Genomic DNA, 60,948 nt, shown 5'->3' on the forward strand with positions numbered 1-60,948 from the left:
GTTTCTGTTAACAGTGCTTCATTTCTTTCAGAAGTATTATACAGTATCTGTTGTAGTAGTCCATGGAGTATAATGAGCTTGCTTTGGTATCGTACAGAAGTCCATGCAAGACCCGTTTCACCAACATTGATTTCAGTGAGATCAGTGCCACTTAGTGTTTTCAGTTTCACTTAGCAAGTCCTCGTGACTGAAACATACCAATCAGAAAAGTGAGATAGCGAGACTGAAACCAGTGAAGTGAAACTGAAACCAATGAAAAGTTTGGTGAAGCACCCTACAGGACTGCAAGAAAGGAAAAGCCATGAACTAACCATTTTCATTGGGAGTGGGGGCGGAGGTGGAGGAGGGCCTCATTTTATGAGAAATTGACTTAATCAAAGTTCTATGCCTAATTGACTTGAACGAAAAGTCAGCTTGTCTTATGATTGTGCCAAATGCAAAACAAAAACAAACAAAAAATCCAGCTACTGAGATGGAATATACATAAAACACCACTAATAATGAAAATTGTGATTTCTGGACAGCTGTGTTATAATGGCTACAGGCAAGTTTGAGGGTAACCATGGTAGCTATGGTCTCTAACAGGTTAGGTCTCATCTCCAGTCAATTGAATTTACATTCTTATATAAATTTAAAATGGTGTTTATCGTTGAGAAGGTGTTGCATTTTTTTTTTTGGAGAAAAACATTGTTTTTAGCATAAAGTTGCCATAGAAATGACCTAATTTGGGCTCAGATTCTTTGAAAAAGAGGTCACAAATGGGCCCAATTTTGCTTGAAGAAGGGCAGGAAATAAGAAATACATACACTAGCAACTTATCTTATGATTAATATCAGTTGTATGATGAACACTTGAGATATCCTAAAATTCCCTTTCATTTTTCTGGTTTGGGGGTGGCTATGTTGATGACGTCATTTGGGCATGTTCTGAAGCAGAACTTCTGGGTAAATTTTACTGGTAAGTTTGTTAAGATATATACTTTCAAAAAATTACAAAATTTGTTTGTTATACGATAGTTGCCAGCTGACCCCCAAATTCAGCCTCAATCCGCTGGCCTATTAATGCATTCTTATGGCGAGGATGTCATGTCATCATCCTTGTTCATTGCAATTTGCATAAATTTTGAAAACATTCTCATTCCTCATCCCAATCACTATAAATTATATTAAATTCTGAAACTCCGTACTCAGTTTAACTAATAGTTGTTCAAATGTAAAAGTCTAAAGATAATCCGGAGGTTCCCTTTAAGTTTGTGTTCCGTTAATCTTCTATTCCTTGTAATATGTTCACAGTTCTCAACAAGGGTTAGAAGTATAATGACGTACTTGCTCTTAAGGCCAGTCAATATTGCAACCAAACAAAGAGTTTGAAATTGCTGATGGGGAATTGTCATCTAGGCCTACCTAATACCGTCAATATCTGAGTGGGGGCGGCGGTGGGGGGGGGGGGGGAGGGCTGTGATATTCTCACAACAAATAAGTACATAACACTGTAAGGTACACTTGTTAGTACAAATTACGCACATCACAAGATTTGTATTGCTTGATGGTTTGCATGGTGAAGTAAATCATAACATTTTCTTTTTCCAGTCGATATCAAGTACACTTTATCACTAGTGCGTAATGCAATTACACAAGTTTTTGGGGGGGTTTTCCGCCAAAACACGGAGGTCATTTACTTAAGTTTACGTTTAAGACAATCTTGACTGTGAGTGAAACAGGAAAACGAATGTATTTCCTGAAAATGTCGAGTTTGTCTGATACAGCATTCCACGATAGTTTATTATTTCTCTGTCTAGTATTTTGCTATCATATTCATTTATTATTTAACATACGATTTATCCTGGAGTTGTGTATATAAAATGGTTATACTAAGAGCAGCTGCTGCATGCCACACATAACTTATGCGGCTATAATTAACAGTGTCAATTCGCTGAACCGTTTGAGAGACCAAACAGCAACGCCACCAACACTGACAAACCAGTTAGCAGTGTTCAACTGCTTTTAGCCTTTAGGCGTAGTATAAGCGGTCGTCTCACTGATAGAAGACCCCTAGAGGACTGTCCACTGATTATTGACTTCTTTAGAATGATTTTCAAACTTCACCATAACGCTGGAATATCAGGATCAATAAACGATTGCCATGCACGTTGCCTTTAATATAACTACTCATTGGTCGGTGCCTAATTGTTGCTGTATTATGACTGATTAGAAACAATTAAGTGGAAAGAATTCTTCGAAAATTTGGAAATTATCCCTTGGTGATACCATTGGCCAGTATCGTCTATGTTGACGTTAAAACTAAAAAAGTCAATGACTTCATTTTGTTCTCTCCCATTGGAAAGAAAATTGCGGATCTGCATAAGTGATTTATGAAAGCATCGCAGCGACGAGGACGATGAGAGACCAGAAGAGCAGCGAGGAGGACCGGACGAGAGGCGTGGCGTGGGCAGTAGTGGGATCCACTGGTGGAAGATTAGTAGGGGGCACGTAGTTTGGTAGCAAGGGGGCAACGTTGAGCCAGGTCGAGCGTCCGTCGAGCTCATCCAGTAGCTGTGTGATAGGATGATGATGATAATTATTCCTTAAAGTTGAAGCCCTCATCCATGATCTATGATCTCTTGAATATATATCAATGTATTATGGTTGACGCAATTTGACGCATTGAGATATAAATCACTCAAACTATATTACACTGTGGCACTAGTGTTTGGGGATACAATCATGTACCACTACTTGGTATGTTATGATTATATCCCAATCACGTGCCAATATATTCCCATGAATACGAAGTAATAAAATGCAAACTGGTTATTAATGCAGCTTAACTTGCTGCGCAGGTAAACTGCACCCAGTATTATGTGTTGCATATGGTATATATCAGTTCTCATATCTGGCCAATAATCATCTGTATACCTACGAATGATGTGTGTCTGTCTCTCTATAATTTTTGTTTAAAATATCGACGTATGTATGTATCTTATTATTTATTCATTCATTTATCTATTTATCTGTCTGTCTATCTATCTATCTATCTATCTATCTCTATTTATCTATATATACCATTTTCTTTTAGCATGGTAGCCCTTTCAGCTCACTCGGAACTTTTCTGCTAAGGGGTCCTGCATCATAGCTTTAGCTACTACTTAAAGTTGATTGTCCTTATTGTAGTCATCAGCTGGTCATATGATTATGCATGGCTGGGTATAAACATTCACATAATTATCACAGTATCTCTGGCACTGCCCTATTTTACCTTCTGATTCTCGTAGCCATTTTGCGGCAGCGCGAATCTATATCCAGCGGGACATGCATCGGTGTTCGTGTCGTAGTTCCCGGCCGTGTCGCTCACCACCCAGTCATCAACATCGACCTCATGGCGGCAAGCAAAGTTGACTTCCTTGTTGCAGTCATTCGGTCTGTACCATCGACCATCAGTGCCGCTGTAAGACATTATGCAATTCAGACAATATTTGTAATGACGTCTGTAATCTTAATTGAGTCCATGGATTTTGTTAAAACCAATTCTCTGTAATAAGGTCATTTCTCTTCGTCTTCCTGGGAAGGTATAGGCAAAGACGTTTATGATGTATCTTTGAAGGATATTTGATTCTTTTACACAAGTCATCTAAATCATTCGGAGAATAGCGGGAGCAGGTTTTGATCAACGGAACATAACTGTTGGACCATAATTATAAAATCCAAGTGTATTTTGTACATCCAAATCTAACTCGAACAGGACAAGCACCTCGAATTGGCCTATATAGAATCGAGAGCCCCGACGTACTGGCTCATCCATGCTTCTAATAATGTGTTCACCATTAAAATGTAAAAGAGAGAATCGTCAATAAAGACATACATTGTATCGAATGTCACTTGACCAATGTTTGCTTGAAGAAGTTCTTTCTTATACCTGAGAAGGATACAGGAGGTTGCGTCAGTTACTGGGTTCGCCGGTTCTCCCCGGGCCCAGGTGTAGACTGCCGTCTCGAGGAACTGCGGCGTGATCATGTCCGCGCCAGGGTACTGTATACGGCACTTGACAAACTCGGTGAGGTCTTCCACGTACCCAGTTCTAGACGGGCCGTCCAGTAATTCGTTTTCGAATCTGTAGAAAATTAAAGACACCGAAGTCACAGGCAGAGTTAATCTTGTGGAAAATATCAAACCGTTCGGACACTGGTGTAGCAGCTGCCATATATTGATATTATTGCAAATAACGGGCGTCATACCACAAGAATATGATGTCTGTAGGTTACAGCTAGTGCGTTTTTTTCAAAGAACAATTGCACATATCCTACAGGAATGTGTGAGGTTACATAGTAATAATTTGTAATTTACGATGTGTAATTTACGATGTATCTTCCACAAATCTGCTCCCATTCATAATTATTTTACTAGAAGAGTTGATTGCTTTTTATAATCGAGAATTAAGTTGGTAGAGCGGAGAAAAATAAATAAGCATTAATAGTTATGCAGGGGCGGATTCAGGAATTCTGTAAGGGGGGGGGGGAGCGCAACTAATATTTCTGGTGCCACTTCCGGATTTCATTTCATTTTTGTTCTTTTCATTTATTTTGTTTTTAACGAAAAATAAAGGGTGAGCCGTGCGCCGGGTGCGCCCCCTGTGGATCCGCCACTGTTATGGCACATAGCCACTTTTGATGGTTTATTAACGTACTGAAAATGAAAAGGGGTCTAAATGTGCAACATACATAAAACCCTCCCCTGTTCCTTCTTCAGCTCAGCATTTATTATATCCTATTTATACACTAACGTCTTTATGTTCAAATGTACAGCGAATGTCTTACTCGACACGTGATCTGTCATTATTTCTATGCAGATATAATTGAGGCGAATTACCGCCGTTTTGTGACGAGAATCACAGTGATCAGGGTAACATGCTATATCTTAGGTAGATGATAAAATGTTATACTGTTGAATCTGCATATATACTTACATGTAGTGCGTGCTGTCACTGTAGAAGCGAAGGGCGTTTGTGTCATTTTTTCCACCACACGATGGATAGTTTGTAAACTGATGTAACCATACCAAGATAGAATGAAAGATAAGTTAAATAGATCTGATGAGTCATCACTGTAGACGTATACTATAGTGCCATCACTCGACAGAGTCAGGGGTATAGTTTACATATCTGGAGCAGAAAGATATTTTTTCTCGGCGTAAACAAAGATTATAAGTCGACATTTCAACTGAATGCCGGGGGAATCATGTCAACATGACTAATCGATTTGTTGTCTTATTTACAAAAATAAACCCTCTCACTGCAAAAAGTCCGGTGTTAAATAGTGAACACCGAGCTGGTGTTAAATTTTCGGTGCTCATTTATGGTGTTAAATTAACACCTACGGGTGTCATTTCCAAATTTTAAACTGTTTTTTGAAGAGTTTCTTAGTAACTGCATTTCTTGTTGATTTTTAATTTAAACAAGACGATCAAGAATTTTACATTAAAAAAATAGATTTTTGAAAAAATGTGAAAATAAATTTACACCAAAGTAACACCAGCTGGTGTGGTCCCTTATTGAAGCTGGACGGGTGTTAAACCATTGATATTAACACCAGCAAATATCAAATCAACACCATGTGGTGTCATTTTTTAATTAACACCAGTACAGTGTCAAAATAACACCAGGTACAGTGTCAAATTAACACCACGAAGTGTCAGGTGAACACTTTTCAACACCATCACAGTGCATTTTTAACACCTGTGGGTGTGGTCCTTTATTGAAGTTTGATCGGTGTTAGATTTAACACCCGTGGTGTTAAATCTAACACCGATGTTTTTACAGGGGATCGCCGACTTAAAACGCCATTGACATGAAATAGTCATCAGGTTGTACACGAAGAGAGTTGGTGGGAAAGCTGTTAAAATCGTTAGTCCGGATAACCTGAACCCGGGAACCTGTACTTAAGTATTATATTGAATACAGGGAGGAGCATAATAGGGCCTACTTACGAATCTGCGTTGTTTGTCCAACCAGAATCCCGGATGGATGAATATGCCTTGGTGGAGGTAAAATTCATCAGACCCAGCAGTGGCTATCTGTGCTATGACCACGGTTTTGCCATCCTATGATGTGAAGAAAAAAGATACATACATGCAACGTATAACAAAATTGATAGTTATACATAATGTGTTCACAAGGCACTATTGTTGTCAATAATTGCCCGAGACTTTTCTTTCTTTCTTTCTCTTAGTACTTAATATATTCATAGATTCTAGACTCATGTGGAGAAAGGTTAATAGTAAATACATTTGTATATAACCCTACACGCGAGAAGAGTTTGCTGGCTTTCCGTTTAAAAAAAAAAAAGCTAAATCTTTATAGTTTCGCTTGCGTGAAATAAATCAAGAAAGACTGGAATATGCCGAATAATTTCGGTTAGTAACATCATCGAGAGCCTATGACCTTCAAGATGGTTACAAGACGGCAAATACTGACGGACGACAACAGAGAATTGCCTCCCCCGTGTCGCGAATGTTTAGTATAATACTCATGGAGTTGCAAGTAGATTTAGTTACTGCAGTATTTGAATATCGATAAACGAATTTGCTACAATCGATTGGAGGAACATACAGTATTTTTACATCAGACAAGACTTTAGATTTTTTTTTTCAAATCACAGAATTTCCTACCACCACTTCAAAAAGAAAAAGTTGAAAACTCGTGGAGGAGTTTGCATGACAAAATAATATTGACTATTAAAGCGGTAAATTTTGATGTATTCTTTCTGCTCGTTTTCTTCTGACAGACAAAAAGTATCCATCTCAGTAGCCTGGAAATTATGTCTAAGTATGTGTGGTCTGTTTTAAACATCAATCTTTTTTTCCAATGCATTGCGGTGTATAGGAATGATAAATGTTTAAGTACAGAAACAGACAAACATTCAGACAAAACACACAATCAAACAGAGGTTAACTGCCACACCCTTTTCATCGTCCTCAATGTAGGCCACTCCCCTCCGTAGCTATCTTGCAGGTCAGCAGGTGTCAAAACACGGTCGCCAAGATGACGCTCGAAAGGTCCGTTTACTGCGTTATCGTTGCCCTGGTCAAACTTCTCCTGCGTAAATCAGAGAACGTCGTTAGCGAACATTGGACACGGTTGGATCTACGACGCAAACGTTAAGACGATGCTGCATCCCTGGCTGTACTATGGAAACAGCTGAATTTTTTCTCCCCCCCCCCCCCCCCCCCCCCCCCGATCTTAGCGGTCGCGTCGCAGGTCCAGTCACAAAGCTCGCTAATATTACACGGAAGGCGACCTGCATGCTCTCGTCACTATAGGTCTAGATGAAATCAACGGTCCCACGATACGTTAACCTTAAACAAATTATGTCAATTGACCAGGATCGACATGAGTTTGATTTGTATAAATGTTCTCAACTTCAAATGTTGCATTGTTTTTGTAACAATCATCCTTACATTTTGCTGCGTGAAGAGGAGTTTGCCGAAAATAGCAATCCTTATTCAAATTCATGAAATTCTTCCGTCGAGATGTTTTCATTGCAACTGATTGACAATTTACCCTACATCGACGTACATAAGCACTGAATTGATCAGTGTTTTAGTAGCAGCCATGATAAAAAAAATAAAAAATCATGGGCGTACATACTCGAGCAGGATTCGAACCTACGACCTCCTGATCACCGGACAGGCGTCATCTCCACTAGACCACCGAGCTTTCGCCCGACAGCAAGTGTTGGTTCTAATCCTTATAGCATGCAGCGGGTACTGCTTTGTTATTCAAATTCATGAAATTCTTCCGTCGAGATGTTTTCATTGCAACTGATTGACAATTGCCCTACATCGACGTACATATATTTTTTGTCAATCAGTAGCAATCCTTATGTATACTCAGTGCTGAAGTAAACCACTTGAAAGTAATTTGTCTACTCACATCTTTACTGCTATAATTTGAAAATGTTTAACTAAACATTCTTTAATATCTATGCATTTATATCCTTACCTTCTTGTTTTCTTAGTTCCATGCGTGCATTTTCAATTCAATTCAATTCAATCATAGTTTCATTTTTTGACATCATTTTTTGACATCATGACATTAAAAACTGGATGAAGTACGAAAGGCAAAATGATTAAAGTGCGTAGGGCCTATAAAACTATACAGAACCCATCTTCAAGGCTTACACACGTTTCAGCGTTTTTCATGGAAATGACCTCCGCCACTTCATCGAATGACTTACATTCATATAGATGCGGATGATCTCGCCTTCGTTCTGGTCCAGCCACGCCCCTATTTCAGCCACAGGTTCCTCGAATCTCACGTGATTAGCATTGCACATCATTGCGATATTCGTCCCGAGGTGAGCAATACGCATCTTGGAATGGTAAGGAGGGGAAAATTAATAGACATAGCAGCGTAGGGTTATGTTACTAAATTAGCAATTTGCTAGCAATTTGCTATAAGAACCTATTATAATCTTTGGTCTGGTGCCTGATTTTTTTTTTAATATGGGAATATGTCGTCCTTTTTTCATCCTTATTAGCTATTTATGTGAGATAAAATAAAATAAAAGAGATTGTTATGCATTATTCGCGTCCAACAACTATTCTAATGGTTGTACCAAATTTACACAGCGTGTAACAATTAAAAGTTGTTGGATTCTATTGTGTATTTCAGTGTCTCTTTTGTCTTTCATCGTATATGTACAGGAACCAACACTTGGATTAAAATCATCCATGTGATAGAATCATATATTATATACATATATATATATATATATATATATATATATATATATATGTAATATATACATACATATTATATATATATATATAATATATATATATATTCATATATTCATATTGACGGAATGTTGATGTATTTTACAGTGTATTTTGTTTTGTTTCATGTCATGTCATTTTTCTATGTCCAAATGATACAAAATTATTGCAAAATAACAATGACTCACTGATTCAATAACAATGTGTCACTCTCATTGCAAGATAATCAAAGAAGTATCTATTTCATATTCAAGCTTCTTCACATAATAGATTGCGCATGTGCATTGCTTTTGAGGTATGTCCTTGTAGATTATGTTACACACGAACCAGGGTATAACAGCCAAGCGAAAAAAGTGGAATTTCCTCACTGCCCTGGTCTTAAGATATTTATTCCAACGCAAAAAGTTTATCAATGCAACGACTTGCCAATGTTATCTGTTCAAATTTGAAATATGGCTTTGAATTGTCATGATATGCATGCTGCTATATAAAATTTGTAGATGAGTTTTGAGAAAGAAAACACTTGTGACATGGAAAACTTTATTATCAATTAGTAGATGTAAAGGTTTTACTCGCCATACCTCGCCTTCACAAAACCAGTTGTCTAGTTCTATCCCTCTGATGCCCATATTCAGAAGATCAGTCAGGCTGAACTCCTGATTGGCTATCGTTACGCAGGGGGCGGTGCCGTATGGTGGAGGCCATTGACACGTGTCGTTTGCTAGAAATGGTTTTACGGTAATACATAGAAAGGCGTGAACTAGGAGAAGAGGATCTGTGGTATATTATTTGTAATGGAGCTTTTTTAACGTATTTAGTGACATTCACTGTTCCAACACAGAGACATTGTCTTTATCAAACACAATTTAACATGTTAATATGGCACATCAACAGGTCCGTAACTGTATGAGGGTTATGGGGGGGGGGGGTTAGAATGAGACAAAATGGACTACTTCCGGATTAAGTCAGCTGACAAGCTGATAAAAAAAAATCATGTTTTTGTTTGTTTTTGTTTGAAAAGATTTTATTTTCTGCATTTCATATTTTCTTTCAGAATACAAAAATAACAAAGGCAGGTTCAATTACACAAATACAATTCTGAAAATTATTGACATATTACATAGTAAGTCATATTTTGTATATAAAGACAAATGAAACGTTAAATAACATACAAAATGTTTATATGGCCAATAATGACTTGATTCACAGTACAATATATAATATATACATATAATGCAGAGGGCCGCCGTTATAAGCCGTGCTTGAACAGACGGACAGCCAGAGTTAAATTACCATTTTTTATTGTAGTACTTGAACACTAATACGGATGGGCCATGTTAAAATGCGTGTAAATCCAGTTTTATACAATTACTTGGTAAACAGGAGTGGTGCCTGTGAGTGCGTGTGCAGGTGATGAAGCGCGAAAGTGTTGATGGTCAGCACTTCTAAGAAAATGATTGAATATGTTATAATATGGGCGAAGGGTCAAGCAGCAAAGTAAAAGAAAGGGAAAAGGGGGTGGACCAAAATATTGCCTTGTTGTTGAGTATAAGAGGTACATGTTTAATGATTACTGTACCGTATGATATTGTGCCAAGAAATATTTCTTTGTATTTGCCTTAAAGGAATAGAGAGATGTGCACTGTTTTATGTGGAGAGGGAGTGAATTCCAAATATCAGGCCCGTTATGCCGAATTGATTTTTGAGCTAATAGGAGTTTAGGGTTATTCAAATGGAAATCATTACGATGGCGCGTGGGGTAAGCATGGACATCCCTGTTAAGGGAAAATGCGTTGTGGAAGAGTGGGAGTAGATTTTGCGTGTATTTGAACATAAATATTGCTGTTTGAAATTTGTGTATATCGTCAACTTTAAGAACTTTTAGTCTAAGGAATAATGGATCAGTATGTTCTAAATAATGTGAGTTAGTACATATTCTTATTGCCTTTTTCTGTAAAAGAAAAATAACATTTACTTTGGTTTTATTACAGTTTCCCCAGACAACATTACAATAATTAATATACGGTAAGATTAATGCATTGTATAACATAGTGAGTACTTTTTCCGTTACAAAATATTTTAATCTCCGAAGTATTCCAATGACTTTAGATATTAATGTGGTTATATTATCAATGTGGTTATTCCAATTTAAATTGGAGTCAAGGGTTACCCCTAAGAACTTGGTTGATTTTTTTCCAATAATGGGCATACCATCAATAATAATGTTATTAGGCATTATCGGTTGCAAATGTGAAGTATTGAAGTTTATGAAACACGTTTTATCTATATTTAGTGATAATTTATTGCATTTAAACCATGTAGAAATTTTTGCAAGCTCAGAATTAAGTATATCCACTAGTGTGTTTAAACAGTTGTGAGAGTAGAAGACACTGGTATCGTCCGCGAATAATACATAGGTGAGAAGGGTTGAGGAATTTATAATATCGTTAATATATATAAGAAAAAGTAGAGGTCCTAAAATGGATCCCTGTGGTACACCGCAAGTAATATATGACTTAAACGAGGTACTTGAATGAAATGCTACGTATTGCTGACGTTGGGATAAATAATCTCGGAACCAGGAAAGAACTATTCCTCTTATGCCATAATTATGTAGCTTTTTTAATAAAATTCCATGGTCTATTGTATCAAAGGCCTTGCTCAGGTCCATAAAAACTCCTATCACGTGCTGTTTGTTCGCAATAGAATCAATAATTTTGTCACAAGTTTGAATGATTGCAAAATCTGTAGAAAAACCTTTTCGAAAACCAAATTGGTTAGGATTTAAAATGTGGTTATCAACTAGAAACTTATACAAACGTTCATGTGCAATCTTTTCAAGGATTTTGGAAATGACGGGCAATAATGAAATTGGACGATAATTCTTTATTTGGGACGCATCATCTTTTTTGTGAATAGGGATTACTTTCGCAATCTTTAAAGAATTTGGGAAGATCCCAGTAGATAATGATAAGTTACAGATATGTACTATGGGGGTTACTAAAAAATATATTATTTGTTTTAGTAAGTGCATACTTAATCCATCGTGGCCACATGATCTACTCGACTTAAAAGATCGAACAATATTCAGTATTTCATTTTCATTCGTGGGAGTAAAAAATAAAGAATTATTATTACTTTCAGGAAGGTAATCTGTAAAATTTCCAGCGTTTGGAAGTATTGTTGAGGCGAGATTGGGGCCTATGTTGGTAAAGAACTTATTAAAACAATTTGCAATGATTTCAGGGTCGTTAACATCTTGGTCATTTTCGGAAATAACGGTCGGGAGTTCTTTCTTTTTATTCTTAATAAGGTCATTGATAGTTCGCCACAGTTTGGTTTTACTGTCCTTATTTGATTCTAATATGTCTGAATAATATCGCTTTCGAGATGCCCGGATTAATGTGGTTAATGTATTTCGATATGTTCTGTATTTTGCTTTGTTCTGTGGTGTTGGTTTACGTAAGGACATTTTATATAAGCGATTACGGGTGAGTATAGAACGCATTAGCCCTTTGGTAATCCATGGTTGTTTTATTTTTGCGCGATTGTTCTTATTAACTAAGGGAATACGATTATTATAATAATAAAGAAATTTATGCAAAAACATTTCGTAAGATAGATTCGCGTCATTGACCGAAGTCACATCTTGCCATTGTTCGCGTGATAAATCAGATATTAATGAATTAATATTTTCGTGAGATTCTTTTCTTCGCGTTCTATAGCATTTTTGTTTTGGTTGAACGTTTCCAATCTGCTCGTGAATGGTAAATATGGGAAGATGATCAGATATATCTGAATAAAGTATGCCATTAGTATAATTTTTATCAATAATATTAGAGAAAATGTTGTCGATTAAAGTCTCAGTTGACGTGGTGTTACAGATTCTCGTAGGCTTATTAATGTGAGGATAAAGACTACTTAATGATAATGTGTTATGAAATCTAGAAGAATTATGGTTTGTCGTACTTAGTAAATCAATATTGTAATCCCCCATTAAAAACAAACTTTTATTTTCATGAATAATTGTATTTGAAAAAATTTCAATGCTGTCTAGAAATAAATCTATTTCGTTATTTGGTGGTCTATAAATAGTACCTATAATAATATTTTTAGTTTTATCATTTATAATTTCATCATTTATAATGTTCCTCCCTGTTTGTTTCTTGTGCCACTTCCGGGTTTTTTCTGGTACCACTACAAGCCCCCTTTAATTTTTTTTTTTCAAACGGGGGGGGGGGGGGGGTCCGCAACTCATTTTTGTCTTTTTATTTCTCTTATTTTTTCAAACCCCTGAACCAACTCCAGCCCTCCGCCCCCCCCCCCCCCCCCTTCGTTACGGGCCTGCATCAATTTGAATAAGATGAATAAGGACTTGTAGAATGAGGGGAGGAAAATGAAGAGGGAAACAATATACTAAATGTGACGAGGTTGTAAATACAGACGAACAGACGAAATAAATTGGATGAATAAATAAATAAATTTCTAAATATATAGATAGATAAATCAATGAATAAATGAATAAGTAAATAAATAGATAAATAAATAAATGAATAAATAAATAAATTGATAAAAAATAAATGAATAAATAAATAAAAAAGTAATAAATAAGATGTTAGGACTGTTTCAAACTATCTCGCATTAACTGGAGATGTCTTTGTTTTCAGAACGGAACACAATGCCATAACCTTTTTCTTTCTTCTTTTCTTTCTTTTTTTTACCAGCGCAGGTGGAGCTGCCGGTTTCAAAATTCCTCCGCAAAATGGTTGTCAACGAGAAAAGTTGGTGCGTATACTCAATACATGTGATCATTTACATTAATTGAGAGAGATTATGTAGGGTTCGCTGCAGCAGTTTCACTATCAAACTAAGCCTGACAATTAAATTAGGCGTATACTCAATCTTCGTTTTCACAGAATGGTTGATTCTAAATTTTGCTTTGAGAGCTCAAATCTAATATCATAGCTAAACCCATGGGTCATTAGATATTCACTGTGAACTCGAGGGTTCAAGTTCAGGCAGCTTTATCTGTTAATCTAAAATACACTTATTGGGATTTAAAGTCCATGCAGGCCCACCCATAGTGTCATGCCGATGGTGTTGCCCTTATTTGATTTTGTTGGTGGTCAAGGCATTGTTAGGCTATAGCTCCAAATTTTAACTCTATGTATACAGACTTAAATAATATTAGTTTTTATGAACTCTCGTTTGAAATCATATCCTGCAATTTTTGTCATTGATAGTATAGTCACATATCGTGCTGATAGTGGCAAATGCATATCGTTATTCCCACTTATGTCATCACTATAGCAACCGACCCACTCGCAGGTCCTAAAGATACCCGTCAAGTTGCGCCTGAAGGTGCAGCATTTCCATACAAGATGACGGATAAGTTAATGTAAATTTTCAATCGTGAATGTATTGAGAGAGAGAACTAAAAGGTCCTATAGGATTTCTCTCTGTTTCCTTGCTTACTTAGGGCGTCTATCTACTCAAATCATCTAAGTGAATGAGAAAAGTGAGAGTATTTATACAAGATAATACAAACCAGCAGGGATTATTAAGCATTGAATGAGGAACCGACATCTTGCACGCAACCATCGCGTCGTTTTGTTGTTAACACCTAGTAACTACCCTAATATCTACAAAATTTCTTCTTGAGTATAAAATAAAGAATTTGGTCATTTTTTTTTGATAGAATTGTTCAGTTTTAATAGTAAAATAGTATATCACAACTTGCTCTTAATTTTTATTTCGGCATTTGAAGACTGACAATTGCCTTTATGTGAAAATTAAGCTACTATTTATACAGACACAGTACAGACTGAATCGTGATCTTCTTATATAAAAGGAGCAAGATAGGCCTTTTAGTTGAATCTCAGTTATATCATTTGATTGTCACAGCCTTCTGGAGCAATGAATAACCGCGATATTCAACGTTATGCACAATCTGAGAAAGTATTTTTTTTTTTGCAACTCTCAAGCTTGTTTAACGTTTTCCTCATACTATGAGCTATGCAGCAATAACATTGATACATATGGATCAGAATCGGGTTTTAACAGATCAAGTTTCTCCAAGCACCTAAACAAAATGAAGGAATTGCAGCTTTACTTTTCAAAAGGAATGTCATTCTCATTCAAGTGTGTGAATGAAATTGATTTGAAATTAAATCCCATTAAGCTCTTGACTTTCAGAAACATTCATTCCTCCCTTCTCGCATGGGTCATTATGACAATAATCAGCTGCGTTTATAGATCTTCCAGTAGAAAATCCGGAAACATAATATTTCGGTAAAATAAACGCCATTCATTACACAATTAAAACAGTATTGTTGATTTTTACCTCCGTACAGTACTCCGTACACTCTCGTGTTGTAAGCGTTGTGAGCCTGCAGCAAAAATTGAGAAGCATAATCGTGCTAAAACAAACAAACAAACAAACAAAATACAAAATATTCTCTTTTCTATGATTAAAAAAAAATGTAATGAAAAACAAATATTCGTACACTCTGCCTTTCCCCTTCAAGAAACTAATATAACTCTTATTTTCTTTAATTACACACTAAAGCCACTTTCATATAGTTGAGAAGACTTCATATTAGGATGAAGTTGAGCAGTTAAATTTCAAGATTTTCTCATTTATACGAGCAGGGAGGTGGTCCGTTTATCACGAGACATGCACTTCAGAAATATATACCTTTTTCCCAAATAATATGGAGAAATTGATACAATATTATCACATTATGGTAGCATACACAGTAAGTGAAAAAAAAAACCCCGCAATGATGAAACAATGGCGTTGTTCACATTGATATTTCTATGTACATTGTATATATATATATAATATATATATTATATATATATATATATATATATATATATATATATATAATATCCAAGTAATGCTTAACAGGATCATAATGATTGATTCATATTCATGTATGAATCTGATTCCTTCAACTATACGTCACTGCATAGCAGAATTTCATCCTCCGTCAAATTCGTCAATATATAAACGCTACCAAGTAAAATGAACACATCAAGTCTCATAAAAAAAGAATAAACAGAAACTTACATCAAGCAGTTGAACAAGATGGAACGGAGTGTCAAGCTGTAAACAGAAATGAGAGTAAAGCCTTCTCTGTCGTAATACAGTTTAATCATATCAGTTTTTTGTTCCAGAGAATAAGTGAAATGATAGACATTTAATCAAATTCCTAAACAACCAGATGAAATCTTCCAGAAAAACATTAAGGGATGGTGCAGTTTCGGTTGAGATGGGACTTCAGGTTTCCAATTTTTTTTTTTATTGTGATTTTTTCAGGTGTGAGAACATGTAAAAAATATAAAAGAACATATCATTCTAAAAAGAAATCAAAGTTTGTGTGGTGAAAATTAGTTTTGAAATGGCTCAGATATCCCAAACAAAGCGATTTTAACAAAAGGTGGGACTCACCTTTTATTGGGATCACTATGTTTTACCGTGTGTTGGGTTTCTCAGGGTTCAAAACTAATTTTTATCGAATAAAATTTGAATTCCTCTAAGAATAGTATATGCTCTTTATCACTCCGTAAAGTAGTCTCTAAGTACAGTATCTGGCAAAAAGTTATTCATTTCATTTATTTCCACTTTCATAATTGGTTTACAAACTTTGCATAAAAAAACAAACAGACAGACAAACAAACAAACAAAAATACATAGTGTCAAATATGATAGTGGCGGAATCATGAGAAGCACAAAGTAGGCTTATTGAAAATGATCCCTTAAGAAATATTGTGATGTAAATATATGTAATCATGTATAATCATTGGTTTGTAACTGAGTTGAAACAAACATCAATGCAAAATACGATAAGATTTACAACTTGAATCAATAAAAAAACGGATACGTGTAGATATGAAGGTAGAGAAGAAAAGAAGAAAACTCCATATTTAACTATTCCTGAACTTGTAACTTAATTGCATCAAAAAGATGTTGTTTATACAATCTTTTAAATTGTCTTACGGTCTTACTGATCCTGAAAACTATATTTAAATTATTCCATAAAATAGTACCTTTGTAAAATATTGATGACTGCGTACAAGATGTGCGATTTAATGGGGGATGAATACTTTGAGCGTTTCTGGTATTATAATCATGAATTGAACTATTGAGAGTAAAATAATCAGAGAATACATCAGGGAGAAAACTATTATTAAGTTTAAACATGAATATTGCAGACTCTAATGAAATTAAATCTTGAATGGGTAATATTTGAGTTTCTAAAAACAGAGGTAAACTGGGGGAAGCATATGTTGAATTGGTTATTAAACGCACTCCCCGTTTTTGTAATTTATGTATTCGATCAATATTCTTATTAAAAGTGAATCCCCACACAATATTGCAGTAATTAATATGTGGTGAAATCAAAGAATAATACAACATTTTAAGGACATTTCTAGGAAGATACTGTAATTTATACAAAACCCCTATGTTTCTTGATATAATACTGGCTATGTAATCAATATGATAATTCCAAGATAATCTTTCATCTATAATTACTCCTAAAAATTTTGTGCTTACAACTTTATCTATTTTCATATTCTTAAAATACAATTGCAAATTGTGGTCTGTTATAATTCGCATACCAAATAAAATATAATGAGTTTTATCTATATTCAAAATCAACTTATTGGCTTCCATCCAATCACTAATATTACACAATTGTCTATTAACAATATCAAACAGTTTACATGGATCTGAGCCTTTACAAAATACACTGGTATCATCAGCAAATAAAACATAACTTAAATGTTGAGTTGATAAAGGTAGATCATTTATATATATAAGAAAAAGAAGAGGACCTAAAATCGATCCTTGTGGAACACCACAATTAATTGTTCTGATATCAGATTCAATTTCATTAACTACAGTCAACTGTTGACGATCTTTAAGGTAACTACTTAAAAGTTTGAATGGGGGGCCACGTATACCATAATAATATAATTTTTGTAATAAAATGAAATGATCTATAACATCAAAAGCCTTAGTAAGGTCAAGAAATACTGTTACAGCATATTCTTTATTATCAATAGCATCATTTATTTTTTTCACAAGATCTAATATTGCTGTGGCTGTTGTATGACCCCTTCTAAATCCAAACTGACTTTTTATCAAAATACTTTGTTTATCTATAAACTCAATTAATCTATTAAATATACATTTCTCTAATATCTTTGAAAATATAGTTAACACCGATATTGGTCTGTAGTTATTAATATCATTACGGTTACCCTTTTTATGAATAGGTGTTACACGTGCAATTTTCATTTTTGATGGAAAAAAACCAACAGACATACAGTCATTGAAAAGAAAACTTAATGGTTCACATATAACAGAAATTACAAACTTTATAACTTTTATATCTATACCATCTACACCTGAACTTACATTACTTTTCATTTCCTCTGCAATCGTTATTATTTCTTTTTTTGATATTGGCTTACAAAATATACTATTTTTGTAAGGAGATTTCAAATATTTATCATATGAATTTTCATTTCTGTTATCATTACAGATCTGCAGTTTCTCCCCAATACTAACAAAAAAATCATTAAAACAATCAGCTATATTTTTATTATTAGTTATTTTTTCATTCCCAATCTCAAGACTTTCTATTAAACTACTTTTGGTATTTCTTGTACCTTTTAAAAGATTATTGATAACTTTCCATGTTGATTTAATATCATTTTTCACTTGATAAAATTTTTCATTGAAATATTTCTTTTTTGCTTGTCTTAATCGAAGTGTAACATAATTTCGAAATTTATTATACACCTCTTTTCTATAAAAGGTTGGTTTCTTAACATATTTTTTATACATACTTAATTTTTTACGACAAAGCTTAATCAAATCCTTAGTCAACCATGGATTCTTATTCTTCTTCTTAAAATCATATGATTTATAAGGAAAACATTCATCATAAATATGTTTGAATACTTGCAAAAAACTATTATACTTGAAATCAACACTTCCTACACCAATGTAATTTTCCCATTCAACATTTTTCAATGTGTTAAAAAAAGCAATCATATTTGACTGAGTAATATTACGTTTTACATAAATGGGAGGTGATTTGTTTGTACAATGGGCAATGGATGAAGACATACAAAAAATTGGCAGGTGATCACTTACATCACTAATCAAAATTCCTGAGTGAGTACAAATATTGACATTTGTAAATATATTGTCCAACAAAGTGGCAGAGGTTGCAGTTATCCGAGTGGGACTGCTAATCAAAGGTTCCAAATAAAATCCATACAAAATATCCATAAATAAATCAATTTTGGAATTTAAACCTATTTTCACTAAATCTAAATTCAAATCACCCATTATGAAACAATTATATACACGCGGATTTACCTTATGTAAAAATTTTGCAAATTCATTCAAAAAAGTATCAATATTACAATTTGGGGGACGATATACCACACCAACAATTGTTTTTTTACATTTAGTGTTGTTATTTACTAACTCAACAAAAATACTTTCAAATGACTCAGATATAACTGTCAACTCTTGTCTAATAAATACATGTAAGGAATTATGAACATATACACCTGTTCCACCACCTCGTTTGTTAATTCTATTATTACAAAGTAAATTATATTCATCTAAATTATAAGCTTCAACTGAAGAAGATTCATTTAACCAAGTTTCAGTAAGTCCTATTACCTTAAAATGATGATCAATAGTGCTTATATACATATTCAAATTATCGAAATTTTTCGACAAACTTCTACAATTAAAGTGAACTAACGAAAATAAATCAGACAACTTGGTATCTTTATATTTTGAGTTAAAGGCGGGCACATCAAAATAAGATTCAGGTAAGTTTTGTTCGTCATGGATCGTATCATACATATACATATTTTTCATATAAGAATATACAACAGAAAGACAAAATATTCACATTATTGAACACAAGCAATTTGACATAGCTGTTGGAGTTTCGAGAAGCAGGAATAGAACAGAAGATATTGGAGACAAGGTAATGAATAGTAAAATACTGGTACATCGTGAAGTACATGACATGTAATAATGAACACAATTTATGACATACAAATTCTATAATCTTGATTGCAGTGAAATGATAAGAAGAATAACATAAATCGGAGTAGAGGATTGTATTTGACATGCATACTTTATATAGACAGTAGTAAACAGGTAAGTATACATCGTATTTAAGTAATCAAAAGTATATCATTGTAAGAGTGATTAAGTGTTACTATGAAGCAGCTTCATTCAACTATTATTGTCAATGTAATTTCTTGATGTCTTCTTCGCAGGTGATCAGTTTTGTGGCTGTCTTGCCACCTGAGGCACTGATGAGGGCAATTATCCGTCCATCAGAGGACCAGGCAGCTGTGATGTTCTTTGAAGCACGAGCCAGTGACAGCAGTCTTTGATTTCTTTTTGTCAGGTCTTCTGCGATGACAATCCCTGATCCCTTGAGCTTTCTACGATTGGTGATGATTTCTTTTCTCTTTCTGTAGCTGTTTAACTTCACGATGATCGGTCGAGGACGGGCTTTCTGTGAGGATGAGCGACTAGACTGTGAGGCAGACTCGCGAGTGCCTCCAGTGCGATGGGATCGGTCGATGTCTTTCACTGGATCCAGGGACACGCCCAGCTTGGACTGGATGACCTCGGTGACCAGCGTGTCGGTATTCTCTCCTTTCTTTTCTTCCAGGCCAAAGATCCGGAGACATGATCGTCGTGAGTATTGTTCCAGGCTGTCTACTGTGTGCTCCAATCTGCTGATGTTTTGTTCCTGGTGAAGAACCTTTTCGCCAAGCCTTTTAACCTCTCTATCCTTCTCTTCCAGGTCTCTTTTCAGATCGAACACTTCCCCTTGCACTTGTTCGAGGAGCTCATTGAGTTTCTTCTCAATCGCATTGCCAACAATGCTCTCCAGCAAGTGAATGAACTCTTCATTCTTCACCAGATCAGCCATCACTTGAGTAGCGATAGCAGCTGATTGTCTTGTGGTGGTACTTGTTGAAGCTTCAGTAGGCATAGTGAATGAGAAGAGTAGCAACCAGGTACACAAAAATAGAAGGAAATGAGGGTGTGCCTCTAAGTCTAGTATTCACAGGTGATCAAGAGAAAAGGTCTGCTTCTAATGGTACAGTTTCAAAAGGTCAAATTCTGGCTGAGCCCCATAGACTAGAGTGTGCACAAGTTACATCTCAGAGTTGAACACGTGGGACTAACCGAGTAATGGTGTATCAAAACTTACTTGAGAGTCACATTTCCAATCCACTTTTACTCCACGTTCCAGAAATATCACATATTCATTTTTGTCCAAGTAGGCTGACAACTGTTCCAGAGAAGTTGCTGAATATGTGGAGTCAGTGATGTCGAGTGACCAAGGATATAATACGGAGTAATTTGACAGCAACTTTGAGGCCAACTTAGCAACTATGAATGACCAGTAGTGACCACAGTGCTCAGGAATCACACACAATCATAGTCCGATTTCAATATGCCAATAACTGGTACAGTGGTCTATCTGTCAAAGATAACTGCCAATTACAGTAGCTAAAATTCATGTTTGACAGAGGAAGACATTTACAAGATTTTTTTTTGTCGGCAGAAACAACAACAACAAAGTAAAAAAAACAAAACAAGTGTCACACGTTCCTTATTGGAACTTCTTCAACAGGGCATAAAGGGAATATATTGTTGTGCTTTGTTATGTTCCGTTATCTTTCTTTTGTTAGGGGCCATTAAGACTTTAGAATACAATTGTAAAGATAACAGAGAATGGTTACGCTATTTTGTAAACAAAGTCAGAATTGCATCTTTGCAACACGGTATACGTACATTACAATGCCTCTAATACAATCACCCCGTTAACGTTGTGGATTCTTAACCTTCATGACCTTTGGTCGAAGTTTGTCAATAAAGGTGTTTCTCTATCTTCAGCTTTGTCCAAGTTTTCTCCACCCCTATGTGCGATATAAGGAGTACAAAGTTGAGTTCAGTCAGTTGGTCGTTTGCATGACAATTAAAGTTAAATACAGTAACCCAATGTAGTTATGCTCGGGAGGAATTTTACAAACTGTTCGAACAAGCAGTGGACAAAGTCAAATAATTTTGTCCAGAAAGAGATTGATAGGTAGCGACAGAGAGAGAGAGAGAGAGGGGGGAGGAGGAGAGGGAAGAGGGAGCTAAACTAAAAAAGATTGAGTTGGAAGATTTCCACAGAGATTATTTCCAATACAGAGTTTGTTTCCATGGTTACCTGAACGTCCATCTGAGTCTTCAACGTTTCCTGCAGCCATGGGTCTACCTCCACTGTGCCTTGTAGGCAGTGCCCGAAGTCGTCACACTGCTCGTGTAGTAGTATATGTGTTTAAAATCATCATAAAAGTAGTGATAAGAATCAATGGTAGTTAGAGGGCCTATACACAGATGATGGTGAAAGCAACATGAATAATGGCAAAGACAGCAGCAACTCAGACAGTAATGGTAATTTTCTCTAATGTTATGCATATCAGAAATTGTATATTCATATCAAAGTTATATTCCTTAGTCATTCTGTCCCCTCAACTAGTGTACGACAAGTTTTTCTACACAAATCAAGTGTGATTGTTAGAACAAAAGTGTTGATTCTGTGTACAAGATTTTAAAACGACAGCAATCTTACATTTCATTGCAAACAAATTTGGCAACTGTTATTTTAATTTCTGTAAACATTAGCACTTCGACGCAACAGCAACAGGGATGTGTGTATAGTTATAATCACATACTGTAAAAGTGGATATTTTCGACTAATTTTTCGCGCTTGGCCTGGTCAGAAGAGTTTCGCGTGTTTTTAATTCCGCGGAATCAAGACGGCACGCACAGGAACATATGGCAAGCAAAAATATTCGCAGGCTTTTATTTTCGCGCTAGTTTCTGGTTGCGCGAAATGCGCGAAAATTTCAACACCGCGAAAATTTCCACTTTCACAGTACTCAGACACACAGTGTTGCACAACATCACATGTAAAAATCACTCGCAGGCAGGTGTTGTTAGCTTCACTCTTTTGTATTCCAATGTACAGAATGGTGAAGAATAATTTCCATTTTGTACACTATGTCGTTTGTATCATTCGATTTGTGAAATGAACAAGATCACTTAACGTTTTGGTTTACTGGTAATCTTTCATCCGTTAAGAAATGTTATTTTGCATTGTTCTTGCATTCATTGGAACTAAAAGGGGAAAACAAACAAACAAACTTTTTATGAGTGTGACTCACAGTACAGACAACTTCAGCACTGAGCCCTGTGCAAGTAGCGGCGGAAACAGAATGTAATCCGTGTAAAATCTAGACAGGGACAGACAAACAAACAAACAGAATACATATAGGAAACAAGGAAGCAGATTCAAAAAAATTCACTGGGTCTATAGAATTCGGAAAGGATTGAAGAATTCGTCATATTATGGAAGTTGTTCTGTTTTATACAGGGGCTGTAAACTTACAAAATCTTGTAAAACAGCAATGAATGCTTTATGAATAAAGTTTATACTCACATCAGTTTGGACTACACTGTATACAGGCCTACTGGTATTTCTTTGCTATATTTTGTGTTAATATTTTGAGAGAAAAGGACACATAGATAAAGCAAACAAGTAAGAAAGTAATCAAAGTTATTCTAACGTTACAAAAAAAAAAAGAAGCTCGCTAACTATTGGAACCATGACGGTTTTAACTATATACGAGGGTGTATTCGAGCCTCTTCTGAACATCTCCTTCTCAAACATTTCCGTTTTTCCTAAAAATAATGGGTAAGTCATGATTTTCATCATGTATCGAGGTTTTCCACAGACCTGTATGGTTTTGAATACCTAGTGATTAGTTTATAAACTAAAGAAAAATGCATGGTCAGTGGGTTTCACAAGGATGGACAAACAAGACGGTAATAAACTCTTTATCAAGACAAGACAGCGCTTCAAATCAAATATAGAGAAACGTGAATGATTAACAAAACTAACTGCCACATCTGTAATAAAGAGGCTATAGCGACTTTGTTTTCTGAGTTTCAAATAATAGGACATATTGAAGTTGCCCTTTTCTTTATTTGTATATATATTAAAGCAAGTGTACCATGCACTTGCATCCCTTCACGTCACACAATGTAAACTTCTTAATTAAACTTTCAACAGGGACAAAAGGTCATAGATTAGAACCCCATTAATATTGTGTAAGTATAGACAAGCAAAACGTTTCTCTTTAATGAGCTCACGAGTCCGCATCATTGTGGTCATGATTATGCTGCATTATTATTGAGTAAACGTATGCCTGTATAAGTCTCGTTTCCACTGAAAATGATTGTTTTTTGGGGGTGTGTTTTTGTTTTTCGCCCATAACAGCGGACGCGTCATTAACAGGGAAAGGATATTCATGGCAAATCCTTCGACGAAGAAACACAACGTACTTTCACGTACAGTAGGTCTATACTAGTAATCATTAAAACATATGTGACATTAAATGCTAGTATAATTTAGTATTACTTTTAACCCATTCCGTACGGGAGCCTGGTGGTCTGCAGTATTAAGTCTATAAATGGGCATTTCAGAATTCAGTGTGGAACGGGTTAATCAATAAAAATACATTTTGATATTATGAGGGGTAAACACTTTGTTTTCATTGCACTCTGCGTGGGATCATCTTTACAAAATAATAATGCTTCAAAGATGACGAAAGCTGAGAAGCTGCCTCCCTCCTCCGTTCTCCTTCTGCCAAATTAAGGCAGATAAACATGGCCTAATACTACATTGCATGTTTGGGGGCCTTTTATTGGTGAGGCAAAAGTGCAAAAGTTTACACCTCACTCCCTCTTTAATACCTGCAACCATTAGAGCGCCCCGGTGTTAGACTCTGATTGATAATCCAGCTTCCGCTATTCAATCATGAAATTTAGACAACTTTCACGTTCAAACAAAAGTATCCGCTTATCCATGTACTGTATACTTCTATCTTATACAACATTTATGGTGTCATGAATTTGTATTTTTACGTGTGGGTCGTTTATTTGTATCTCTGTTAATAATTTACATGTGTCTTTATTACATGTCATTATGTTCATCAAATTGTACCGATTTCGTGACATCGATCATTTTATGTAGGCCTATATGTAAAAATTTCATTTTATTCCTAATATTTGTAAATCATCTTGATTTACGAAATGAAATTCTAAAGCGCATCTTTTCATGAAAAGTCGCTGAATCAACGTAAATCAAGTACTTAATTGAGCAGGAATACTTTTGCTCTTTTTCTATCTAAATGAACTTGAATGTTTCCTCACTATGTGTGTATATGAGTGTGTGTGCGTGTGTGTATGTATGTTGTGTGTGATTGTCAGTCTGTAATGACAAAAGCGATTTCTATACACAACTCATGTAAAAGGATCAAGCGAATGCTTAAAATCACGCATGCTTCTGTATATATTCACGACCTCTTCTGTCCAAACTTCTTGTTCTGGGCGAGAGTTATTTTGAAGACGGCATAAATGTTATCAGCTGAGTTTTGCCATCCAAAACATTCGACCGAAGAATCGCCCCTGTGAAAAAAGGAATAAAGTGCTATATTGATATACGGTAGGCCTATTAATTTCAATGGTGTATAAACTGCACTTGCGGAGACTGAGCTCAATACTTTATTCACATTCTCATACTCTCCAAAATCAATACTCAGATCTTTTAAAGTAACGATAACATAGCATTTCTGGTGAATAGTGGAAGCCAAGAACTCAAACTCAGTAGAAATCTTAGCAAACACTCAGGAAATATTTAGAAAATAAATTTCGAGGAAGTTATAGATACTTTGATTAACCCGTAACGACGGGAAGAAAATCCCTTTAATGATAATATGTTTTATCAATATTAGAATCAAAGACTAAGTGACTTTATCAACAACAAACACGCCTTGGAACCAATGTTGGGACGTTGGCACATCATAGCAGGGAGATTTGACACTCACCTGAGCAACACCAAGGATGAAACCGAACAAATACTTCCTACGAATTGTAGCTTCCATGTTTGTGTTCAATCAGTTACCTCCTGCGAATTCTTGGGTTGTCTGCTCCTCACCGGAGTATACAAAATGATATTAGATCTATATGCGATGTATTCAGATGTCGGCTGCAACTGCATTCCCTGGCGATTTGAACATGCGCAGTGTGGACAGAGGCATCGATACTCGGTCCAATGTCAATTCAGATTCCTAACGACTCGCATTTCGCAGGAGATGAGCGTACAGATAAGTTTATACCAGTTAGGTGAGTCTCACCTCCCTGGTTATACAGTGTAAAGATCTTTGACAGTGTAAACAGACCCCCCCCCCCCCCCCCCATTGGTTGCCTGGATGGAAATGAAAGAATACACCTGACATTGGTTCCAAGACATTTGCTCCTGCGACAACATTGCTCCCATCCGCACCCTAAGCCAAACATAAATTCTACCTACAACATAACCCTAGTGACCATAAACCTAATTCTCACACCACACTAAGCCTAAAATCTTGCACTCTTAGTCCTAAAGAAAATAAGACCAGCGCAATAAATTGCCGCAGAAGCCACCTCTGGCATCAAGGTACATTGTAGGGTGTAGCGTGCGAATCATTACATCTCTGCAATAGCCCATTCTCACTTGAGGGGGAGGGTATACAGGGGACGGGAAAAGAGATGTACAGTATAATCAGCATGCGTTGTTTCGGACAATGCACTTTTCATTCAAACAATGGGGAAAGCTGATATAGTAATCGATAGGCCAAAGAAAAACAAACAAACAAACAAACAAACAAAAACACATCGAAACATATTGATAATTGCAATGTGATAATCATCAGAATCGAAATTGTAAAGGAGCTGAGAATGCAGTCCGGCAGTCCTCAGTCTTCTTAACATCTTTCTCTTTAAATATAATTATGAGAACGGTATTAAAGGACAAGTTCACCTTCATAAACATAAGGATTGAGAAAATGCAACAATGTTAGCAGAACACATCAGTGAAAGTTTGAGGAAAATTGGACAATCGATGCAAAAGTTATGAATTTTTTAAATTTTTGTCTTGGAACCGCTGGATGAGGAGACTACTACAGCTTGTGAGTCATATGCGTACAACAGTATAAAGAAAATGTAAAAGAAAATTCAACATATTTTCACTTTTTTCGCATAATAAAGGAGCACTTGACTTGCCTCTTTCTAAAGGCAGGGGGAATAATATTACCCATAACATTTGTCGGTAACGAGTCAGGGGAATGTATACTTTTTTCAACAGATGGAATTTTGTGAAATTCTCTTTATATTTTCCTTATATTGTTGTACGCATGTGACATCTAAGTTATTCATACACTGCAGTAGTCTTCTCATCCAGCGGGTACTGCACAAAAACTTCAAAAATTCATAACTTTTGAACGGATTGTCTGATTTTCCTCAAACTTTCAATGATGTGTTACTAATATTGCTACATTCTCTCAATCCTTATGTTTATGAAGGTGAACTTGTCCTTTAGATATATCAAGATGCAATCACATGTTTATGGAATGGGTGCATTCATGGACGCATTGTGACTTTATTTACCATCTCCAACTTTGAAGTATATAGATGGATTGCAAACTTGATAGGGTTAGTAACCGCACCCCTTGAATAGCAACCAAATCAAAGTTCAAATTCCGTCGCGAGAAGAGATAGAGACGAGACGTCTCCTTATATCAATCTCACACAACAGGAATTTATCATCCTGTGATCATAGCAAAGCCATACACAGATTTAACGGTCCTCTCATTCATCATTAATTACATCGAAATCTTGAATGTATTACAACCATCAATGTGATCACATTCAATAATAGTATAATTAAGTCATCACAATATCCCCGTCCCAATGTATTTGTTTTACAATACAATGATAGTTGACCATCTCTGCTCTGACTGGATCCCATTTGTGTGTAGATATTCAGACAAAAAAAAAATGTCTAATCTCATAACAAACAATCAGTTGTATGTGTTTCCTTTTTTTATCGTGGTTGTAAGTTTTAAGGTGAAAATCCACTCGACGTTAAAGGGACTATACACTATTGGTTGAGGTGAGGATTCAGGTTTATAACATGTTTTTGGTGAGATAATGAGCAAACTCCAATGAAATATGAAAGAACATGTAATTTCAAGAAGGATTCAATGTTTATTTGATGAAAATTGGCCTTGAAATGGCTGAGATATAAAAAAAAGTGATTCTAATATAATTGACAAGCCACGACTTTTATTAGGATTTCTTTGTTTCACATTGTTTTTAGATATCTCAGTCATTTCAAACCCGATTCTCATCAAATAAACTTTTGATTCCTCTAGAATTTCATAGAGTGGTTCCTAAGTATCTCGCAAAATGTTACAAGCTGAATCCTCACCTCAACCAGTACTGTACAGTCCCTTTAAAGTATAACTTTAACAGTAGAATTTAACAAACATAAAGAGAGAAAAATTCCGTCAAATTGGAATTATAATTATGCCTGCATGTATGTTTAATGTATATGCGATCTTTGCAAACTACGATGTGCAGATGTGATGATGCCAGCATATTGAAATAAAAGAAAATAAACGAAATTCTCCACATCTAATATCGCCTGTAATAAAGTTGAAACTGTTCATCCAGGCATTTCGTGCATTCAAACTATATGTATCTATATTATGATATTCATTGTGTATTTACGTACAAAACAAATAAATGAGTTGATAAACGTGGTGACAACCAATCAGTCATTTAAGAGTTGCGACAGATAATGTAATCAGGCATACCCTGTTTGTGAAAATTAATACCACAGTGTTAAGTTCACATAAATTTATTTTTCTATGTGTGATAGTAGTGATGATTTTCATTTCATTTTGAACTCCCCGTTTCTCATACGAGTCCATCTGGTAGCATGTGTAACGCTGTGACTGTATGGTGTACCAACACTGATGATATTTGATAATGATATAAAAACTGAACTGAACTGAACTGAATTGAACATCGTCATTGTTTCCGTTTTCTGATTGTATACTAGTAGTGTAGCACTGTGTCGTAGGTTGTTGGTGGTCACTCAAATAATGAGTAGTGGGCACACAGAAGTACGTTCCATGTCTTTTATTCAGTGTAAACGAGGAACAAAAAAAAAAACCTGCAAGATACAATAAGGACAATCAGGAATATACAATCAAATAATGACATTAATTCATCATATTTGACTCCTTTCTTATTACAATTACATCACAGTTACAGACAATGTCATCAAAATTCCTATATCCTTTAATAAGCATTACACTGTTCAGTCATATAGAGAATTCGTGTAAATAAATAAAACAAATTAAGTATACTTTTCCGGCAATATGTTACAAAATGGACATTACACGCTTGTACATATAATGTTAAAACAAATCTAATATCAGTTCATAAGTACATAATAAACAAATCAAATTGTTACAAATGAACATTATGTATCTCAAAATAAATCTATATTATATCAAGGATTCGAACCTCTGCGGGGAAACCCAATGGATTTCGAATCCAAAATTGGATTGAAATTCAAGTACTGATGCTATCCCTCGTAGTCAGCCTGTCTTACCACCCTTATCCCCTAATGTTTGCATCACAGTCAAACCTAAAGGATGGCAGACAATAGAGGTCATCGTCGTTATCCCCTAAAGAACGACATACAAAACCCCTAAAATTGTATAATCTCACTAACTACACTCCTCACTGTATTCTAAGGCACAGTGGACATCTTAAAATCTGAAGGGGGAAAAGGCCATTCTAGACAAAACTCAGCTTTCCACAACTGTAAACAAGGATAGAAATAAGATAACACTAGTCGGCTCTATGATGGAAATCATGCAACCATCCACTGCATTACGAAAGTTCATTCCATGAACTACTGATAATTCATATATTATTGTGATATGATTTATATCCTCGTTCTTTCTTTTGTCTCAAACGGTATACCTCTCTTTCTGGAATGCTTCATTTGGTTTTGAAGCGAGTCTTATTTTCAGATTTTCAGAACCTTGTTACATTTATAATGAGCATGTGGGCTTATTAAAGTGTCCCCCATTTTTTGTAATTGTAGGTTTTTAAGAAAGAAAGTTTCACTTGGAAAGTAGGCCTATATTGTTTTCTCTGTGCTCAAGCAAACTGACCCAGTGAGCATTTAAATGTCACATGATTGCATCACCTGACTCGATCATTATTGCGATCGATTGTGTCACTGCGCCAGCCTCTGCTGCGCTGTGGCTTGGATGCTCGTCATGCTACTTGCATGCAGCACGCAGGCAGTTAGCCTCCAGCTTCGCGTGAAAGAGTTGGCCGAAGTTGCAGTGGTACTACCATACGATGGCGTCAAATAAGGTGCTCAATTTCAACATTGGGGTGCTTGGCCACGTTGATAGTGGCAAGACATCTTTAGGTAATGCTACTTCTTGTCGGTGTGTATACAATTTCGTATTTTTACCGAAAAGGATCCCGAGAAACTCAAAACAAGTTCTCTTCTTATCCTGTTAGACAAATTGTCATTGTTACGTGTAAGTCCCACACTATTATTTCTATGTCAGTTGACGTGACTCGCTGCCGCTGCATAATAATTGATAGATCTAACGTTTAGGCCTAGATCTATTTTTATTTAATGAAATTACTACAGCAAATTGAATTAGTGTAGATGCGTCAGTGTGCATCACTCAGGTGACTAGACAATTAAATACTTTGAATATTGACCTTGAACCTTGATGAGATAATTCCTGAAGCAGCTCTTCCTAACGTTTCAATAGAATTCCGAACTAAATTTAACTGTTAAACTGGAAAGTGGAATTGGATGCGTTGTGACAGTCGACAGTAAATCTAAATAAATTGAACTTTACTGTCACAGTAGGTGATGGTGCAGTCGTAGCATATTTAAGAACACAATGAATATAGTGATGTGCACATTAAAAATTCTGCAAGATTTACAGTGACACGGAACCCACAGGAGGTTTGTTCATGTCGGGCACCCTTAATGTATCGCATGAACTGATTAAAGTTGAAGGATATGATGTATTTACAAATATAGACAAGGAAAATAAGCACCGAGGCCTAGCGATATACGTCAGTACAAATCTCAAAGCTCGAGAAATTTTGTTTGACTTGAACTACACAGAAAACATTTGCGTTTGGTGTACTATCCAACTCACAGGAAATGACAAGCTTCTGGTGGGATGCATCTCTACAGGAGCCCATCTAGCAAGATGGAAAACAACAAATTATTATGCGAACTCATGGAACTGGTTAGTGAGAGCGGAGAGAAGTACAAACTTATCATGGGGGATTTTAATTATCCTGATATTAATTGGAAGAGAGCACATGTGGACTCTACTCTCAATAACTCATCAAACATGTTCCTCACTGCTACACAGGAATCGTTTCTTCACCAGCATGTATACGAGGCTACACGTTTTAGAAATGGACAAAGTGCCAATGTGCTTGATCTAGCATTTACCAATACTGCTGATATGATTACTTCAATTGATCATCTGCCTCCACTAGGACTGAGCGATCATGTGTGTTTATTAGCAGTGTTAGACATTCTGCAGAAAACAGAGGAGATAACAAAGGGGAAAAAACGTGTAATCTATCAGAAAGGAGACTACATAACTATGAATGAAACACTGGAGACAATGGACTGGGAAAAAGATCTTACAACAGAAACGAGCTGTGAACAGGCATGGAATATATTTCTACAGAAAACAAAGGAGTGTGTTGATAATCATGTGCCTGTACGGAAGCACAGTAAAGACAAAAGACGAAATATCTACGTAACAAGACCCATCTTGAAATTATCTAAGAAAAAGACACGTTGCTGGAAACGCTAGAGATGATAATAGAACAAGAGAGGAAAGGGAACAAGACTTAAAGGATTATAAACAAGCAAGAAATCAACTGAGGAAAGCTACAAGAGCAGCTAGCAGAAACTTTGAAGCAGACCTCGTAGAGAACATTGACAAAAATCCCAAAGCCTTTTGGCGTTACGCCAACAGTAAGGTGAAGAGTAAGAGTCGTATTGTGAATCTCGTGAATGAGGATGGTCAACTTGCTCAAACCGACAGTGAAGTTGCAATTATTCTGAATGAATACTTCTCTAGCTTATTCACACAAGAAGACCTGCAAAGTATATCTGACATACAAATACCTGTACAAATGGACTCACCTATTCTCAGTGAAGTAAAAATACTAGTGGATGATGTCGTAAGGAAACTAAAAACGCTCAACGCTAACAAGTCAGCAGGTCCAGATGGGATGCATCCTAAGGTGATGAAAGAACTGGCGGAGACTATTGCTGAACCTTTGACATTGATCTACAATAAATCTATGCAAGAAAGTAAACTCCCACTGGACTGGAAAAAGGGCACCATAATACCTCTTCACAAGAAAGGTAGCAGAACACAAGCCTCTAACTATAGACCGGTAAGCCTCACCTCTGTTGCAGGAAAAGTAATGGAGAAAGTTCTTCGAGATGCGATAGTTACTCACTTACTTGGTAATGACTTACTCTCACATAGTCAACATGGATTTACCCCTGGAAGAACGTGTGCAACTCAATTACTATATGTACTAGAAGAATGGACACGGCTGCTGGATGAAGGACAGGTGATTGATGTTCTCTATCTCGACTTCAAAAAAGCATTTGACAGTGTCCCACATGAAAGACTGTTACTCAAATTAGAGGCATATGGAATCAGAGGTAAACTCCTACACTGGATTAGAGCATTTCTGACAGGAAGAGTACAGAGAGTCTTCGTAAATGGAGAATTTTCCAACTGGTCACCAGTAACAAGCGGGATACCGCAAGGCAGTGTACTCGGACCAGTCCTCTTCCTGATCTACATTAATGACCTACCACTTGACGTGAGGAAGAGTAAAGTAGCCCTATTTGCTGACGACACAAAACTGTATAGTACAGTGAACACACCAGCACAGATCAATGACCTCCAAGACGACCTAAACAATCTACATAGATGATCTGAGAGATGGCAATTGCCTTTTAATGAGGACAAATGTAAAGTACTCCACATCGGTAAGAGAAACCCTGAGGGAAATTACCACATGCAAGGGAAAAATCTGCAACCAGTAAAAGCCGAAAAGGATCTTGGAGTGATAACTGACTGCCAGCTGAATTTCCATCAACATGTGTCATTAGCGGTTAGTAAGGGATATCAACTACTGGGAGTTATAAAGAGAACTTTCTCACAACTAGACAAGACAACTCTACCAATTTTGTTCAAGACCCTAATTCGACCACACCTAGAATATAGGAGTGTTCTATGGCACAACAGGTACAAAGAAGATGCAATGAAAATTGAAAGAGTCCAGCGGAAGGCAACCAAATTGGTTCACGAAATCAAGGACCTCCCATACCAAGACAGACTTAAGCATCTGAATATGTACTCTCTGTTCTACAGAAGAAGAAGAGGAGACATGATTGCTGTCCATCAAATCATGCACGGACTTCTCAACATCTCACAGGACCACTTCTTCTCCCAACCTACAAGTAGAACCACAAGAGGGCACTGTTTCAAGATCCAGAGAGAACATTGCAGATTGGATGTTCGAAGCAAGTCTTTCAGCAAACGTATAATACAGGACTGGAACAGCTTGCCGGAACATATAGTGGTCTTGCCAACAACTGAAAAATTTAAAAGATATATAGACAAATATTGGTGGCAGCATCATTTTGATCTCCCATGACTCCACTCCTGCGCATGTCGTACTCTGTCGTACTCAGTTAAGTACAGGCCAAACAAGAAGCAGTGATCGGGAATTACAGGCCAACGCCTTCTTCCTGTACCAGATGATGATGATGATGATGATGATGATGTTATGCACATAGCTAATAAATTCCGGGTTGGCAAAAAAGTGGCTTCTGGAACCTCCTATGATATATAAGCCCTAGCATTCATACTACAACTGGAGGCTAGCAGGATCTGAAATAACCCCCTGTAGGGGGTTTAAGAACATGACCTAATCAGACCTGATCAGATCTCCTGATGAAAGGGATTGTCACTTCAAGGTTCAAGGTTCAAAGTTCCTGAATCGGGGAAAAAATGTGGCAATTTACCCTCAGCTTGTTGTTTAAGGTTTTTTGTTTTTTGTGGTCAATCAGAGTGAGAGTGATGGAGAAATTAAACACAACACTGAATTGAGCTATCTCAAGTACATGATCATTGGATGAAAACAAGTCAGGTATGTCACCTATTATTTCCTGTTATATTGAATATCATATTTTTGTTTCTGAAAACAGCTAAAGCTCTCAGCACTACGGCTTCCACTGCAGCATTTGACAAGAATCCACAGAGTAAAGAACGTGGCATCACACTTGATCTAGGTAAATGAAGCAGTGAATTATGTAGTTGGAAAAAAAAAAAAATCTGATCTGTGCCCTTACTCTGGCATTCTTGACTGGGTGATTTTATTTACTGTAAAAGTGGTTTCTTTCACGAAGGTTTTATTTTCGCGCTTTTGAGGTTGAACAGCGAATTTAACATCACGCGAAAATGTTTTGAACTGGTCGCTTGTTACAACGCTATCATTACCGACCGCGAATTTAAACACACGCGAAAAAGTCGGCACCGATGGAAACTGCGAAAGTTTCTGTATGCGAAAGAAACCACTTTTACAGTAGTTGCCTTAAATACATAACAAGACTTCCCTCATAAATCCCCCCCCCCCAAAAAAAATAAAAAAAAATAAAAAAATACTGGAAGGAATGGCTGCATTGATGAGATGTTGATTGTGTGCTGACAATGTTTTACTCTGCTTGTAAATCTTTGATTTTTGTATGTAGAACATGTGAAAGCAAAGCTCTCAAGAGTCTGATCACAAGTTCCAAAGTCCCATATCATCAAAGGTCTTTATGAAAGTTACTTTACAACAGATTATTTGTGACAAATAAAGCTCAATATACAGTGTACATCCAATTTTTTCCCCCAGTTGTCACCTACATGTACATGTATCACATATTCTTGAGAGAGATAGCAGCCACATTTTTTATTCTTGTTGAAGTAAATGTACTTCTTTTTTTATAATCCGAAGATGTATTAACTATGTTTGAAAAAGTCCTTGATTGGCAGTTAAACATGAAAAATGCAGTTTGCTTCCTGTAATTGTCTTACCTGTATGCACTACCATGATGTACTGAGTAACCCTTACACTCTTATAAAGCTAGTTACAATTCTAGATGTACAATTGTAACTGGACATTATTGTTGCTGACAGTGAACTCAAATGTCAATACATGTGCACATACTCAATATCAACTAATAAAAGCAGTTCTTTTTCTCTGCAGTTCACAGACTGATGCTCATGTTCAAATAATAAATGAAGGATTTCTGTCTTTTAATAAATTTAATTTTCTCATTAACTACAAGGTTTTTCATCATTTTCTGTTGATGTTCCGGAGCACATTAGCAAGGCGGATTATGGCAAGTTGCAGTACACCCTGGTGGATTGCCCTGGCCATGCATCTCTTATCAGAACCATCATCGGTGGTAAGACAGATAATATCATCACCACATTATTAAACTAGAGAAGCACTCTGAGAGCCCAGACCTCCTCCAAACAGTTCATTTCCACCACTAATCTTGTTCTCCAAATGAGATCAGAGGTTTCCACTTATCATATGTCTGCATGCTGAAAATCGCCCGATTGCCTGATATAGAATCCTTTTGTAACGACATCAGCTTCCAGCTGGGTGGTGTCTCGCCCTAGCAAAGCATGTACTGAAGTGCGCATATGCAAACCTAAAAAATAAGCAGCTTACACTCTCAAGTTCATTGACCCTATCTGCAAAATATCAAAAATCCTTCAGAAATCCATAGAATTTCACGGATCACTACCAAAAAATTGAATCCTCTCTTCCTTGTGTTTTTATCAACTTTTCCTGCTAGTTTCATCAAAATCCATAATTTACACTTTTTTGAGTTATTTTGCACACAAACGAACAAAAAACAAACAAACAAACTTATACTTACAAACAAACAAATGCTGATGATAACATAACCTCCTTCCATTGCGGAGGCAACAATACTTCTCCCCATCACCCTGACTGGGCAATCAGACAAGGGCTCCATACATTAAACAGGCCAGTATCCAGCCATTTTTTATTTCCTTGCCCAAGAGAGTGAGTGTATAAAGCCCTTTGGGAAAAATGGGAAAGTTGGTTTGCAGCACCCCGATTATAAGTCAGATCATCTCAAATATTAAGGCTTTGAAGCAAACCCAACAAGTTTATATTGAGGGAGTAGTTTCAAGGTCTGTGGTCAGAGATGTGATTTGAGGTCTCGAAGTACAGTGCACCCCTGTTATAACGAACATGGTTGTGGCCAAATTCCGATTACGATGTAGTGAAAGTTCTGGCGGCAACATTATTCACTCAATGTTCTTTATTGTTTATTTATTCGAAACGAAATTTCGACATAACGAAAGAAAACTGCCGGTCCCGAGGACTTCATGAACAAGAGTCCACTGTATTCCTAAACATACAGAGAATCAGAGAGTTTCTATTAATGACATTCATTCTTTCGTTTATGCCATGCATTATTTGACTTTCCTTTATTTTTCATTTTGTTTTTCCAGTTGTAAAGAGGGACCATTCTCTTTTTGTCCTGCTCTTTCTTTTGATGGTGCTTCTACTAATTATTATTATTGTTATCTTTTTTATTATTATTATTATTGTTTATTATCATTATTACTTTTATCATTGTTATCATCATTACTGTTGCTGTTATATTTCTACAGGAGCTCAGATAATAGATCTGATGATGCTCGTGATAGACGTCACCAAGGGAATGCAGACACAGTCAGCTGAGGTATGATTCATCTCAAGGGTAAAAAGCTGCACATCGGGTGACCTTGAAATTCCTGCATGACACTTGATGTCAAAGCATAAGCCCTGAAATACAAACACACAGCACCTTCCTCTTTCAAATTAGAAATATCATGGACTAACTACATGTATGGCTTTACATAAGACTTTACCTATTAAGCATTACCCAAGTGTAAGATAATCATCTTCATCATGCCTTTAACCTGTTGAGGATGGACTGATTTTGCTACAACATGCATTTCCCAAGACACCTGCCCGAGTATACTCAGGACCCGTCCTCAACGGGTTAATAACACCCCTTGTGATATTGTGTATTTTGTTATAAATATGGATGTTGCAGTTGCCATATTTCATTGTCCGCATCCTGTGTGGAACTTTACATTGAGCTTCAAACCAGTCGTTACTCCAGTATTGATTTGTTGAAAAAGGGGAAAAAAAAAGTGTTGAAATACTAGAAACAAATAAATATGTTTTGATGATCCCTTGAGAATGAAATTATCCCAAGAAAAGGTGATTGTGCTCTCATTGGAATTTCAAATAACATAAAATGCTATTGCAAAGAATGTCGTGTTTACTACACAATGCATTTAAGGTATTTTTAGTCTTCATTTGGCGTTGTATGTATGGAGTGTTTGGGCAACAATCTTTCTCACACTTCCTTATGAATTTTAAATAGTGACACTTATCTGTTGTTCTTTCTCTGTTTCAGTGCCTTGTGATCGGTCAAATTACTTGCGAGAAAATGTTTGTCGTCCTCAACAAAATTGACCTCCTGCCAGCAGACAAGAAGAAGCAACAAATAGAAAAGGTTATTTTGATTTCATACCCAAATGTTGGAAGTCCTGAAATTCTTTGAAAATCTAAAGAGATTAATATATGACTGTATTTTCAGTTTATGCGGGTTATGATAGAAGTCCAGAAATGGCCAAAACTGTCATATTGCAAATAGAAAGCATGAAATATTGACATATTTCCACTTTATTGTTAAATGCATTTTATGTTGTTCAATGAACTTCTTAAAAGAACTTATAATTGAAAAATGTGTGTGCACTGTGATTAAATTCTCTCAAGGACCGCATTGACATACAGATTACCATTATATTCACTGATATTCTTCATGATCACAGAGGAATGTCTATTCCTAATATTGTATTCATTACTGTCTGTGATGGATCATATTGATTTTGAAACATGCCTTGTCAAGCTTGTTGAGTTCCTTAGCATAAAGATATGCAATACTTGTGAGAATGTACAGTGCACTTTGTTAAAAGTTGCAGACGAACCTGTTGAATAGTGTTTAGCAGTGTATTGGATGATAGCTCGCACCTATGCTGTTCTGTCTCCAGATAGCGTGTTTTTTTTAGACGGCACAGATTGGGGAAACTAAAAATCTATCGGGGACCCTATCCCTAAACCTAACCCTAATCCTAATCCTAACCCTAACCATCAAACCCTAACCCTAACCCTAACCCTAACCCTAACCCTAACCCTAACCCTATCCCCAACCCTAACCCTAACCCAAACCATAACCAAAAACCCTAACCCAACGTTTTTCCCATAGGTTTAACACGCGCCATGCCCCAATCTGTGCCGTCTTAAAAAAAAACGCCTCCAGATAGGGACCTTTATTGCTGTTGTGAAAGAGATTTATTTCTTGAAATACTTGTATGCCAATGGTTTTTTTTTTTCTGTAAAAAATTAGTTTCCTGGTATTGTATAATGTTGATATAGATGACCAAGAGAATGCGAAAGACCCTTGAATCCACAAAGTTTGCCAATTGTCCAGTCATCGCTGTTGCAGCCAAACCAGGAGGGCCTGAGGCACCTGACTCGATGGCAGAGGGAATCGAAGACCTCATTGAAGTGAGCACTTTCGTAAAACTGTGCAATATTTTTCATAATGCAAAGATTATAAATCATACAACACATAGTCTTAGGCAATAACTGAAATGAGATACCATACCTGTCATTTCAGAAATCAAATCCAAGTGAAGATACAGACCACATTTCCTCAGAGATGCAATCTATGAATACAAATAGATGCTTAATGAAATCCACAGCTGTGACAGTCTATGATTTAAACTTGTACCAAGATACCATACAGAGTAGTCCAGAGCTTACAATATCGCAGAGTCTATCTGATGGTATTTGCATCTTGCCACAGATTTCAGTCCTTGCATTAATTTATTGATGTTTTAGTAGTAGGAATGCTAATAATGCGAGAGGCATACATGTAGCTGTGTGATATAATGATAATAAATGTTATAATGTGAAGAACTTACGTAGCGTCAATTACATAAAGTTTCTATAACACACTTTACAAATAATGACACTAAATAAACAGACATTGACAATTAATTGTATTTTGAAAACCTCAATGGAGGTAGTATAAATGATTATCCTGTGAAAGAGATTGTTAACTCATTCTGGTAATCACAGTATACTGCATGAACCAAAAATGTTTCCTGTTGTTGATCACTAAACCACAAACCAACATTCTTTGGAATATACATCAAACACAATAAAGGTGACTACATTTGTATGTGGGCATTACAAAATTACTGTTTGAAACAATTGCAGTAGAAGTGCTTATTCCATTTCAAATGGATTCATGGTTGAAGATGAAACCTTTCCATCTTTTTTATGTGTGTGGATAATGGTAATTTTGTATGCTGTGAAGATGCATTCTTACCATTAATAAAGCGGGATATTATGCTTTTTTATGTTCCTGTCATTTTACTTTCAGCTTATTACAGACTGGAAAAATAAGGGACTTTGTACTTCACAGTTTATCCCCCTTAATGACATGCCAAAGTCATGTGAAAGTACATGTAAATCACATTATTTTCCATTTCATTGGAACTTGCAGGAAATCAAACGACAGACGTATGTTCCTCAGCGAGACACCAGCGGTCCATTCCTCTGCGCTGTTGACCACTGCTTTGCCATCAGGGGTCAAGGGACTGTGATGACCGGCACCGTTCTGAATGGGACCGTGGCCATTAACAATGTGAGTTTGAGTCTGGCTGTTGTACACCTCACCTCAACTTCGTTAAGAATGCGACAAGAATTTTTAATTGCATTGATATCAATTATGGGCTTGCTTTCTTCAACTAGGATGAACCAAGTCGGCAGCAATGCAGTTGGGATCATTTCGAATGTTTTGATGTTGCTTTCATTCTTTGAGAAAGCATCTACCTGCTGAGCAATATGATCATCCATCAAACATGAAAGAGCATACACTATAGTTAAAATAGGAATATAAAGATTATTTTATGAAAATTGGTTTTGAAATGCTGAGATATGTATAGGAAAGCAATTGCAATAAAAGCTGGGACCCTTCTTTTATCAGGATCACTTTGTTTTGTTTTGTTTTTGAAGATCTCGGCCATTGCACAAACCGATTTTTATCAAGTAAACTATGAATTTTTCTTAATAGTGTATGCCCTTTACCATTTCATAAAGTGTTTTCTAAATATCTTGAAAAAAGTTCAAGCTGAATCTTTACCTCAGCCAATACTATACCATCCCTTTAAAGTGCAAGCGGAGTTTTTCAATTGACCAGAGTAATTGTTATGCATGGTTTTTGGTTAAAAGCAGGTAAATTTAAATCGGTTCAACTGGACTTACTTGTGAAATCATGGAGAGAACAGTTTTGTGACTCGTCTGTGTAAATATACTTGCTTTTATCATACTACCTGGATGAATCAAAATCTACATCGATATAGTGATTTTTGGTTGTTGTCTTTTGCTTCAATTTTTTTAACTCTCAGACAGTGGAGGTTCCGTCGTTGCAGATTACGAGAAAGGTCAAGTCGATGCAAATGTTTCGCAAAAGTGTCAGCACTGCCAGTCAGGGGGACAGAGTGGCCCTGTGTGTGACCCAGTTTGACCCCAAACTGCTGGAGAGGGGGCTGGTGTGCACCCCAGGGATTCTCCCCACCATCCATGGTAAGAAGAAGCTGCTCTGAGACTAGGAATAGAGTTTGCAGCAGTTATCCAGTCATTGACATCAATTTCGATTATTTTCACATTTCATGAAATTTGTAAGTCTCACTCTCAGAATCGGTCTTGAGACCACTGTACAAACAAAATGTCAGTAGAAACTTCTCATGTCAGGTTTTGACTGTGTAATGTGAGTGTTTTAACTAGAAATGCAGACTTTACATTCTTTACACTGTACCATGTATTAACAACTCACCCCTCCCCGCCCATCATATATATGTGTGCTGACAGATGGGGAAAAGGCATGAATTCCTTTAAAAAAAAAAAGTGTTGGTACTCTACAGCCCGAATTCTCAAAGGTGGAATAACTTTATTACACCGCTTATTCCGCCAATTTGTTACGCCTCTTATGCAAATAAGGCCCTCTTGACGTAAAATGACGCGATTTATTCCCCGGAATCTATTCTCAAAGCTGGAATAACTGATTCCCTGGAATAACTATTCCGCAGAATAGTTATTCCAGCTTTGAGAAATTGGGCCTCCATTTGGTGTCACAAAAGAACATTTTTATTTTTTTTTTTCAGTAGGTACCTGGTAATTGTTTATGGACAAAAGGTCATCCACTTGTGACTCATTTCTTACATTTTCTTTCAATGACACGGCACTGATGCTATTGTGTCTCAGAAAGTACTATCCAGTGGCGGATCCAGACGGGGGCGCACTGGGCGTACACTGTGCCCCCTCTTTATTTTCTTGTTAAAACAAAAGAAATAAACAAGAAAAATATGAGCCCCCCTTCAATTTTGTAAAAGCACCTCCCCTGGATCTGCCCCTGCTATCAAACTGCTCTACAAGCATGTGTGTCAAGCATTTGAGCATGGCTTATGATATTAGATACAGGGAAAGCAGTTACATGTATGAAGGATGTAATCCACACATGTTCTCTTGCAAGTGTATGACACTGTGGTTATGTTATGATGCTGTTTCTGATGATGTGAAACAGATTGAGTGACTGAGTACAGAGTGTAATCTGATGACCATGTTTTGGTGGGATCAGCTACATCAGGTTTGGTTTGGTTTCATCTCAGATTTCTTTGTGCTTTCTATTTCAGCTTCCTCCTTTGCAAACAAGAATGGTCACTGTTATTGCGGTTATGATAGATTAGCAGTTATGTTATACTGTGGCTGCCTACTTGGAAAAGTAGAAAAATCACATGAAAAATGCACCTATTGAAGATTGTGCGTATTGTGCATGAAAATTTGAAATGGAGGATGAACCTGATTTGAAACATTGATTAATTGGATGATTGATTTCAAGATTGAAGAGATTAAATTATTATTGGTAAACAGTCATGATGGCCAGAATGAAAATTGTTTTGTGTGTGTGTGTGTGTGTGTGTGTGTGTGTGTGTGTGTGTGTGTTTTGATAATAGAAGCCAGTTTAGAAACATGGGTATACCTTGTACACATCTCTGAAAGATGTCCATATGCAGTGTAGCAATTAATATATACCAGTTTACAAAAAGTTCTGGTGGTGAAGTTTTCCTCACTTGTATTGGATACAATTTGTTTACAGTACAGAGGTCTTCAGATATGCTGAAATCGTTTCATGTTATTTTCATTCTGCATGTTGTTCCTATTTCAGCTGCCATTGTTTCTGTTCAAAGGATTCAGTACTTCAAAGGCACATGTCTCAACAAGTCCAAATTTCATGGTGAGGTGTTGTTTTTTTAATTTGTTTTGTCTTGGATTTTACTTCTTTACAAAGGGCAGTATATATATATATATATATGAATTTTTAGAATATATATATGAATTTTTAGAATTAATCATTCATCTGCAATGTATTTGATATTGCTAAGATCATGATGGCAAATGTGTAGTGGAAGTAGTGTTTGCATCATTTTCCCTCTCTCACATTTGATATACCATGATATGGTGTAAAATTGTTAGTTCTGATTGTAACTAAATATAAGTATCTGCTGATATCCATTGTAATATTCTTCAAAAGTGATTGGAAGTGGTGATTCTAACATTGTAGAAAATTGTATACACGTGTATGACAACTGAAGCCTTGTATGTTCCAAAATAGTACAACATTATAACAGATCATCTGTTCTGCAGAAGATAATTATGTAAATGTAATCCATGTGGCATACGTGGGATTTGCATGCAGTTGATAAAGTGTTTTTTGTTTGTTTCTGAGTTGTTGGCACTAACCTGGGCCCTGTCACATAAAACTGTGGTAACTTTACAATTAATGGTAACTCTAAAATCATTGATTGTCCATAACCCATTTCTTGGCTTTGTTGGCTCCCATTATTTGGACAGTGGTCTGAAAAGTGCAAAGTTGCACTGGTGGGGGTGCTCCCAGTGTGACATTGGTATAAAAGGTGCCAAGTTGAACCTATTTTTTCTAGAGTGTAGGCCTATTATATTTACATGTCATAGAGACATGGGGACATCTAGCAACGTACCTTGAATTAAGTACATCATGGAGAAATATTATGATTGATTGCAGACTTGATACCAGCAGGTCTATTTGTTGTAAAGTTGCCATATTTTTAGGCTATGGAACTCAGCTGCTAATGTGTTATATTTGACATCATATTCAATCTGTCACAGTTACCATGGGCCATGAGACAGTAATGGGCAAAGTGTCATTCTTTGGTCCTGCCCCTGGTCACAAGTACAAGTCACATGATGAAGCAACAGGTAAATAGTAGAGTCTAGATTTTTTTTTTCTGCATTGTGCATTTTAAACCCAATATCCACCCAATATCCCTGCACATGAATCATTGTAGGATCACTTATAAATGATAAGACATGAATTCTGCACATTTTTCTGCAATATAGTTTATGCAGTCTAGTCTTAAGTACTGATGTAATACAGAAGTACATGTACATGTAGGTATACTCATATCAAAATAATACTTTATGAAAAGCAATTCTATGACAATTTTTTTTTGTACACCACCTTTGTGTGTGTGCTACCAGCGCCAATCTGCCTCATTTTCAAGTCCAATCTCTGCTACCTTTCTCTTTGCCTTTTTCAAAGACACTAATGCTGTAAAGATTGTCAACAAATGGAGATCAGCATGAAGGCCATGCACCACTCCTGTTGACCAACACATTCTAGGCCACTGGTGCAAAATGTATATATGCATTATTTTAGCTTCTTTTAGCAAATCAGAGCTCTGCTGGTTGATTGTAAATTCTCGCTATCGCCAATGACGTAAAAAGTACCCAGATGTGGCTTTTTCGTCAAGATTTAGTGCACTTGGTAGCAAGGGCACTTCCGGCGCGGGTCATAATTTGCACAACGCTAGCGTGCGCGTACGTGTACCTTACCTATAGCGCAGCGCCGACCACGGATACTAATACAGTAGGCCGCTGTATACCGCCCGAGCCAGCGAGTGGCCAGGCCTGTCGATACCGTACTCGTACACTGTAGTCCCCGCCGCCGGCGGCCGGCCTTGCATTAATAGCATGCACCACTGCACGCAGCGCATAAGCTAACACATACACATCACAAATCAGTCATCTCTGCATACGCTGAAAATATGCTGGAAAATATTAACCCGCCTGGATATACAGTACAGTGTATATCGTCATGGAATGCCCATCTTTTTTTTTCTTTTATTTGTTCTCTGTCGAAATGTCGCGAACACAATCGGGAACGAACAGTGATCTCGAACTTATCCTGTCTCCGAAGCAATTTCTTCCAAGTAAGTACGTACAATGTATGTAAGCACTGGGCCTACTACCTAGTGCTACTATACTACCACTACTAGTAGGTCGCGCGTGCACGTACTGCGCTGTGGAGTCACCCGCAAACTTCACCCACGCGGCCACGTCACGTCTCGCATGCCAGTAAGGGTCCTATTTCTGCAGATTTTTTTCATTTATTGTCGTGCGAACAACACATGGCAGCTTCGGAGCAACAACCAATAGTCGTATTAACAGCAATTTCTTAAGAATGGAGGAATTTCAAATCATATTAAAGCTGTAATTCAAGTCGAGAAAACCGGAAGTACACGTAGAATACAGTCGGTTGTGTGTGTAAACAGCATTAGTCACGTATCACGCGTGTACGAACGGAAGTGACTTTGCTACCGGACTATCCCATAATGCACCGTGAATGACGCTTAAATCAACATCCTGGTACTTTTTACGTCATTGGCGATAGCGAGAATTATACTGCCAAACACTCGCTGTTGGCACAATGCAATAATTCAAAGGCATAGTTTGGACAGACCTCCAAAGGCTCTATTGCTAGGACTTTGCTAGTCCAGAGTGACGTACCCTCTGCTTGCTTCTCATGCAATCACTACAGCCTTTGGCAAAAGCTACAGGGTCTTTCTCCTTCTCATTTGCATTCAGGCATTGATTTCGACGTTGAGTACACGTACCAGGAAGAGCTGTTGGCGTTAGACCCAGGTGAGCGGGTTTCCAACAAGGAGAACGTTCCGGGAGCGGCATGCGGCAGCCGGGCAGATGAGGAGGATGATGGGGAAGAGAGGCCGGAGCTGCCTAACCAGCAGTGGGCTCTCCTGGAGCTGGAAAAGCCGGTGGCCTGCCCCAGGAATTGTCTCATCATCGGCTCCAAGCTGGACACCGACATTCATATCCTCAATGACACGGGATAACCTCCCTCTAGTCTGAAAATAACAGACTCTGATTTGACATTTGTTTGACCAGACATCATATTTGTCCAGAATTCCTTTTATACCAAAAGGGAAAAAAAACAAAACATGAATGAACGAAAGAAAGAATGAATGATAGACATATGATTGCCTCAGTCAAATATCGCAAGTGGTTCATATGTAGTTTGACTTTGCTTATGTTTCCAACTTCACGCTTGTGAGCAGTAAAGAGTTGGCATGCAGTTTGAAGATATATAACATTTGCAGGCTTCAGAATTACTTTTTTTTTCAGTTGGTTTTGTAAAAGAGGAGGGGTAAAATGGGATTCATTGATAGTAAAGACACTTGAACGATAGGAAAAGATGGTTCTACTTTTTTATGTGTGTTCTCATGACACCAGTCTCTCAAACTATTGTGCTTCATGTTCTACATGTATTTATTCCAAGAGTACTAGAGGGCACTCACACAAAATGAAACCCTCCTGAAAATAACAGCTTTTACAGTAGATTCATGTATTTGCCTCAACGTTTCTTAACACTGCCCTCACATGCCAACAGCTGCCGACTAGCATTCCATGGTAAACTCCTGCACGCCATGACAGACAAGGTAAGAGGCCAATATCTATGGCTTTATACCAGTTATAAATATGAATGTAATAATACTTCTGTAAAATTATACTTGCTCCTCTTCTGTGTGTGACTGATGAATACATCTTTTTAGGAGAATGCTGTCAATGACAGAAAACAAAAGTAAGAAAAAGAAATCCTAGTCTACATTGCTCTGCAATCGTTATAATTTTACTCCACTGGAAGTACATGTATATACTGGGTAGAGGCTGGTTCTTGGAGATTAACCCCTGTTAAGGACGAGTCGCAAATATACTGGGGCAAGTGTCTTTGGGAAATGTGTGTTGCAGCAAAATCAGCCCATCCTCAATGGGTTGATAAGCAGTAAAGCCTTTGCAGAGGGTGAGCAAGAGTTTCATTTGTGTACATGTGGTATGTTTCTAGATTGTTCCAAACATGTTGGTTAATGTTGTGTTCGAAAACTGTTGGCATTTACAAGAGAAATGTGAATTTGTTTGTTTTGCAAGGCCATTTGTTGCCGTGAATTTTCCTCCATTTACATAGTAGACCCATCTATCAATTAACTTGTGATGGGAACTGATGGAGTTACTGAATACATGTATGTTATGTTTTCATTAACGACTGGACAAATAATTGATTACTTCAAAATGAAAAAGAAATCTGACAAGCTCCTTGGGCATTTATAATACTCTATTGTAGACTAGATAACCATTTTTTGTTTTGATTTGTGTGTCTTTTATTCATTATGTTTGTGAGTCATATTTCCTCTACAACTATCAATCTTCAATGTATTTGTTCAGACAGGGATGGATCAGCTGCAGGCTGCATTCACAACAACATTTAAGTTTGCAATTTTGTATTTTTCTCTCATAAGATAGCTTGATTTTTTTTTCTCACTTTAGTATGCTACATAGTCTCTGAGCAGTTCATGAAAAGTCACTTGAACAAATCTGGAATCACTCTGACTTGTACTATACAAGTTACACTATGCCCTTTCATAGTAGAAATGAGTTCAGCGTAGTAATATCTGACATTATCTCTGTTGTAATCTGCCGACAGCTGTTGCTGCAATCCAACTGAAAAGTAAATTTGTGCTATTTGGCTGTAAAGTCTTTATTTTTCTCTTACAGAATTATGCAGAAACAGTCTTGCCAAAGCTGAAGATCTACAAGTTAAAGTCCAAGGGAGGAGTAGTAGACAGGGTGAGTGCAGGAATGTGTGGACAAGCACCCAACTTAACAACCAAATACATTGAGATGAAAATTACAGTGTAATATCAAGCTCTTATACACATATATGTGTTATATAGTTATAAGTTGTAATATGTTTCAATACAATGTTGCCAACTTGTTCCTGACCACATGTTTTAAGTTCACAGCCATCACCTTTCAGGGTACTGTGAAAGTGGAAATTTCACGGTGTGAAAATTTTTGCACAGTTCGCGCAATGTGCATCTAGCGCAAAAATAAAAGCATGCAAATATTTTTGCTTCCTCTTTGTAGGCCTAGTACTACTACTAATTCATATTTTGTTTCTGCAGAGTTAAAAACACACAAAATATACCAAACGCAGCGGAGCACAAATGATTATTAAGCCGAAAATTTCTGCTTTTGCAGCACTGACATTATTTGAAAATTATCAAAATCTGTCACCTTGAAAATCTAATGAGTACTTGATGTTCTCAAGAATTGAGAAAATAACTGGATTATAGGTCTCAGTAAATTACTTAATGCAAATAAGGAAGTCATACACATCTGTAGTTGAAAAAAATGTGGAACTTTGAAAGTGGGGGAACTCTAGCTGTAACATATTTGTTATTAACGAGTGATGATGATGATGATGATGAGGGTCTGTCCTCAATCCAGATGACCGATGAGCATCACATCATCGGGCGGTCCATGTTTAAGAAGGAGACTAACCTGGAGAGATTCATCGGGCTGATGGTCTACCTCTCTACCGGGGAGCTCGGCTTCATCGAGAGGGGGTTTGGACAGAGCGGCAAGTTTAGTGTCCACATAAGAGGTGAGCCACAAGGATATTTCATACGCTGGAAGTTCTGTGAAAACACATCAGCCAATTCACATTGATAACATAGTTTTAATCGCATCCGCGGTTTAGAGATAAATAATCCAAGGACTGAAACAAGTGTGCAGTAGGCATTCCTTTCACATGCACATATCAGTGCCCATTCATTATTAAATTTTGATGTCTATTGGTGTACGCAATCTGTCATTTGCACTGATAATGTTTGCATAATCCATGGACTACATTTTACCATGTAGACTGCCTTTGTGAATTATAGCTAGCATTCAGTTTTATTTTGTCCATCATCTTTACACCAACTTCTATAAATGGTGTTTGTTTCTATTGTTTAATTCAATTCATGAGTGTCTTAATTTTGTTTAACTCCCATCTGTAAATAGTAGAGTATACGGGGACTCCTGCAAAAAGTTGCCAAGAGAAAAAAACATACAACACTTCATAGGACAAATGTACATTTTTCTGCCTCCTTTCATTTGTTGCTCATTGTCAAGGAATAAAAATAGTGCAATACAAAGTACATGTAGTTTGTTATTAGAAAGCCTCATGAAAATGTATGTGCATGTTTTTGTGTATGATATGGATGTATGTATGAAGAACACGGTCTTTTGTGGTTAACTACATTTTACAATTAATAGCATCTTTCCTTACTTTGAACTGCAGTGAAAGCTGGGGATCCTGTTTTATGCACATTTTTGTGAAATTGTTGAGGTCACAGCCCATTATATTGGCTGTTTCTATGAGTAACTATTGACAAACTTTGTATTACATTACATATGTACATGTCAAAGTGTAAGTGTGTGTGGATACTGCCCTCACTGTTCTATCTTTGCCATGTGTTTGTCTGCACAGAGGGACTGAAGGAGGACACAGTTCAGATACTCAAAGCCATGGGAGGAAAGCAGAAAGGCAAGAAGGGTGCAAAAGCAAGTGAGTTCATGATTCTAGTCATTCTGTCTTCAAAGGACTGTACTTGCTGTATGTATCAAATGTGACCCTGCATCACAAAACCAACAAGAAGTCGTCAGATATGGATTTTTAATTAAGGGCAGATTTATAAAGAGCAGACTCTAAGCTTTAAAATGATGAATAACTCAAATCAAATGGACTCCCCTAACCTATCCAAATGCTAGAAAGAAAGCACACACTCTGGAAAAGTGTGAACTGAGAAAAGAAGCTCTGAAGTACGGGGTCTATTCAAGCGCCTAATCTTTACCAAGCCATGCAATGAAAGCAATGAAAGGGACAGAAGACAGGATGCATACCACCAGAGCAACAACAATGAAGGGATTATCACATTAAGCTGAAGTTGAGCATGTTTTATTAACATATTCTGTCCATGATTAATGCCAACTTTCAAAGCAGTAGTGTTATCCTTTCAAAAGTTATTAGACTTGAAAATGACGAGTGTGTAAAGGATTTCAAGAAATAAAAAGGGGACTCTAAGACATACCCAATCATTCTGTTCTTCCCCATAAAAATGTTGTAGAAAAACTGCTGAAAACACACTTTCCCATCAATGTATAATGTAGAAGAAGGATAGCTCTTTCAGAAAATATGACAAACTCAATTATTGACTTGGTTGACCCATTTCACCTTTTTTTGAGTCCTCGCGTAAAATCAAGGGGTGTGACTTTTTGTTTTTTGTTTTGTGATGTACGGCCACAAATAGTAGAGCATGTCCATCCAGTTCAAGGTAGTGTTGGTGAACAAGTGAAGACAAGGTCATCGTGCATTGTAGGCATAAACAAAATTATTTCTATTCAGTTCCATTGTGTGCAGGCCATTCCATCTGTCGCATAAATACAGGTTTGCACTGGTAATTACTGTTGCAGTAGAATTTCATCCATGTGATCATTCACCTCTCAGAGGCAGATTCACACCAGGAATAAACCTGATGGTGTGGTGTCAGAATGTGCACATCTAAGTTAAGAGCTCAGTGTAAAATTGAATAATAAGCTAGTTTAGCAGTGATAAGAAATTGTTTGAAACAAGATGTAAAGCCTTGCTAATTTCTTATTTTTATGATTTAAAAGATCATGAAAATCTATATTACTGACATACAGCATTAAGTTGTTATTTTTGTCATTAAGTTGTTATTCTTGTTTGAACCTGATATACTATAAAAAAATCAACACTAATTGTGCACCATTTCCCTTTGTACCACCCATGGACCGACTTCACCCCACCCTCCAGAGGAAGAGAGTGAAGGGCAAGGCCAGGCCAAGGAGTCACATGTCGAGCATCAGCCAATCGGGATCAGCCTGGATTTCAAGCGATACATCTACGACCCGCTGAAACTGAATGTTCAGTGGGTGACTTCCAAGTATCAATATTAAAAAATAACGCTTTCAGCAACGCCTACATCCCTCAGAGATTCCAACAGTGATGAAAACTCATGAACAGAGATTTTATGCTGCCTCACCCCATTTGTGGCGGAAGCAAAATTTGCCATAGGACAGTGATGTAAGTCTCCATGTATTCACATTATCTTGAGCTCTTTATAGTGTTGCAGAGCATCATGAATTATGATTAACTTTGAGCGAATCAAATGATGGGATCAAAATTTTTGTCAAGCAGTTGTTTTTTTTTCGTTTCTCCTTCAACTCTTAGTAATTGATTCATCTGTGCAGGACACCAAATGCTCATTTTTCTTGGTTTATAAGTGGCGAAAGTTTTATTGCAGATCACATCATGAACGAGTATTTGAACTGCTCAGTTAAAATTTGGAAAGTAGGAACAGTAAATCAAAAAAGTTATCGGTCATGACATCAGTGGTTCCCATAGTGACCATCAACGGTTGTAGAAGTTGAAATGGTGTGTTCACAGGACAGAGGCCTTTTGGGAGTTTCTTTTACTATATACATGGTATGATTTGATGCACATGTACATTGTATGTGTACAAATTTTGCAGGGTGTTTGATGTTTGCAAACTTAGCAGCTTGTGACTGTATTGCCTAAAAAAATGTAATATCTTCTCTAAGGTGGGAGATCAACAATGTTACTCTTGAAAAAGGATCATGATTTAGTCTCATTCCAACTGTGTGATTGTTGATCACATATTCAACCACGAGCAAAAGTGTCCTTATGTTTATCAATTTGTGGAATATACTCGTGGCATTATACAGGTGGAACTGATGGTGAGGCATTTGCTCCGGTAGTCTCCTGTCCATCAACGCATTTTATGGGTCATAGAGTACCAAAGTGATCATGTCACTCTTTTGTCACACATATGATGTACATGTAGCTTTGTACTGGTTCCAAATGAGATCCTTCTACAATGCTTCGGGCAATGAGTGAGAACCGGGTAAAAGCATGGTTAGCAACCATTGTGTTCACAGATAATTGGGGCTGCATGAGGTTGTATAGAACTAGTTTACATGGCGACGAATTGTTGAGATGTCACACAACAGTACATTAATACTGTTAACAGCAGAAAGACCACAATGCTTATTGACTGCTTACACCAACAAGAAAAGGGCTTTCAATCCATTCTGATCCACATGGAGTCACAACTCCACGAGAAAAAATAAAAGGAAGTATGATAAGAAAAATATGAAGATATGACTGTGACTGCTTCATTGCCAACTTGCTGTTCATTTTTCTTTTTTCTTTTACTGTCTGAAATGGAAAGGATCCCCCCCCAAAAAAAAAAAAACTGTGAAATTGATTTGATATAAATGAAAGGTATTTCAACTTACATGTACGTTACAAAAGCAAATTTCTTCTCTTCTTGGCTGCAGTGATAACTACAGATCAGTGAAAGGACTTTCACATACCAGGGGCAAATCCAGTAATTCTGTAAAGATTAAAGGGGGCGCACGCACCCCTCCCCCATTTTTTTCTATTTATTTCTTCTGTTTGAACAAAAATAAAGGGGGGGGGGGGCAGCGCCTGGTGTGCTCCCCCTGGATCCACCACTGCATACCAAGTATTGCAGTGTGTAAATTTCATGCGAGTGATCAAATCAATTCAAGAGACCTAACAACCTACAGTAATATTGCTATCTTGTTATTGTGATGGGTGGGGTGTATATTGTCTGCATAGGACAGGAATTTACCAATCGCATTTGGAATTTAATCTGCCCTGAAGCTTTAAGCACTCGGTATGTAATATAATGTGCTTCTTGGGTACATCATGAACTCCACAAAGGCAAGAGTATACTATAGTTTAATGGGAGCCCTCACGCCCCCCCCCCCCTTGCATACACCCATGGTACAGTGCATTCCCGTTATGAGGAACACGGTTATAACGAAATTACAGTTATAACGAAGTTAAAATTGGGGCCGTAACGTTATTCACTTTATGTATTTTTATTGTTTATTTGTTCGGTTATAACAATATTTCAACATAACGAAAAGAAAACTGCCGGTCCCGAGAACTTCGTTATAAGGGGAGTCCACTGTAGTAACACGCCGGGATGGACAATTGGTGTGTAATTCTGAAGTACATCAGAAACTCCCTAGAGCCAAGAGTATACCCCCACAAGACTAGTCCGAGTATACTTGTCCATGTGTCTGTGGGATGTGCATGTTGTAGCAAAATTAGCGTGTCTTCACTCAACGGGTTAATGGAGGCACAGCTCCATCACCACCTTTAAAACTTAAAAAAAAAAAATTCTACCTAGAATTCCTGCTGTAGGCATCTGCACCATGCCTGCAGTATGCCAAGCATTCTGCCAAAATATCTTCAGTTACTTCCTGATTTAAATTTTGCACTTGATGAGCTCAACACAGGCCATTGTGGGACAGAAACATACTGTGTTAACTCAACCATCTTCTGTGCTGAAAAATCATAAATTTCCCCTCGGCAATATATGTGCAATATCTGACATCTATGTATGCCTGTATCTGTAGGTGCGCTAAAGCATTTTTTTTTTTTGTGAACAATTTATGTTTGCATATAATGAAGGTGAAAAAAAGAATAAAACCTCATAGATTATAGTGCTCAATGTTTTTACTAAGTGCCTAATGAATATTTTGTTCTTTATACACATACTCTGAGATTTGGGCACTGGATGAAGAGTTTCATGTATCGTGTTAAAGTTGGAAACCCCCACAGTACAATCCTTTCAGTGTTTTTATGTCATATGTTTAACAAAGTTCCATGGAATGGAATTGTAGAAATAAAAGCTTCTTTTTATTCATAAAGTGATTGGGTCACTTCTTCATTATTGGAATGGGTGAAAGCCAATGTAATAGCGTCAATAGCATTATAAGAGTTGGATATGGAACTAGATTTGTATTTACTTGTGCACAGACAAGGGAGAGTGTATTCTAGTCTTGTCACTAGTGCTGTATTAACCCATAGAAAGACTAGTTCAGAGTACGCTTGGGAAGGTGCTTATGGAAAATGTGTGTTATAGCAAAATCAGCTTGTCCTTAACAGGTATAGCAGTCCTCATGTAGCAAAGAATCTCCTTTACTTTTCCTTCCTATTACATGTATGTCTTTACTGAATTGCAAAATACTTCAATATCACTACACTCTTTTAGAGCTTTCTACAGCAGGGCTAGAAATTGCCCACTTACATGTACCTGTGTTTGTTGCCATTTACATAGTGGAATCATGACAAAATTTATTGATTGAATCATCATTCTATTTCTTTCATGTCCACATGATATAGTGCTCATAAATATTCTGGATGACTGAAGAATGGAAATCCATATCATTACAGCAAATGGCATGTCCAGTTCATGTTTTCTTGCTCGCATTCATTATGGTATATCTGTAAAATTTTGGTTAGTTACTGCCATTGTTGTTGGTGTTGTCACTGCTATTGTAGTTGATTGATGTACATGTATGCTTCGAATGAGGGTAGCTGAGCATAATATGCAATACAAGTTGTATATAATTAAGGTTCCATGACATTTGCTCCCGCAACAATTTTGCTCGCATGAAATATCTGCACTCTACTAGGCCAAACATAAATTCTACTCACAAACATAACCCTAACCCTTATCCTAATCCTCACATCAAACTAATCTTAAACCCTACCACATCCCTAATTCCAACCCCAAGTCCTTGGAGAAAATAAGAGCAATTGTCTCAGGAGCAAATGTTGTGTCACCGCATATGAAAGATAAGATTGAGAATAATTAGTTGACAAGAGTCAAAGCACTTTGAGACATTCTTTTTCACTTTCATTGCAAGATGACCTTTATAGCCACACTTTTAATTTTCTGCCTTCACTTCACTGTATCTAATAGCTCATTACATATAGAATGAAAATATATTGTAACCACATTTCCAAACAAAATATACAAACATCTGATCATTGTAACAAAACATCCACCATGAGCGGCCTGATAGTTCGAGAAACCATTGACAAAACAAAACAATTAAAGAATGTCTCTATTTCATTATGAGACCAAATACATTTCACTTTATACTCGTGTGAGAATATCGACTTGAAAAAGAAGAACTTGCACAATCTTTGACAATCAAACTATACTGTATTCACAACACTCATACCAGATCCAAACACCAAGTTGGGCCCAGGAGCACTCCTGAAGTGCTTTGACTTGAATATGCCCCTCTGAGTCTGTTTGTATACAGAAATTTCCCACTCACCGTGACCACACGCGAAGTGGCTGAGAGGAGCATAAATGTTGTGGCGACTTTCCTGTGCGCAGAAACTTCTTGCACATAAGCAGTATGCACAGTGCTCGTTCACCACATGTCACTTCTAGAGCTATCTAATCGTTGGAGACTGTTCATACAGTGTTATGAGCACCTCAAGAGTGCTCCTGAACCTAGCCTCAGGTGGTGCATTAACTTAAGCACTCCTGGCAGGGTGCAATTGTTTGTTCATACAGAGCTTTAGGGTTCAGGAGTGCTCCCTAGAATGCTCTATGTGCCCTGGAAAATGTGGTACTAGTCTCATAGACCAGTAGACCACGGAACTAATAAATTCAATTTTTATGCAAACCTTCACAACAAAGGTCGTTCCTAATTCCCACAAAGCTTGCTCAAGGCTTGCCCACATAGCAACACAAACACAAACCGGATTTCTGGTATTGAAATGCAGATATACATGTAGACTGAACAACTAGTACAAGTAACTACATGTCCAGAGGAAAATACCAAATGTTATGAAATACAATGGTGAATTAACTTATTACCTGTGGTGTACATTTTTTTTTTCATTATGTGCTTTTGGCACCTTATCAAACTCCTTCAGACAACTGGTCAACATCCTCATTTATATACATTCAAGACAAGTCAACTCAACACAATTTCTCATGAAATGTGTTACATCACTACAACCTATATTGGGCTGTATTCACAGATAACTCAAGGATTAGACATAAAGCACTCCAGCCGTGAAAAAAGATGCACATGATTCAAAGAAAAACAGCATGAAGGAAACCACTGCGCCCAACTAAAACAATGAATATTTCATACTTTAATGAGCACAACCCCATAGCTGCAAGATCAAACAAGGAAAAGTAGAAATTACGCGGTGCGTAACATATGTCCCCGCCGGAAGTAGCATTTTGTAACAAAATGTGCAATATAGGTAAAAAATCAAGGTCAAAGGTCAAAGAAGTCAAAGGTCAAAATTCTGTGTAGAAGTTTTGAAGCCCTCACCTAGTGCCATCACATAAAGCAAATGGAATCGAAATTGGGTTAGAAATGGGGAAGGAGTAGCATTTTGTAGCCAATGTACAATATAGGTCAAAAATCAAGGTCAAAGGTCAAAGAAGACAAAGGTCAAAATTCTGTGTAGAAGTTTTGAAGCCCTCACCTAGTGCTATCACATAAAGCAAACGGAATCGAAATCGGGTTAGAAATGGCGAAGGAGTAGCATTCTGTAGCAAAATGCACAATATAGGTCAAAAATCAAGGTCAAAGGTCAAAGAAGTCAAAGGTCAAAATTCTGTGTAGAAGTTTTGAAGCCCTCAACTAGTGCCATCATATAAAGCAAACGGAATCGAAATCGGGTTAAAAATGGCGAAGGAGTAGCATTTCGTAGCAAAATGTACAATATAGGTCAAAAATCAAGGTCAAAGGTCAAAGAAGTCAAAGGTCAAAATTCTGTGTAGAAGTTTTGAAGCCCTCACCTAGTGCCATCACATAAAGCAAACGGAATCGAAATCGGGTTAGAAATGGCGAAGGAGTAGCATTTTGTATCAAAATGTACAATATAGGTCAAAAAATCAAGGTCAAAGGTCAAAGAAGTCAAAGGTCAAAATTCTGTGTAGAAGTTTTGAAGCCCTCACCTAGTGCCATCACATAAAGCAAACGGAATCGAAATCGGGTTAGAAATGGCGAAGGAGTAGCATTTTGTAGCAAAATGTACAATATAGGTCAAAGGTCAAGGTCAAAGGTCACGACTGAAATTCTGTGTAGAAGTTTCAAAGCTCCCATGTAGTGCTATCATATAAAGCAAACAGAATCAAAATTGGCTCATAAATGACAGAGAAGTAGCAAATTGAAGATTTTGATCACACACGGACGCACACACGGACACACGGACGGACGGACGGACACACGGACGGACGGACACACGGACACACACACGTACGGAGCCCGTTTCATAGTCCCCTGCTCGAACTCGTTCGGCGGGGACAATTACTTCTGTCTGAAATACCTACTTAGGTGTGTATATGTACTGTACTGTATACACCCTATATTTCACATGGTTTTTATTTTCGTGAATTCAACAACACAAAAAAAAAAATATATAAACTCTGATTCCTAATAAAAATGTGACATGCACACATACATTTCTCTGTTCGCTACTGGTGCTCCCTGATTGCAAATTTAACCACTCACGAAATTGTCAGAAGTCCCGACTTCACGAAAAATTGAGACTCGCTAAATATATGGTTTATGTGTTACTGTGTACATATCACATTTTGACACGTAATATGTATGATTTCAGGTTCTGTTGGGATTAGTGTAAGTTAAACATACATAGTAGTATGGTGAATACATTATTGCAATAACATCATTAATTCTCCGTGTATTTATTTTATAGAGAATGTATACCACATGAAATCTTGCATCAGTAGAAGTGAACAAAAGCAGCAGAATTTTTACGAAGTTTCTATGAAGTATTAAAGACCTACATAAGTTCAAAGCCCATAGAATGTTAGGGGACATATGCAGACTGTGTTAAAAAAAATAATGTTTTAGTGGTGCAACTCTGAAGTCACTTGCTGCAGTAAATCTATTGGATTAAAAAAATATCACCAAGTCACCTTATTTTCTTTGTGTTTCTTTACAAATTATCCCAGGCAGCAACAAAAAGAAAAGAAAAAGAAAAAGGGATTTCTTAAATCTTTTTTTTTTTTTTTGAGTAGTTTTGTAGAAAAGCAAGTGAATATTTGACACTTAACTGATAATTGCAGAGCTTGACTTCGGGATCAATATTGTGTGATGTCACTGAAAATAAATAAATAAATGATTAAATAAATAAATAAATAAAAAGTACAGGGCACTACAATGATGCAATGATATCACAAACCAGCAATTAGTGAAAGTAATACGATATCACAAAACCAAATACCACACATCAGAAAGTAATATGAAGTATATACTGGAAGTCCTCAAATCTAGAACAAAACAAGTCACCCTATACAATTTCAGCATCATACATTGTACATCATCCTAATATCATGCGCAATGTGCTTTATCATGAATAGAGCCAATTTACACAGGTCAATATACTACTGTTACATACGAAAAGGCAAAAAAGGAATGAGCATGAGTAGAACTAAACAGACTTGGATAGTCCTACACAAGACCCCAGTTTCGAGTTAAGTATGCTGGACACACAGTAGTGGCAATTTACAGCTGGTAATTGCTCGCTTTGTAGAACACAAAGCACAAACACAGTTTGGGACTACATAACTCACAAAAAGTCATTAAAAAAATTTACGAGGTTTACATGATTTCAAAAAGATTTATCATAATGCTGACAAAATACACTGTTCAAATACAAAATGAGAATATCAACGATGTTCTCTGGGCTCCTTGCCCATTTCACCGAAAGATTGGCTTGTATCTTGTTGTCGGGGATATGTTCCGTGGATACTACGTCTGGCTTCACAAAATCCCCTCAGAGGAGATGTGTAAAAGTAAAAAATGATTAAAAAAGCTCCTCTGGGCTCCTCTTGCCCATGTGTTATAGCCAACAGTTTTTCTTTCTGATACATCAAAAAAAAAAACTTCAATGGGAATGCAGGTTTTACCATATCAGGCATGAATAAAGTATTTACATCAGCACTTAAACATTTCACAGTAAGAATACAACATAAAAATGATCTTGAAAGACCTCTTGTTGATGGGAGACAATTCAGATATTCATATGGGGACAGTGTAGACTCCTTCTGGTCTTCCCATTTCACTCCATTTACATCAACTCTATTAAAACCAATATTTACCTCACTTAGAGTGAATCTCATATACGTGTCAACGTCAAAAAGTGAAATCTTACGTTGATTTGAAGTGCCACAAATCCAACAGTCCACCTGCTGTAGATCAGCAGAATATTGCCAAAGTTGTGGCTTTTTGTTGGCACACAATGATTTCACTGACCGTTAGGTGTCCATCCCTCCATTTGACTGAACAAAGATGTAAGACAGGACTCTCAAAACATTATGAAAGTACAGTTGACCTTGCCTGAGTTCAATCTATTTGGACTGAAGAAACAGCTTCGACTTATGAGGGATTAAAATCAATAGAATACTAGTATAAAGAGAAGAGGACTTGAAAACACTTTCAACATTTGGGAGATTATTTGACTCATGCGAGGTCGACTTTAAAAGCAAGGTTGACTGTATATCTGCCAAAGAATGTAGGATCAAATCTGGAGTGCTCCTGCCATGCCTAAAAACTGTGTTGTTAGAATCTCTATCAGCAACTCTCATCTTTAAAGGGACACAGTCCTCACGAAATTTAAAAAAATATGTTGTTGTTGGTACCTCCAATGAACTACTTTCACCAAAAACAAACTTTAAAATCACCAAATAAGCTCGCACATTTTGGTTGAAAAAGTGTGACTCTGCATGGTGAATATGCTAATGAGCAAGTCTTGGCGGAGAGTCATACGTCGTCGATGCACAACTCTTCCCAGCCGTGTTCTGCTCGTTATCCGCACGCTCCCTAGTTTACCCGGATGCATGAAGACGTCGGTGGCTACTCCGACTCGTATTTGACATTGTTTCTACGTTGTGTGTGTGTGTGTGTGTGTGTGTGTGTGTTTGTGTTTGTTTGTGTGTGTGTGTGTATGTATTGTGTATTATATTCGCACGTGTGGACGGTACAACTAGATGATAGATCTACGGTAGATACGCGTACGCACCCCGTACGCGGTTTGCCCTTCGCACGTACTTTTCCAGTCTCAAGCGCAGCTGCAGCCCTACCTGTCGCCGCTCATGCATGTTCTATAGTACGTACAGAGTGTACATATTTGTAGGTAGAAACGATTCTACACAGGCCTGCTAGTACACTACAGGGGCGACCGCATTCAGCGTCGTCTGGTCAGGCTATCTTCATGATCTTACATCAGTAGTTTTGCTCGAATCGTGCAGAAAATTTCCCAGGAAAATCCTTTTTTCCGTCCCAGACCAACAAAAGTATCGTGAAAGGTGAGCTGTATGGCTGGGAAATATCGGTACAACGATGCCGAACATAAGAAACTTAGGGCCTACAAAATCTCGAAATCGTGTTGTGACCTACCTGTGCGTGGACAATTTGTGAAGTGATGTTTTTACGTGGACCGGCAGGCTGTGGCCCTCGGTTATAAACCGAGAAAACTCCTGAAACCAGATGCAATCCTGACCATTTGCTCACATGAGTTATAAAACAGAAACACCTCGAGCATCGACTTCGAAGAGAACCGAGGGAAAAAGCGTAGAGAGGTAAGGAAAGTGGCTAGCTATGTTTAATTTACCGTGGGCCTGCAGCCGGAGTTGGACTGCAGTATAGTGCCACTGAGCTAGCTGCTGCCAGTGCCGACTGGACATGCACGGCAAAGTGGAGCGAAATCATATCCCTACGACCCCCTGTGTTTACCCTTCCCGGCTCACGTCATTTTTTTTTTTCGAGGAAAGGCGATTATCTGACTACTTACAGAAATATTGAGATACAAACAATATTTTCTTTGAAGAATTCGACTCTCTCATGCACAGGTTATCTTCGGTTTGAATGCCAAAATCGACTGGACGGAGTCGAGTGTAGGGTACTGTGTATTGGTACATGGTATGGTAAGGATTTGCGCGCGAGAGTGGTTTCTACGCTAAGAAGTATGCAACACGGACGGAAGCTAGAAAACGACCGTGCCTATTTGATGTCAAGTTCATGGTATATTTGGTTTAAAAATACATATACATTTATGTTTACAATATTAATTTTTCGTAAATTATATATATCTAAGCTTGAAATATTTTGTTTGAAATTATAAAACCACAAACTTTCACATTATATGATAAAATTGTAACTAATCATTTGAACACTTAAATTGGTTTTTAGAGGCACGGCTGTCAACTTGGTGAGTAGGGATGCACCACAGAACTCTTACACATACCCTGCGTTCAGACGATCCCCCGCTGCGAGGGGAATGTCCCGTTTGCCAGGACATCCCCCGGCAATCCCATCGTGTGGACGCTCGGTGGGACATTCCCCTGTCCCCCAGCAAGCTTGTCGAGCCCGGCAACAAATTCTGGTGGGGGACAGAGCGCGCAGCTCATGCAGCTGTTTTTCTCCTAAGTGCGCATGCTCAAAATGCAATTTTGTACGCGCATACGGTGCCTAGCAGTGATTTGTCCCCCGTTCACAGGGGGATATCAAGACACGTGTGGACGGTCGATCGTAAAAAAGATACACCCGGCGTTCAGACGATCCCCCTCTTCGCGGGGAGCGCGTAGAGAGATTGTATCGTTTTTACGATCGACCGTCCACACGTGTCTTGATATCCCCCGGTGAACGGGGGACAAATCACTGCTAGTTTGAAAGTTTGAAAGTTTATTTACTCACAACCCAAACTCTGGGTATCGGAGTGCAATGAAAAACATATAGCACATTATAATATCAATAAATAAT

At 37.2% G+C, this 60,948-nt stretch overlaps 2 protein-coding genes across 2 annotated transcripts; one reads left to right on the forward strand and one right to left on the reverse strand.

Annotated features, from left to right (window-relative positions):
* Window positions 1–2,369: 2,369 nt before the first annotated feature.
* LOC139708237 (uncharacterized protein MT2135-like) lies at window positions 2,370–25,838 on the reverse strand. The gene is made up of 13 exons (XM_071620207.1): window positions 25,782–25,838; window positions 23,058–23,126; window positions 22,058–22,144; window positions 15,844–15,879; window positions 15,112–15,157; window positions 9,350–9,489; window positions 8,228–8,362; window positions 6,952–7,086; window positions 5,979–6,092; window positions 4,960–5,036; window positions 3,913–4,107; window positions 3,256–3,442; window positions 2,370–2,552 (listed from the first exon to the last, which is right to left on the reverse strand). The coding sequence occupies exons 1-13, from the start codon at window positions 25,836–25,838 to the stop codon at window positions 2,370–2,372; spliced, it is 1,461 nt and encodes a 486-aa protein (XP_071476308.1).
* A 4,302-nt stretch (window positions 25,839–30,140) lies between these two features.
* Window positions 30,141–51,071, forward strand: LOC139708231 (selenocysteine-specific elongation factor-like). Its single transcript, XM_071620200.1, has 16 exons — window positions 30,141–30,235; window positions 34,097–34,180; window positions 35,222–35,341; window positions 36,591–36,661; window positions 37,388–37,486; window positions 38,410–38,541; window positions 39,548–39,688; window positions 40,452–40,629; window positions 42,269–42,337; window positions 43,249–43,338; window positions 45,007–45,249; window positions 45,817–45,875; window positions 46,987–47,058; window positions 47,722–47,878; window positions 48,749–48,826; window positions 50,093–51,071. Exons 1-16 carry the CDS (start codon window positions 30,163–30,165, stop codon window positions 50,233–50,235), a joined length of 1,809 nt encoding a protein of 602 aa, XP_071476301.1. The 5' UTR covers window positions 30,141–30,162; the 3' UTR covers window positions 50,236–51,071.
* The last annotated feature ends 9,877 nt before the right edge of the window (window positions 51,072–60,948 follow it).

Source organism: Diadema antillarum, unplaced genomic scaffold (genome assembly GCF_040938485.1).
Source record: "Diadema antillarum isolate AM-2024a unplaced genomic scaffold, OU_Dant_1.0 seq00001321_RagTag, whole genome shotgun sequence".
In the NCBI taxonomy this organism is placed as follows: domain Eukaryota; kingdom Metazoa; phylum Echinodermata; class Echinoidea; order Diadematoida; family Diadematidae; genus Diadema; species Diadema antillarum.

What these genes read in the sequence shown, in the direction of transcription:
- LOC139708237 (XM_071620207.1), bottom strand. Translation starts at nt 25,838, where the DNA reads ATGGAAGCTACAATTCGTAGGAAGTATTTGTTCGGTTTCATCCTTGGT. An exon ending in GTACGGAGTACTGTACGGAG is followed by an intron (nt 9,490 to 15,111) that starts GTAAAAATCAAC and finishes AACCATTTCTAG; the next exon opens with CAAACGACACGTGTCAATGG. An exon ending in ACCTCCTGTATCCTTCTCAG is followed by an intron (nt 3,443 to 3,912) that starts GTATAAGAAAGA and finishes AATGTCTTACAG; the next exon opens with CGGCACTGATGGTCGATGGT.
- LOC139708231 (XM_071620200.1), top strand. Translation starts at nt 30,163, where the DNA reads ATGGCGTCAAATAAGGTGCTCAATTTCAACATTGGGGTGCTTGGCCAC. An exon ending in TGGCATCACACTTGATCTAG is followed by an intron (nt 34,181 to 35,221) that starts GTAAATGAAGCA and finishes ATTAACTACAAG; the next exon opens with GTTTTTCATCATTTTCTGTT. An exon ending in TATCAGAACCATCATCGGTG is followed by an intron (nt 35,342 to 36,590) that starts GTAAGACAGATA and finishes ATATTTCTACAG; the next exon opens with GAGCTCAGATAATAGATCTG.